Source organism: Petaurus breviceps, unplaced genomic scaffold (genome assembly GCF_028583685.1).
Source record: "Petaurus breviceps papuanus isolate PSGF00001 unplaced genomic scaffold, PetGlider_PUasm1.0 37, whole genome shotgun sequence".
NCBI lineage: Eukaryota > Metazoa > Chordata > Mammalia > Diprotodontia > Petauridae > Petaurus > Petaurus breviceps.
In genome coordinates this window covers 9,319,535-9,391,623 of record NW_027186296.1, presented here as the reverse complement: position 1 = coordinate 9,391,623, position 72,089 = coordinate 9,319,535, and the positions used below count along the sequence as shown (strand labels likewise).

General features: G+C 38.2%; 2 protein-coding genes and 3 pseudogenes across 2 annotated transcripts; 3 read left to right on the top strand and 2 right to left on the bottom strand.

The window, feature by feature from the left end:
• The first annotated feature begins 12,084 nt into the window (after nt 1-12,084).
• LOC138168465 (eukaryotic translation initiation factor 3 subunit F-like) lies at nt 12,085-13,152 on the top strand (annotated as a pseudogene).
• Nucleotides 13,153-41,197: 28,045 nt separating this feature from the next.
• On the top strand, nt 41,198-42,142 carry OR4E1 (olfactory receptor family 4 subfamily E member 1). Its single transcript, XM_069097483.1, has one exon. It carries the CDS (start codon nt 41,198-41,200, stop codon nt 42,140-42,142), a length of 945 nt encoding a protein of 314 aa, XP_068953584.1.
• Nucleotides 42,143-50,351: 8,209 nt separating this feature from the next.
• Nucleotides 50,352-51,024, bottom strand: LOC138168462 (ferritin heavy chain-like; annotated as a pseudogene).
• A 1,203-nt stretch (nt 51,025-52,227) lies between these two features.
• On the top strand, nt 52,228-52,981 carry LOC138168461 (large ribosomal subunit protein uL5-like; annotated as a pseudogene).
• A 6,947-nt stretch (nt 52,982-59,928) lies between these two features.
• On the bottom strand, nt 59,929-60,939 carry OR4E2 (olfactory receptor family 4 subfamily E member 2). Its single transcript, XM_069097482.1, has one exon. The coding sequence runs from the start codon at nt 60,868-60,870 to the stop codon at nt 59,929-59,931; it is 942 nt and encodes a 313-aa protein (XP_068953583.1). The 5' UTR covers nt 60,871-60,939.
• Between the last annotated feature and the right edge of the window lie 11,150 nt (nt 60,940-72,089).

The window sequence follows — 72,089 nt, the reverse complement described above, 5'->3', positions numbered from 1 at the left end:
TGGGAAAAGTTTTATTATCATGTACCCAGAGGCAACAAGAGACATGATTTTATGGGATAATTAGTCATCATGTATTGCAGTTACCAATAAGTATTTTCAAAAAGACCAAAATGAAAATTGCAACTTATGCACCAAAATCAGTTGCTGAAAATGAAGTAGGATAAGAATTCAGCAAAGAATTTTAAAAGAGCATTCAAATCAAATCAACACAGATTCTGATATTTCAAGCATTCAATGCAATGGCAGGAAATGTTAAGATTGGGAAGAAATATATAAGAAAGTGTGGTTTAGGAAAAAGGAATATGTCTATATATGTCTATATCATATTTTTTTCATATGTCTATATCATAAACCCTTTCTTTTAAAAAGAAAATTTGGGGGTGGCTAGGTGGCGCAGTGAATAGAGCACCAGCCCTGGAGTCAGGAGGACCTGAATTCAAATCCAGCCTTGGATGCTTAATACAAAAACTAGCTGTGTGACCTTGGGCAAGTCACTTAACCCCAATTGCCCTACCTTCCCCCTCCAAAAAGCAAAAAAATAAAAATTGAAAAAGAAAATTTGTAGCCATGGGTCATGGCAAGCACCATATATCACCAGAAAGAACAGAATAGATTGTATTTTAACATACAGAAAAAGATGTGCTATTGATGTATGTTGTTGTTCATCCTTTGTTCTTGAAGAGGCCTAAAGACATCACAAGGATGATGTCTTAACCTGTGCATAAATTGGATTTGAGGCAGAGCTGTGCAAAGTCGTGAGCCTCACTCTCTCCTTCACAGTCTTAAAAGTCCAGTGGCAAGACAAAGGTCAAAATGACTATTGATGGCCCGGGATGTAATGGGAGACCTTGGCCTTTCTAAATTAAGATTTCAGCTTGTCTCAATAACTAAGGGCTAGGAAAGAGTTGAGACAAAAGAGGGTTTAATTTACCAGATCAAAGATAGCAATCTGGGAGGGGAAGCCCCTCAGAGTTTCTGGCCAGAACAAAAAACAATTGCTATTTAAACTCATTCTGAGCTATCAAAATCTAAACAATGAGAGATATCCTCTCTGTTATCTCCAAGTCACCCCTAGCCTAAGGTCCACTCTCATCCAATTCTTCCTACAGATAAAATCTCCCACACCCAAACCAGTGTTTTAATAAACCTTGCCTCTGACTGAAAGAAGGTTTGGGTTAAATTCATTTGAGGCAGGACCTGCTTCATTCGCCCTTGAATTTCAGGATTCCTAGCACCCCTAGACTTCAACAACAGATCATAAAACACAATACTGCAAAGGCAAAAGATATAAGGTTGTAATAAAGAATAACTTGCCCTACAAAGTTGAGTATGATCTTGCAAGGAAAGAGCTGGGGTGGGGCGGGGGGCTGTGTATATTTAATGAAATAGAAGAATTTCAGGGTTTTCTGATGAAAAGACCAGAGCTTACTATAACTTTGAAATGCAAATATAAATGTCAAGAGAAACATATAAATGTACATTTATTCAAGCAACATCAGAGAGTTGAGTTCTGTAATGTCGTGGTGTTGATATTCTTATAAAGGGAGAAGAAATATGTCTCTTCAAAATGTTAATGTCTTTAAAGAGTATTGAAGGAGTTAAGAAAAACAGAGAATATAAAGGTGGATTGATTCTGGTCTGAGGGTTTTTAGAGGGAAAAGAGAAAGTAGAACAAAAGGAATACAGTACTAAAAAAGAAGGAAGAAGGGAATAGAACTTTTGATTTTTCATAATTGGGGAATATAAAAAAAAGACAAACACAGAGAGGAGGTGTGGAAAGGAGGTACCACATAAATGTCTTTCTTATCTAAAATGTACAAGGAGGATTGAACACACGGAAGCACACTCACACACACAAATTTGGTGTAGAAATTACAGGGGGGTGGGTGTCAAGGAGTTCAGGGCATCCAGGAACCTCAATAACCAGAGTCCCTGGAAAGCAATCTGGAATGAATTCACAGATTCAAGTATTCTCTAAATCAAGGTGGAAAAGATTTATTGTTACGCTATACAGTGGGCAAGAGTTCTTAGGGAACTTGCAACCTTAGAGGGGTTATATTATAGTTTATATAGGATAACTATAGTAAAATCTGTGCCAAATATGCTAACTAGGTGAGTCTGGGTGGGATTAGGGAGGAGTTAAGGAGTGGTCAGTTCTTAAAGGAACATGCACTTTTAATATCTACAATGCAGGCGTATTGCCCAGAATTCACTGGGGAGTAGCCCAAGGTGGGACTGCATGGAGGTGTGGTTGTAGGCTTGAAATGTCACTAAGTCAGCTAGCAGTCAGGGCTGACTAAGCTGCCACCCATCAATGTCACATTTGACAAGATGGATGTTGGGAGTTATACATATGTCCCAAGCTAACCAGGGATTCAGGATGTATATAATGAGCTAGGGGGTTACTTATAAATAATCTAGTGAAGGATTCTTAGGTGCAGTTTGTTATTGTACCAAGGGGAGATAAACATTTGTCTGTGGCTTGATCTTGAATGGTTGCTAGGTAGAGTGCTGGCAGGGCAAAAGGGGCAGAGATAATGCTGTGAGGCTGGGGAGATTTGAGGCTAGGGAGAAATGTAATTTTACAAACTGAGGTTCAAGTTCAGGCACCGAAGCACCCCATCAGAAATACATCAACATCAGTAGAGAAACAAGTTGGGAATAGACAGGGATGTGCTGGAGCCAGCTCTTACCAGCTTGAGAGAGCCAACTGTTACATATTCAGGGTGACCATTTACATCTTAGACACCAGCAAAAACTACAAATCAGGGCTTACTTTATTGATTTTTTGTTTGTCTAGACATAAGAAAATGATGGAGAAAAAAATGTTAATAATGAAGATTAAATTTAAAAGTGTGTCTTGTATACTTTCTTTTGAAAAGCCATTTGTTAGACATTTACCACCAGAACATTGGAAATAGATGACTACAGAGAATCCTGAATAGTATAAACTGAGGCAGAGTGAATTAACCAGGTGTAATAAGAATGTAAATTTTAAAGATCTTCCCTGCCCCTAGGCTAATGTGCACCTGAAGCCTGGGGTGGGGGAGGCTTGTTTTTCAGTAGATACTTCTTGATTGGCCAGTGAGTCAATAAGGTTGTTACATTCTCTGAGCCAGGAGAAGGCTATATAAGCCCTGATGTGTAGCTTTGTTTTGGGACTCACTTTGAGAAGTGTTCTGTGATTTGATCTGAATTCTGGGAAGCCGTTGTTGAGAGTCCCCCGGTTTTGAAAAACCCAGAATGTGGAAACCCAGATGTTGACTGGGTATGGATGTAATGGTTGGACAGTTTGGAAATCTGTCTACTTGATGTTTCTGTCTTGATAATTATGCCTGTATACTTTGAGGTTCAGGGTGCTGACCTTTTCTCCTGAACAAGGTAAACGATATATGTCTGACTGATTAAAGTAATAAGCCTGTTAACCCATTTTGAGTTGCTTTCCTTTAACAAAGCAGATCCAAGAACCTGTGGTAGCTGCAAACCCTGAGGACGCTTGGGGTGCTTGCTGCTACACCAGGAAAACAATTTATCCAAGGACAACATTGTAAAGAAAAACAATTTTCAAGAACTCTGGTCACTTCAATGACCATGACTCCAGAGGACCTTTGATGAAACATGCTACCCACCTTCTGACAGAGAGGTGATGGTACAGAAAGAAATAGACATTTTTAGATATAACCACTCTGTCTATTCATTTTGCTTGATTATGCTTATTTGTTACAAGGAGGTTTTCTTTTTCTTTCTCTGTTTTGTTTTGGTTTTGTTTGTTTTGGTGTTTTTTTAGAGGGAAGGCAAAGGGAAGGGACAGCTAGCAATAGTCCAAAAAAAGAGTAACATTTAAGCATTTTTTAATGCACAGAAGAAAACAGAAGAAAGTTCCAAAGGAAGCAATGACTAGCTAAACAATTGTGAAAGTAACATTAGAAATTTATGTACTTTAAGAAAAAAGTTGGCATGAAATAGAGTCTCCCTGTTTCATATATAATTCTCTTTTTGTACTCTACTGTATATATGAAATTGGATATTTAGGCTCAAAATAAAAATAGTTTTTTAAAAAACAATGAACTTCATCTTCACCATTCACAATTAATTGAAATATTTAGAGAATACAAGGTCTTAGTCTTCTTGTTGTTTGTTAATTACCAAGAAAAATTTTTTAAAAATAAAAAAATCATTTGATTCAATAAAAAAAATACTATCATATGGGCTGTTTTAAAATTAGCAAATCAAGAAACATTTTTTTAAGCACTCACCATATACTAAGCCCTGGGGACACAAATACAAAGCAGGGGGGAGCCCATCTATGCCCCCAAGAAGCTTGCATACTTATGGAGGAGATAACACACAAAAGAGAAGTGAAAAATGAATTGGAGAGAAGGTGCCCATGTAGGCACATGGAAGTGAAGTCCTAAGAATCAGAAGCATTGCCAAAAGACAAATGGTTATGTACTCAAAGTTGAGAAGAGCTTACCAATACGAGAAAGTGGCTTGACAGATGGAGACATTCCAGGACAAGAAGGCCTAGTGTTCTCAGGGAAGTTTGGGAGGAGAGAGCAATTGAGCTACAGCACTGAGTCCTGAGAGTCAGAAACAGTGCTAAAAGGGATGTCTATCAAAATAATTCAGTGTCCTTTGGGAGATATTATCATTAATTATCAAAATAAATAACCCTGTTAAAGGCTCCGATAATAAACATAGGTCAAGGCACAAAACAGGAAGACATGTTCTTCTAATGGTATTCACTACTGTGGATCCAGTGCAGAGTCCAGATTTAGGAGGGATTCCCTATGCATGGTGAGGTCATTCAGAAGATCCTCTTTGTAGATGGTGCTGTTTTGATCACATCTAACCCTAGAACATGGCAGAGTCTCGTGGAAGAGATTTATAATCACTAAAATGAGTTTGGCCTATCCTTTTACTCAGGAAAGACCAAGGAATAAAAAATGTTCAGGTTTCAACAAGCATTTTCATCATCACCCTCTAGAGTCTGTCCAACAGTATGTCTATCTAAGGAAGACATTATAGATAGACAAGGGTCTAGGGTTGAACAGGAGGAGCATAATGAGCTGTATTACTTTTGGAAAATTTCATTTTCTTTATAAACTGATTCCATGCTTCCCATGAGCAAAGACCCATCTTTTCAGTACTGAAATTCTACCAGTGTTGCTATTTGACACAGGAACACAAGAGTGGAATAATATGGTTTCCAAACTGAAGAATAATCCCATGGCAAAAAAAACTGGAAACTAAATGAGTGTCCATCAATTGAATAATGGCTGAACAAATTATGGTACATGAATATAATAGAGTATAATTATGTTGTGATAAATGTGGAAAGAGATTGTTTCAGAAAAACTTGAGAAGACTTGAATGAACAGATGCAGAGTGAAGTAGATCCAGAACAATTTATACCAAAACATCAGTTTTGTAAAAAGAAACAATTCTGGAAGACTTAAGACTTCTGATAAATTCAGTGATCAAACATGATTTCAGAAGATTGATGATAAAGAACCCTCATTACCTAACAGATTGACACCTAATGAGAAACACATATTTGGAAGTAGACAATGTGGGAATTTGTTTTGCTTGACTATATTATATGATCCAAGAATACCATATTTATTTTTCTTTCTTTCCTTCCTGTTTTTCTGGGATTTGGGAGGAGTTATGAGAGTGAGAGAAAAAATAAGTGTTTAGTTATTTTTAAAAATACTTTACATACAAAATAATAATCTCATGATCTGATAAAAGACCAAACTGAATGTGCATTTTAGTACACTACAATGAAGTACAATATATCTAACCTTGATAGACTCCAAAAATCCTAGAGCTGGAATGTCCCCTACAAGTTAGCTTGTCCAAACTACTCCTTTGACAGATGAGGAAACTGGAGGCCAAAGAGATTAAGTGACTTATTGAAGGTCACATAGATAGTTTATAGCTAGAATTATAACCCAGTCTTCTAACTCCCAGTTCAATGCCTGTTCTACTGTATCACAAACAGAAGAGTTTCCAAAAAGCACTGGAAAGTACCAGTTAAAACTTAGAAGCTAATATGCTATTTTTATTTGACTAAAGAGCTATCTCTATATCAATGATATATCAGTCAGTGAGTGTCATGTTATCAGTCCTGGAATGTAAATTCCTAAGCTATAAAGTCAGGAATTTAAAAAGCATTCTCATGTTCTGAGAATTTTAGCAATTTATTATCTCCCAGAGTATAAACACATGGACTACGGGCTGGAGGAACACTTCAGAAGGCAGATACTAAATTAAAAGGTAATTGGGAAATATTTAACATAATAAATAAAAATACAATAGAATATAGATAATATTAATATGTGGTTTTCTAAGTCAATGCCCCATTTCTTTTTGAATTTAACACCCCTGTTGCAGAGGATAAGGGCCATACCTATTTCATTTCTTCTGTACACAACCAGTCACAGATGCCACAGGCAGGTGAGTCCTTAATAAATATTTTGATGATGATGCTGATAATGTTAAATAGACCTTATTTAGCTATAGAAATTAATTTTCAGGACATTTGCTGCCACTAATGGCATCTTTGGGCTCCATTAATGGGGAAGAAGGCTCCATTAGCCTACAACAAATCACATTTTGCTATGACTTGAGCACTATCTTAATTGCCTCTTCATTAAAGCTCCCCTACCTGATTTGCATCTTTACTTGAAGTTATGTCTTTTGAACCAGAGTAATTGACACATTAGGGAGAGAGTGAACATTCCAAATCTGTCCTCACTTAGAGCCCACAGCAGCAGAGAGATCAGCTTCCTCTTCATTCTCCAGCTGAGATTGCCTTCTCAGCAATTTCACTCTGATTTATTCTGCTTCTTTTTTTTTTAAGTAAAGCTAGCACTTGATAACAAGATTCCTTCAACCTAGGAGGAAATTTCAGATCAGATCAGACAGTTCAAATGTTCTCACAGAAGCTGAGGGTCTTTTTCATTGATTCAAAGATGAGAAGAAAGAATGCTTTTATAGGTCTCTAAAAGTTACCCATAAGGATCATGGCAATGAAAATACCTACTAAGGTAAAGGACCACTTCAGTGAAGAGCATGGAGGAGTGCCAGATTTAGGACTAGGAAACTAGGTTTTCCTCTTCCACTAACATGCCATGTGACCTTCACCAATCTTTCATTCAATTTCCTCATCTATAAATCAGGGGACTGGATCTGATTTATCTCTAGCATTCTTCCTAACATTTTATTATTCTATGAAAATTTATGCCAAAGTTGGTTTGTGTTATTACTGTCAGAAAGGTAGCTAATGTGCATCATGTCTCTACCCCAGAGGTTGTGGTAACTGGAAGGATAAGGGAAGAAAAAGATGAAAGAGAAGACAGAAGTCACCTCTGCTACTAGAAATCCCTCCTTCCTTCTCAACTCTCTCAACACCCAGAATAATATCTTAGGAACATTAACAATTCTTCCTTGGTCCAAATTCTTTGAAATGGCTCAAAATTTGTGAGCCTTTAGAAGTGGCCAAAATTTTGGACCATATAACTTTGTAGAGCTGAAATGAACTTGCAAAACCCTCCCACTTTAAAGTGAAATAAAGAGAAAGTAAAGCTTACCCAGTAGAAATCCCTATAACATGCTGGTTATTTTTATTTTACAGGTTACTACAAGAGAAGTCCTGAGAAATATATCTTCTACTGGTACAAAAAAGAGAGAGTTCATTATTTTTAGTATACTCTATTATGTCATTTGGAGAATGGTCAAGCTTTAGAAAGGGAAAAAAATCTCTTCAGGTCTACAAGAAGATAAGAGTATTATTCAGCTCTTACTATGAAGATAAAGCAATACATATGCTGATTTCTACATTATGATGAGATACTATGTGATATTATAAATTAATCCATATTAGTCCTAAAATCATCCTGTCATTATACACAGATCCAGGAAGACTTTTGTTAATGCTTTAACCCAAATGTAAACATTTTAAGTACCAATACCAGACTATGAAGAAATTTAGGAACAGATAGAGTAACATCCAGTTATAATAATTAACTCATTTTAAGTCTAGGGGTAATATAATGATCCCTCAGGTATACGTGGTTCCCTCATTTGCTGTTTAGGAAATATATTTTAGATTCAAACTTAGGAATACAATCACAAAAGCTTTGAGCCCAGAATTTCTCAAAGATTACTGCCAGTGGCTTAACAATCTGCCAATTTTTGCAGTCCCCTGGGATGATTTCCAGGGCCGGTGATTTGCTATTTTACTATCTTACTATCTCCTCAATTTATCTTGGATTTCAATTCCACACTAGTCATGTTTAAATAAGACTTGAACAGGTCTGCCTTTTAATCCTTTATCATCTTGTAGAATGTAAGTTTCTTAAAGACAGAAAGTGTCTAAGATGGCAGAATAAAGGCAGGGAATTGCCTTACCTCTCCCAAATTCTCCCTCAGACAACTTTAAAATAATGCCTTAAAGTGAATTCTGGAGTGGCAGAAGCAAGAAAAGGATGAAGTGAAGCAATTTTCCAGTCCAAGAAAACTTAGAAGATCAGCAAGAAAGGTTTGCCTCACTGGGGTGAAAGTAGAGTGAAGTCCAGAACAAGCCACCCCCAGCAAGCCGGCAGCAGATTTTGGGGGTGACTGAAACCATAGCATTAGCTTCTGGAACTCTTAGACCACAGACAATAAAGAAATCAAACAACTGGCCAAAAAGGTACCCATTACAGGCACTACTTGTAGGACTATATTCAGTGAAGGGTCACAGTCCAAGTCTCTACAGTGAAAAGAAACACTAGAGCTTGTGGCTACAGTGGAACAAGAACCCTGGTCATGGTTTCAGAGTTTTTGCTCACAGTCCAGAGCACAACCAGGAGAGCAGTGACCACACCTCTCATGTCACTTTGGAAGAATTGAAAATTTATACACCCCTACAATTGGCTCTGAAAACAAGAGCATAAAAACAGAAAACCTGAAGTTTGGGACAGTGCTCATTCACTCTGGAAGTAGAACCCAACTTTAATATAAAGTCAAAATTAAAGAAATAGGCTGGAAAAATGAGCAAACAAAAAAAGAACCTGACCATAGAGAATTACTACTGATAAAGAAGATGAAAACACAGACTCAGAAGACAACAAAGTCAAAACAGTTACATCCAAAGCCTCAAAGGAAAATGTGAATTTGTCTCAAGCCCAAAAAAGAATTCTTGGAAGAGCTCAAAAAGGATTAAAAATAAAGAGGGGTAGAGGAAAAATTGAGAAAAGAAATGAGAGCAATGCAAGAAAATCATGAAAAAAGAGTCAATAACTTTGTAAAAAGAAGCATGAAAAAATACAGAAGAAAATGACACCTTAAAAAACAGAATAGGTCAAATAGCAAAAGTGACATAAAAAATTCACTGAAAAAAAGAACTCCTTTAAAATTAGAATTGGTCAAATGGAAAAGGAAGCACAAAAGCTCATTGAAGAAAGTAGCTCCTTAAAAACTAAAATTGGGCAAGTAGAAGCTAATGACACCATGAGATATCAAGAAACAATAAAACAAAGTCAAAAAATAAAAAATAGAAGAAAATATGAAATACCTCATTGGAAAAATAACTGATCTGAAAAATTGATCGAATTTAAGAATTATTGGACTACCTGAAAATCATAATCAAAAAAGAAAGAGCCTAGACATCATCTTTCAAGAAATTATTGGGGCGGCCAGGTGGCACAGTGAGTAAGAGTGCCGGCCCCAGAGTCAGGAGACCTGGGATCGGTTCTGGCCTCAGATTCTTAACACCCACACAGAATAACTGGCTGTGTAACCTTGAGCAAGTTACTTAACCCCAATTACTTTAAAAAAAATAAATTATCAAGGAAAATTGCCCTGATATTCTAGAACCAGAGTGTAAAATAGAAATAAGAAGAATCCACCAATCACTTACTCAAAGAGATCCCAAAATGAAAATTCCTAGGAATATTATAGACAAATTCCAGAGTTTCCAGGTCAAGGAGAGAATATTGCAAGCAACCAGGAAGAAACAATTCATATATCATGGAGTCAAAGTCAGGATAGCACAAGATTTTGTAGCTTCTACATTAAAAGATCAGAAGACTTGAGGGGCGGCTAGGTGGTGCAGTGAATAGAGTACCAGCTCTGGAGCCAGGAGGACTGGAGTTCAAATTCGGCCTCAGACACTTAACACAAAACTAGTTGTGTGACCTTGTGCAAGTCACTTAACCCCAATTGCCCTACCTTTCTCCCTCAAAAAAAATTTAAAAAAAAGAATCATAAGATGTGGAACATGATATTCCAGAGAACAAAGGAGTTAAGATTACAACCAAGAATTACCTACAAGCAAAAATGAATATCATCCTCCCAGGGGGAAATGGAGATTTAATTAAATAAAAAAAACAAATATTCTTGTTTGTTTGTTTGCTTTTTTGGAGGGGGAAGGTAGGGCAATTGAGGTTAAGTGACTTATCCAAGGTCACATGGCTAGTTTTTTGTGTTAAGTGTCTGAGGCCACATTTGAACTCAATTCCTCCTGACTCCAGGGTCGGTGCTGTATTCATTGCACCACCTAGTCATCCTACTTTCAAATATTCTTGAAAACAGACCAGAGCTGAATAGAAAATTTGACTTTCAAATACAAGACTCAAGAGGAGCAAAAAAAGGTAAACAGGAAATAGAAGACATAAAGGATTAAATAAGGTTAAACTGTTTATATTCCTACATGGGAAGATGATACTTGTAACTCCTAAGAACTTTATCATTATCATGGCAGTTAGGTACAGGTGTGAGTTAACTATAATGGTATAATATCATTTAAAAATTAAATTAAATTAAGGGATATGGAAGGGGTATGCACTGGGAGAAAAGGGAAGGGAAGGATAGAATGTGGTAAATTATCCCACATAAAAGAGGTGGAAAAGAGATTATACAATGGAGAAGAAGATGGGGAGTGGCAGACACTGCTTAAACCTTATTCTCATCATAATTGGCTCAAAGAGAGAATAACATACACACTCAGCTGTGTATAGAAAATGATCTTGGGGGCAGCTAGGTGGCACAGTGAGTACAGCACAGGCCCCTGAGTCAGAAGGACCTGAGTTTGGATCCAGCCTCAGACACTTCACACACACACACACACACACACACACACACACACACACAAACTAGCTGTGTGACCTTGGGCAAGTTACTTAACCCCAATTGCCCTCCAAAAAGCAAAAAGAAAACTACCTTACCCCACAGTGAAGTAGGAGGGGAAGGGGATATGAGAGAGGATAGAAGGAAAAATGGATTAGGAGAAGGTGGTGGTCAGAAGAAAAACACTTTTGAGAAAGGACTGGGTGAAAGCAGAGAGACAGTAAAGGATAAGCAGGGGGAAATTTGGATGAGGGAAATAAATAGTAATCATAACTTAGAAAAAATTTACAGCAAGTTTCTCTGATAATGACTTCATTTCTCAAATATAGAGAGAATTGAGTCAAATTTATAAGAATATAAGTGACTCCCCAATTGCCAAATAGTCAAAGGATATAAATAGGCAGTGCTCAGAAAGAAAGCTGAAGAAGAAATCAAAGCTATCTAAAGTCATATGAAAAAAAAATGCTCTAAATCACTACTGATTAGAGAAATGCAAGTTAAAACAATGCTAATGTACTACCTCAACCCAATCAGATTGGTTAATATGACAGATAATGAAAATGACAGATGTTACAATGCATGTGAGAAAATTAAGACATGAAAGCACTGTTGTTCAAGTTGTAAACTGATCCGACCATTCTGGAAAGCAATTTGGAGCTAGACCCCAAAGGGCTACTACTAGGTCTATATCCAAAAGAGGTTTTTTTGAAAAGATGAAAAGGAGCTATATGTACAACAAACATTTACAGCAGCTCTTTTTGTGGTGGCAAAGAATTGGAAATCAAGGAGATGTCCATCAATTGGGGAATGGTTGAGTGAGTTGTGGTATATTATTGTAAGGGAATGCTATGATGCTATAAGAAATGACATGCAAGATGTTTTTGGAAAAACCTGTATTTACATAAACATCAGTTTTTGCAAAGTGGAAAACCAGAAGAATATTGTACCTTTTCCCGCTTCGGCAATATGGCGGCTGCTACGGCAGCCTCGGGTTCCTCTCGGGCTTCGACTCCGGCCCCGACTCAGGCCCTGACCCCAACCCTAGCATCTATACCGGATTCCGCCCCAGCTCCCTCCCCGGCCCCGGCACAGGCCCAGGGCCAGGCCCCAGCTTCGCACCTCCGCCGGCTGCCCCGACCCTGGCTCGGGCTAGGGCCTGGGATCCCCGGGCCGTTCCCTGGCGGTCGTGTGGTCCAACTACACCCGGTCATCCTAGCCTCCATCGTGGACAGCTATGAGTGTTGCAACGAGGGCGCAGGCTGCATCATCGGCGCTCTGATGGGAACAATTGACAAACACTCAGTAGAAGTCACCAAGTGCTTTTCAATGCCACATAATGAGTCTGAGGATGAGGTTGCTGTGGACATGGAATCTACTAAGAGTATGTACAAAATACACAAGAAAGTCTCTCCAAGTGAGCTTATTCTGGGCTGGTATGCTCCAGGCCATGCCATCACAGAACATTCAGTGCTGATTCATGAGTACTACAGCCGGGAGGCCCATAGCCCCATTCACCTCACTGTGGACACCAGCCTCCAGAATGGGCGGATGAGTATCAAAGCCTATGTCAGTGCTTCCATGGAACACTTCCATGTTCCTGGAAAAACAATGGGGGTGATGTTCACTCCACTGACAGTGAAATATGCCTACTACGATACTGAGCCAATTGGAATTGACCTGATCATGAAGACATGTTTCAGCCCCAACCGTGTGATTGGCCTTTCAAGTGATCTGCAGCAAGTTGGTGGTGCATCAGCCCGGATCCAGTATGCTCTAAGCACAGTGTTGCAGTATGCTGCGGACTTGCGGTCCGATAAGGTGTCACCTGACAACACCTTGGGCCGCTTCCTGATGGGCCTGGTTAACCAAGTTCCCAAGATTGCTCCTGAGGAATTAGACCATGCTGAACAGCAACATCAATGACCTGTTGATGGTGACTTCCCTTGCCAACCTAACCCAGTCACAGATTGCTCTCAACAAGAAACTTGCGAACCTGTGAGGAAACCCAATAAGCAGCAGCTACAGCCAGCAGCTCCACCTGATGTGGGTCCTCCCTTGGCCTGACCTATAGGATAGAGCAGAAGAAAAGCAGATTCTTCTTCAGTCATCACCTTTAAGTTGCCTGTTGAGATGAGCTGTTTATTACTCCAAATAAACCACAGACGTCCCTTTTCCCTCTGGGTAAGGGATTGATTGTGACCTTTCCCTTGGGGGAGGAGGATACTAGCTTGGAGACTGTCTTAAAATCAAGAAATTAGTCCTTTTGGAGGTGTTAGTCAAGGAAGGATTTTTTGGACAGTGGGAAGCTCTTCAAAATCCTAATCTCCACCAGCTGGGGAAGTCAAGTCTCTTCTAACCCTCCCCACCACAGCCCTCACTGTCTTTAATGTTCAGCCAGGCCAGCTTAGTTGATAACTGAGTTGACATACCAGGTTAACCGCTTCTATTCCTTGTCAGCCTGTTGTTAAAACATTGCTTCATTTATATCATAGAAGAGATACATAACATCAGATATTGGGTGAGAGAATCGTAGCCATCTTTTCTGCTTCTGATTCTCCTCCTGCCACTGGTAGGACTCTGTCACTCCTGTGTGCTGTGCCCTTGCCTTATGACCACATTCTGCCCTTTCTTTAGGGCTAGTGAGGAGGGTTAGACTTTGATTAGATTACGGTTCTGGGGACATGGGGCTATAAGTCTAGAGATAGGAGGTACCTCAGAAGTCATCTACCCAGCCTTATTTTACAGAGGAAAATGAGGCTCAGGGAGATTGAATGAATCACCCAAGGGCCGAACAAGTTGTAAGTGTTCTTTCCATTGTGTTAGTTGAAGATTTGTCCCCATTTGCCTCTTGGAGATCTTCCTGTATAATATAGACTTGGACATTCCTATTTCAAAAATAAAAAGAAGAAGAAGAAGAATATTGTACACAGTAAAAGCAATATTGTAAAATGACTTAGCTATTGTCAGCGATAAAATGATCCAAGACTATTCCAAAGGACTCATGGAAAAAAATGTTGTCTACATCCGGAGAAAAAAACTGATAGAGTCTGAAAGCAGATCAAAGCATATTACTTTTCACTTTATTTTTCTTGGGGGGAGGTAGTCTGTTTTCTTTCACAATACAGCTAATATGGAAATATGTTTTGCATGACTGCATGTATATAAATATATATATAAATATATATATGTACGTATGTATAATCTATATCAAATTGTTTGCCTTCACAGGGAGGGGGGAGGGAATAGAGGGAGAGAGAGAATTTGGAACACAAATTTTTAAAAAATGTATGTTAAAAATTGTTTTTACATGTAATTGAAAGAATAAAATATTTTTCAAAAAGAATTTTTAAAGAAAGAACAATCTAAATTAAATGAACATTTACAAAAATATAAATTGCCTAGATTAACAAAAAAAGGAAATGGAATACTTAAATAACTCAATCTTAGGAAAAATCTTTTTTTATTTATAAGGAACCTCCTAAGAAAAATATCCTCATAGCCAGATGGATTCACAAGTGAATTCTACCAAACATTTAAAGAACAATTAAGCTCAATACTATATAAACTACTTGGGAAAATAGGCAAAATAAGGAGTCTTACCAAAACACAAATATGATGCTCGTACCTAAACCAGGAAGAGCCAAAAGAAAGAAAGAAAACTATTGACCAATCTTTCTAATGAATATTGACAAAAAGTTTTAAACAAAATACTAGCAAGGAGATTACAGGAATGCATCACAAGGATCATATATTATGATCAGGAGGGATTTATAATAGGAATGTAGGACTGGTTAAATATTAAGAAAACTATCAGCATATTTGACCATATCAATAACAAAGCCAACAGAAATCATAAGATTGCCTCAATAGATGCAGAAAAAGCCTTTGGAGAGGGGGAGTGAAGACAAGATGGTGGCATAGAAGCAGGAAAACACCATATGTCCCCTCCATAACCACCTCAAATACCTATAAAAAAAAATGACTCTAAATAAACTTTAGGGCTACAGAACCCACAAAGTGACAGAGAGAAATAAACCTCCCACTGAAGACAGCCCAGCAGACCAACAGGAAAGGTCCATCTCATCCTGCTGGGAGCAGAGCCCAGCCCCAAGTGAGCCCCCTGGTTTTAGCCTCAGGGCAGCCATGACCAGCCCTGGCTGGAGGGACTTCTGGAGAGTGGATCACCAGCAGCTGTGGCAGTTTCCAGAATTATCAACCCATAAATGCCAAAGACAAAGTGAGAGTTCACTGTGGATTTTGTGGGAACAGGGGGTCTGGCAGTGCGGTCCAGCCTCTGCCCCCCCAAGGGAGAAGTAGCTGAGATGCAGCAGCCACCGCCTCGTGGCTGCTTCAAAGCTCCTGGCCTGCAGATTGTAGATGGACCAAGAGACCAGTCTGAGGGGTAATCGCCCTTGCTTTAACTTGCTTGGATCTGGATTGCTGTCTAGGATGGAGGTCCTAGAGTACATGACCAATGTGCCAGAGCCAGTGGAGGCTTCTGAGAGGGCACCCAACTAATAGCTCCAGCAGCTGCAAAAACCCCAGTGATTTGGGACAAAGTTATCCTCTCTGAAAGCAGAGTTCTACTGTGGCAAAAAGCTCAAAAGTCAAATAATTGAATGGCAACATGAGCATGCAAAGGAAGCAAAGCAAGCACAGCAATCCAACTTTGTATTCCTTTTTTGGGAACAAAAAGGATCAAAGCATGGAACAAGAGGAAGACAATGAAGTCAGAACTCCTGCACCAAAAGCTTCCAAGAAAAATATGAATTGGTTACAGGCCATAGAGGAGCTTTAAGAAGGATTTTGAAAACCAAATAAGAGAAGTGGAGGAAAACTTGGGAAGAGAAATGAGAATGATGCAAGAAAATCATGAAAAGAGAGTCAACAACCTGACTGAAGAAAATAATACCTTAAAAAATAGACTAACTCAAATGGCAAAAGAGGCTCAAAAAGCCAATTAAGAGAAGAATGCGTTAAAAAGATGAATCTGTCAGATGGAAAAAGAATCTCTAAAGCTCGATGAAGAGAATAATTCCTTCAGAATTAGAGTGGAGCAAATGGAAGCTAGTGATTTTATGAGAAATCAAGACACTATTAAACAGATACAAACAAATGGAAAAATAGAAGGCAATGTGAAATATCTCACTGGGAAAACCACTGACCTGGAAAAGAGATCCAGGGGAGATAATTTAAAAATTATTGGACTACCTGAAAGCCATGATCAAAAAAAGAACCTAGAAATCATTCTTCAAGAAATTCTCAAGGAAAATTGCCCTGATGCTTTAGAACCAGAGAGCAAAATAGAGGTTGAAAGAATCCACCGATCAACTCCTAAAAAATATCCCAAAAAGAAAACTTCTAGGAATATTATAGCCAGGTTCTGAAATTCCCAGATCAAGGAGAGAATATTACAAGCAGCCAGGAAGAAACAATTTGAATATTGTGGAAAAACAATCAGGATAACACAGGATCTGGCAGCTTCTACACTGAGGTATATAAGGGTTTGGAATATGATATTCCAGAGGGCAGAAGAGCTGGGATTAAAACCAAGAATCACTTACCCAGCAAAACTGAGTATCATGTTTCAGGGGAAAATATGGTCACTCAGTGGAATAGAGGACTTTCAAGCATTCTTGATGAAAAACCCAGAGTTGAATAAAAAAATTTGACATTCAGATACCAGAAACAAGAGAAGCATGAGAAGGTAAACAGGGAAAAGAAATCATAAGGAACTTATCAAAGTTGAACTACTAACATTCCTACATGGAAAAACAATAATTGTAACTGATGAAACTTTTGTCAGTATGAAAATAGTCAAAGGGAATAGAAATATATATATGAGGGTATATGGGCGTATGAATACATATGTGAATGTGTGTATATATGTTTACAAGTATATATAGATAGAGGGCACTGGAACAATTGAATAGGAAGGGATGATACTTAAAAACTGAAATTGAGAGGTGAGAGAGGAATATAATGAGAGGAGATGGGGAGAGACAGAATGGGATAAATTATCTCATATAGAAGAGGCAAGGGGAAACTGTTACAATGGAAGGAAAGAACAGGAAGGCAAAAGGGAATGAGTCAACTTTACTCTCATTGAATTTGGATTAGGGAAGGAATGACTTACACACTAAATAGGGTATCTCACCCTACAGTAGAGTAGGGGGGAAAGGGATAAGAGGGGGGACGATGGAAGGGAAGGCAGTTTGGGGGAGAGGGAAGTTGGAAGCACTTTTGAAACTTTTGAACACTTTTGAAAAGGGACAGGGTCAAAATAGAGAATAGAACAAATGGGGGGCAAGATAGGGTGGAGGGAAATATAGTCAGTCTTCCACAATATATACGTTATGGAAATGTTTTGTGTAGCTCTACATGTACAACCTATATTGAATTGCTTATCTTCCCAGTAAGGGTGGGTGATGAGGCAGGAAGGGAAAGAATCTAGAATTCAAAATTTTAAAATCAAATGTTTAAATATATATTATTATTATTGTTATTATTTCTACATGCAACTGGGAAATAAGATATACAGGCACTTGGGTATAGAGATACATCTTGCCCTACTGGAAAGTTGGAAGGGGAATGAGGGAGGATATAGGAGAAAGCAGATTGGGGGAGGGGGTATACAGTGGGATCACTGTTTTGGGGTGGTGGGTAGAGGAAAGATGGGGAGAAAATTTGTAACTCAAAATCTTGTGGAAATGAATGATGTAAACTAAAAATAAACATAAATTTAATTAAAAAAAAAGAAAAAGCCTTTGACAAAATACAACACCCATTCCTACTGAAAACACTAGAGAATACAGGAAAAAAATAAAGCTTAACTTAAAATGATAAGTAATATTTTTCTAAAATCATCAGCAAGTATTATCTGTAATGCAGATAAGGTAGAAGCTTTTACAATAAGATTAAGGGTGAAGCAAGGATGCTCATTATCACCACTATTATTCAAAATTGAAAATTCTATAGAAAATTCTAGCTATAGCAACAAAAGAAGAAAAACAAATAGAAGGAATTAAAATAGGCAGTGAAGAAACAAAGCTATCACTTTTCCAATGATACGATGTTATACTTAGATAACCCTAAAGAAAGAACTAAAAACCTACTTGAAATTATTAACAACTTTAGCAAAGTTACAGGGTACAAAATAAAACCACATAAATCATCAGCATTTCTATATATTACCAACAAAGTTCAGCAGCAAGAGACAGAAAGAGAAATTACATTTAAAATAAATGTAGACAGTATAAAATACTTGAGAGTATACCTGCCAAGATGAACTAGAAACTATATGAACACAACTATAAAATACTTTTCACACAAATGAAGTCAGATCTAAACATTGGAAAACTATTAATTGATCATGGGTAAGCTGAGCCAATATAATAAAAATGTTAATTCTACCTGAATTAATCCATTTATTCAGTGCCACACCAATCAAACTGCCAAAAAAAAGTTATTTTATATAACTAGAAAAAATAGTAACAAATTCATCTGAAAGAACAAAAGGTCAAGAATGTCAAAGGAATCAATGAAAAAAAATGTGAAGCAAGGTGGTCTAGCCATACCAGGTCTCAAATTGTATTATAAAATGGTAATTATCAAAACAATCTATACTGAACAAGAAATAGAGTGGTGAATCAGTGGAATAGATTAGGTATACAATAAATTATAACAAATGTCTATAGCAATCTTGTGTATGATAAACCCAAAGATCCAAGCTTTTGGGACAAAACCTCATGATTAAACAAAATTAGGTACAGATCAACATCTCACACTGTATACTGAGATAAGGTCAAAATGGGAACATGATTTACACATAAAGGGTAATACCATAAGCAAATTAGTAGAGCATGAAATAGTTTACTCGTTAGATCTATGAATAAATACAATGATCCAAGACAGTTGCAAAGGACTCATAATGAAGGTTACTATCTGCCTCCAAAGAAAGAACTGATATTATCTGGATATAGACTGAAGCACACAATTTTTCACCTTTTTTCTTTCTTTCATTCTTTTTTTTGTTCTAGTCTTCTTGTACAAAATGACCAACATGGAAACGTTTTACATGACTGTGCATGTATAACCTATATCAGATTGCTTACCATCTCAGGGAGGGGGGTAAATAAAGGAGGGAAGGATAGAATTTGAAACTCAAAACTTTAAAACAAATAATATTTAAAAATTGTTTTAACATGTAATGGGGGGGGGAATAAAATATTATGTAAACAACAACACAAAACCAGTCCCCACCCCCAAGGATCTTACATTCTACTGGGGAATATATATATATATGTGTGTGTGTGTGTGTGTGTGTGTGTGTGTGTGTGTGTGTGTGTGTGTGTCTTCAACTAGATTGTCAATTCCTTGAGGAAGCCTTGGACAGAACAGATGCTAAATAAATTTGTTAGGTCAGTTAATTGACTTAGAGAACAGAATGATGAATGTGTAGTCAGGAAGATCTGAATTCAAATCCTGATTCAGACACTAGCTGTGTGATCCTGGGCAAGTCACTTGACCTCCCTAAGCTTCAGTTCCCCCATCTGTAAAATGAGGATTAAAAATAGCACTTACTTCATAGAGTTGTTGGGAAGATAAAACAAAATGCATGATGTCCCTAAAATCTGGACACATAGGAAATCTCATTAACTATGCATACTTTCAAGAAATGAAATGAATGAAATCTTCAACAACATTTTATTTAATTAGCATAAATTTAGCCATGATAATTTCATATGTAATAAAAGCTTTCATTAGCTACTGGGGACTATTTTCCATATTAATGAGATTAATTTAATTTAATTAATTAGTGAGCTTTCCTATGTGTCTCCTATGTCTTCCTATGAAATCTCATTTATGCTAATTAAATAAAATGTTGTTGAAAATTTCATTCATTTCATTTCTTGAAAATATACATAGTTAATGAGATTTCTATGTATCCAGACTTTAGGGACACCATGTAATATATTTAAGTTCTTTGTAAACATTAAATGCTATGTAAATGCTAAAATTTAAAACACACACACAAGGAGTGTCTTAAATGCTTTTGTCCTTGCTGTGTTAGCACCAACAAACACCTGGCATATAGCAAAAATGCAATAAATTCCTATCAAGTTTTATTGATCTGTCCCCTCAAGCAGCTGTCATATCTTCTTAGATCTTCCTCTTTTAGCTGATAAAGCTTTAAAAAAACTCTCTTGTTTTCCTCCTCATACTTAACAGCCTCAACCACATCTTTGGCATTAATGTTTATGACATTGTTCTTATGAAATCATTCATGCTCCCGACATTATTGCTACAAGACCACGCAATTCTTTTTTATTCATCCTCAATTACCTGTCTTTAGAGATACCCTCCAATCCCTCTTGAGCCAACATTCCCTGTAAAATTACATGCCATAATTTTGTAATCTGTTTGACACTTAGCAATATCTTCAAGATGAGGTAAGTGCCAGCCACTTATTTTTCCAGAGGACTTTAAATTTGCCAAAATACAAAAGAAAAAAAAATCACGTATTCTGATAAAATTTAGAGCTCCATGCTATACTCTGCTCTCAAATCGCTTGCCTCTTTGTCTCATCACCCCTCACACTTAGCCCAAACACTAATTCTGGATTACTCCCATCATCCACTTCCTCTGGACCTGCTCTTGCTATTGCATACAGCACACTACTTTGTGGACTCAACACTTAACAAATTTCTGTTATTTAATCTCAGCTGGTCCCTTCCAGGATCAAGGCATTCCTTTTACTCCTTTCTAGCTGATTTCCTGGGCAATGGTGGACAGAGCATCAGGCCTGGAGTTAGGAAGACTTATCTTCCCAAGTTCAAATCTGACTTCAAACACTTACTCACCATGTGATTCTAAGCAAGTCACTTAATCTTGTTTGCCTCAGTTTCCTCATCTATAAAATGAACTGGAGAAGAAAATGGCAAACCACTCTAGTACCTCTGTCAAGAAAACCCCAAATGGGGCCATGAAGAGTTGGACATGATTGGAAAAGTGACTGGGAAAAAAATTATGTCTTATCCTACTCCCCACAGAAACTGTGTAAACCTTCCCTCCTCCACATAATTCCTTACATCTCCTTGCCCCTTTCCCCTCTAGCTGAGCACCTCACTTATTAATTTACTGAGAAAATTGAAGCCATTTGCCATAACCTCTTGCTTCTCCTTGACATCATCTCCCACTCTCCCTTCCTTTCCACTAATCTGTTATAATGGGTTGACTCTTTTCTTTGCTGCTGAAGTCATTCCCTCTACATATACCCTTGATTCCATGGTCTCCTGTTTTCCCCAGCAAACTGTTTCCACTATAATCCTCACTTCTCTAATCTTCAACATTTACCTAACTACTGGTTCCTTCACAAACTGTCCCAATAAACATGCCCAAACCCCTTCTATCCTTAAAAACATTCATTAGACCCTACAAACCCCTCAAATCCTCATTTTATATCTCTTCTACCTTTTTCAGTCAAACATCAAGAGAAAGATACCTTTCCTCTTGCCTCCACTCCCTCTGCTCTTACTTCTTAATTCTTTGTAGTCTGGCTTCCAACTTCATCAATCAATTGAAACTACTCTTTGCAAAGGTACCCGTGATCTCTTAATTGCTCAATCTTATGGTCTTTCCTCAGTCCTCACCCTTCTTGAGCTCTCTACTACATTTGACACTACTGGACACTCTCACCTCCTAGATACACTCTTCTTTTTTGTCTTCTTTTTGGAGGGGAGAAGGTAGGGAAATTGGGGTAAAGTGACTTGCCCAAGGTCACACAGCTAGTTTTGTATTAAGTTTCTGAAGCTGGATTTGAACTTGGGTCCTCCTGACTCCAGGGCCGGTGTTCTATTCACTGTGCCACCTAGCTAACCTAGATACACTCTTCTCTAGGTTTTCATGGCATGAAATACTTTTGGTTCTCCTTCTTCCAGTTTGATTACTCTTTCTCAGTTTCCTTTGCTAGGTCATCATTCATATCATGATGGATATACCATAACACTGTCTGATGCTGCCTTTCTTTTCTCTGTCCATTTTCACTTATATCTCTTTAAGAGTAGAGAATAAAAGAGATTAATAGAGAATAGTAGAGATTATTTCTTTGTATTTGTACTCATAATGCCCAGGACAGTATCTTTCCCATAGGAGTTGCTTAATAAATACTTGTTTTTTTTATTGACAAGTGGGTTAGCTCATCCGTTTTCATGGATTTAATAATCATGTATATAAAGTTTATTTCCTATATCTCCAGAGGCAACCAAGCTCTCCCAAGCTCCAGGTCCTTATCACCGCCTATTGGACATTTCAATTAAATGTTCCAAAAACAATTCAAATGGGCAGGTAGGTGGCACAGTGGATAGAGCACTAGGCTTGGATGTAGGAAAACCTGAATTCAAGTCTGACTCCAGACACTTACTGTGTGACCCTGGGCAAGTCACTTAACTCTGTTTGCCTCAGTTTCCTCATGTGTAAAATGAGCTGGAGAAGGAAATAGCAAAACACTCTAATGTCTTTGCCAAGAAAACCCAAATAAGGTCACAAAGAGTCAGATATGACTGAAACAACTGAACAACAACAAAATAGCTCAAATCCAACATGTTCAAAACAGAATTTATTATCTTTTACCCAAAACCCCACTCTCTACAAAACTTTCCTCTTCTTGTGGAGAAAAATGCCATTTTTCCAAGATTATATAACCTAAGAGTTATAATTTCAGCATTATCCTTGACTGCTTACTCTCCTTCATCACATACATCTAATTACAAACTCCTCAAATCTGTTCCTTTCTCTGTACTCACACAATCATGACTTCATTACCTCTCACCTAGATCAGTGGTATAAAACTCAAATAGAAATTGGCCCCTGCAGGTTTCATATTGCTTTAGAAAGCTACAAATTAGCATTATCTATGTTTTATTGGATTCTTATTTATTTTGTCAAACATTTACCAATTACATTTTCATCTTGTTCTAGACATGGGAGTTACCCATGGGAAGTTCCCAGCTGCTAGGAGTTCAATACCTCTAACCTATATTCTCACAATGATCTCCTTTTTTGTAAATTTGTATTTATTTTATTTGTAATTTATGGAATAAAACAAGCATTTCCATAAGAGAGTACCTAATTGGCCTCCCTGCTATGTGTCTCTTTCCATTCCTGTCCATCCTCTACAACAAAGTGATTTTCTTTATATGCTGATTTTAGTATGTCATTCCCATACTCAATAAACTCCACTATCTCCCTGTTACTTCTAGGATGAAATATAATCTCCTCTGCTGGACTCTTAAAGCACCCTTCAACTTGGTTCCAATTCATATTTACAAGCCTGTTATACATTCCTCCCCTTTCTGCATTCCACTGTCCAGTCAAACTGGCCTTCTATCTGTTTCTTACACAGCACTCCATCTCCTATCTCTGTGTCTTTGCCTTGATCTCCCAAACCTTCCAAGCACTCCCTTCTCACCTCTACCTCATCAAATATCTCACTTTTAGGGGTGGCCAGGTGGTGCAGTGAGTAAGAGCACTGGCCCCAGAGTAGGGATGACCTGGGATCAAATCTGGACTCAGATACTTAGCACCACACCCAGAAATAACTGGCCATGTAACCTTGAGCAAGATACTTAACCCCAATTGCTTTAAAAAAAAAATCTCTCACTTTCTTCAAGATCCAACTCAAGTATCATCTTTCACATGAAGCTTTTCCTGATCCTGGCAACTAACAATGCCCTCCCTCCCCTAATCATGTAGCGTTTATTTTGGATAGTAGCTAGGTAGCACAGTGGATAGAGTTCTGGGTCTGGAACCAGGAAGATCTGAGTTTAATTTCAACCTCACATACTCCCTGGTTGTGTGACCTAGGTGTCACTTTACCCTCTGTTTGCCTCAGTTTCTTTAACTATAAAATGTGGGTAATAGCATCTACTTCTCAGGATTGTTAGGAATATCAAATGGGATAATATTTGGGTTTTTTTAAGCATTTAGCACAGTACTTGGCACATAGTAAGCATTATATAAAAGCTTATTCTTTTCCCCCTTTAGCTATATATGTGTGTGTGTTATCCAATAAAAAGCAATCTCCTCAAGAGCATAGGTTATTTTTTTCTTTGTATCTGTAGCACCTAACATAATAACCAGCACATAGTAGGTGCTTGATAAATGTTTGGTGATCAATTGATTGATTGAAAGTAGCCTGAGAAGTCAATGTCCAGACCCTCATTTTACAGATGAGGAAATGAGGTCCAGAAAGGTTTGTCATGGGAAAAATATCTCCTCTCTGGGTTCATGTGATAGGTAACAATTGCCAAATATATATTTACCGCAGAACACAGAAATTATAAAGGTAAAATCCTATATTTTATTGTTATGCTCAAGCATAGGTTCAGGTTTCAGAGATACATGAACCTTCATTAGGATTCTCACCAGATTTTTTATAGTCAAAATTATGTCAGAGTTACAGAGAAATTATTCTTTTACATATTGCAATCTTGTATATTCCTCTTAAGCCATAAAAGTTAAAGAGCGAGAGAGATCCATAATTCCAATGCTTCCTTCAATGTCATAAAAGTTGAACAAACCTAGTTAAACAGTTATAATCTCACACATCCCCTAAGGAAAAAAACTTCATTAAACATACTCTATAGGAAAACTAAGTCATATTATAGATTAAACTACTTTTAGATGATTCACAAATAGACTGATTAAGGGGAAGGATTTACGTTGCCAAGGAATAAGGGACATTTGAAATTCTTCTTCTAGCTTCTTATCTAAGTATTAAGGCTCTAAATAAATTTTCACATCCCATAGGCAGATTTTGGTTAGGAAAGGTTAATATTAAGATAAACACTCAATTAACCAAAATTTGCAGGAGGAATGGCCCTGAGTTCCAAATAATAAAAAGAAATCCAAAATTCCCATAACAAAGTTAAGTGACTTGCCCATAGCTACTATGTATCAGAGCATAGATTTGTGCGTGAGTGCTCTGATACCACATCCAGTGCTCTTCCCACTACACTGAAACTAAACAAGATTAAAAGCAATTTCTTCACAAATGGATTTTCATTTACTTGTGTCCTATCTTGTGTCCTATTCCTATATTGAATAATTTGTAGCAAATTAATAATACCAGCTTACCTATAATTATCACCTGTTTTCCAGATGATTTTTAATTTAATATTTTAATTTTTCCCTTGTTACATGTCAAAACACTTTTAACATTCTTTTTTCAAATTTTGAGTTCCAAATTCTCTTCTTTTCTCCCTTCCTTCTCCTTGAGAAGGCAAGCAACTTGTCATAAATTATACACATGCAGTCATGCAAGACACATTTCCATGTAAGTCATGTTGTGAAAAAAAAAGACAGACAAAAACACTTGGGTCACTTCTAAAGGAAAAAGAAGACTATCAATTACATAATCAGTTCTTCAAATTAATTGATCAGCATACACTAAGAACATTGCCTTCTTCATACTCAAAGATACTTCTTTTTTCCTTTAGTAAGGAGAATATGGAGATTGGAAAGGAATATCAGAAGCTGAAATAACCAACTCGACCATTGTAATGGACACCCAAGATATAACAGGACAGCTCGGCCAATTATGATTTGATAGGAGTATTTATTAATCGTCTGGGACTGCCTCTCAGACCAAAAGACAGCAGCGAGCTTTCTGTTAGACATAAATTTATAGAAAATGTGGTTGCTAGCAACAGAATATGTTTCTAAGGGGTACAATGTCTTTAGCATTGTTTCTATTGAAGCGAAGCATTCTCAGTATTATTCTTATTGAGGCAAAGCCTTCTCAGTATTATTCCTATTGAAGCAAAGCATTCTCAGTATTATTCTTATTGAAACAAAGCCTTAGTATTATTTCTACTGAAGCGAAACAGACCTGAATCCATAGGAATCTGTGGCATGTTTCTAGCAAGACAGGTGAAACATTTCTTTACTATTGGAGACTATTAAGTGGTTTCCAAGGAACCTAGTAGGGGTCCCCTCTAGCAGGTTTAAGGGAGCTCTAGTGTATAATTTCTGGTGGGCACTTCACCATCTCCCAAATTGATACAGAATTAACCCTCTATTCTGCTTAAGTCATACAAAAATCAGTCAAACAAGTACTTATAAAGCAGCATACTAATTAATATATCTATTATGACTTTGTGTTTGGAAAGCACCTTCAGTCAAACAACAAATATTTGTTAAATGTCTATTATGTGCCAGGCACTATTACTAAGTGCTAGGAATTTAAAAAAAAGTCAAAAACAGTCCTAGCTCTCAAGAAGCTTACATTCTAATGGGGGCAACAATATGTAATACACACACAGAAACGTGTGTGTATACACGAATGGATAGATAGATAGATATGAAATATTACAGAATAGAAGAAAGGTAATCTTAGAAATAAAGGTGGGGTGGCCAGGTGGCTCAGCGAGTAAGAGCACTGGTCCCAGTGTCAGAATGACCTGAGGGATCAAATCTGGGCTCAGATACTTAGCACCACACCTGGCCGTGTAACCTTGAGCAAATTACTTAACCCCAATTGCTTTAAAAAAAAAAAAAAAAGAAAGAAAGAAAGGCTCAAGGGGCGGCTAGGTGGCACAGTGAATGGAGCACGGGTACTGGAGTCAGGAGGACTTGAGTTCAAATGCAGCCTCAGACACAACACTTACTAGCCATGTGACCTTGGGCAAATCACTTAATTCCAATTGCCCTGCCTTTACCCTTCCAAAAAAAAAAAAAAAAAAAGAAGTACAGGCTTAAATGGATGGGTGGAAAACTAGAGATACTCTAGTTCAATCCTTTAATTTCAAAGCTGAGGAAACTGAGACCCTCAAGAAGTTGAGAGATACACCCTAGGATATACAACTAGTTAGTGAGAGCCAGGACTAGCTGAGGTCTCATGGCTCTAGTTCACTATGACAAGGGGGACTTTTCTCCACATGAGCCTATTTTCCCTTGTTGTTGTGTTTGTCTTTATAAGAATGTATTAGAGTGCATGATCTTTGGGATCATATAGTAACATGACCATTCTGAATGGCAGCTGTGTTGGACCCATACAGTGACCAGAAATTTTATCAGGATTTAATTCTAATTTAGAATACTGTGATGCCATATGTAATAAAAGGGGGAGGGGTAAATTCTTCCTCTTTTTTTTTTGCTTTTTTTGGAGGGCAGTTTGGGGTTGTGACTGGCCCAAGGTCACACAGCTTGTAAGTGTTAAGTGTCTGAGGTCAGATTTGAACTCAGGTCCTCCTGACTCTAGGGCCAGTGCTCTACTCACTGTACCACCTAGCTGCCCCAATTCTTCCTCTCTTACTTGAAAGTGATTAGAAAAGGTTTAGAAGTCTCCTGAAGTATGCATATTTATTACAAAGGCTTTTTTTCCCCATTGAGAATGGGGTATAGAGAAAGGGAAAATACACACTTATTAATTTGAAAAGAAATTTAATTTTTGAAATAGAAAGTAAGACATATACATATTATATATATATATATATTAAACAAAATATTTTCAACTTCTTTTAGCAAAATAAACATATGTGTTAGATTTCTGAGGGGAAATAGAGAAAGTAAGTGTGGTATTAGAAACAAGGAATAGACCATAAAGGGTTGAATAAAGAAGACTACCCTCTAGGGTATCTATTGCAAACTTGTGAATAAACTATATTTCTTGATCAATTTTAGGGTAAAATTAATCATGGATATTGTATGTAGCAATATACCGAAATATATTGGATTAAGCCACGTAATAGTAATAATAGCTAGAATTTATATAGTGCTTCAAGACTTATAAAGCATTTTACATATTTGATCCTTATAGCAACCCTGTGAGGTGGGTACAATTATTATTCCCACTTTGCATATGGGAAAACTGAAGCAGATAGCCATTTAATGACTTGTCAAGGGTCACATGGCTAAATTAAGTATCTGAGGCAAGATTTGAACTCACCCTTCCCTACAGGTTAAACCAGGTTCAGGGTAACCAATAGGCCTCAAACCCATTGATGAGTTGGGAGGATGTTGACCCCAAACATGTGAAGGCTTCCCATGGTAATATGGGCGGATGAGAATAATTTGTTCCAGTGGCCAAGAAAGTGACTGAAGCAGGTACTGGAGAGTACCTAGAACTTGGTGAGACATCAAAGATGTCAAAGTCATCTGCTGCATCCTGAACCATAGCGAGTCATCTTGATTTTTGTCTTACCACTAGACTTTGATGATTCTGGAAGAGAGAGTAAGGCTGACAGCTTTGTGCAGCTCTGCCTTATGTAGACCCAATTCATGCTCAAGTGAAGATATCACCCCCTGATGTCATTGGTCTTCTTCGAATGAAGGACAAACAACATGTCTCAACAGTGAAGAAGGGAGGGCTGGGAAGAGAACTAGATGCTGGAGCTAAAGGCTTTTCAATAACAATGGCACATAAAAAAGTGTGGAAAGCATTTAAGAGTTCCAGGTAAAGCTTTTTGTCTAAGCTAACTAGTACAAGTGTGAAATGGTGGGTTCAGAATCCTCCTTCCTCTTCCCCCAGGTCACATTAAGTGTGGTGATCTTGACCTCACAAATGAAGTGAAAAGTCTCTATTTGGACTTTGGTGCCATGAATAAAAAAGAAAAAGAAATAAGGTGAGGAGAGAAGATTTGAAACTGAGCAATGGCCATAAAATTTCTCTTTCACCAAACCCCCAAGTAAAGAGATTTCTAATGTTTGGTTTATGGTACTGTAGGTTAGAACTACAGAATCATTAGAAAGTTAAAGTTTCCACTCAATGAAGAAAAACTATCTGCAACATCACCCTCTGTTTAAGCTCCACTCCTGATGAGACATCATAAAACAGAACTTTCCATTGTTGGACAGTTCATAATGTTAGAAATGTCTTGATATCAAGCCATACAAATATCTCCATAAAATTTCTATCCTATGTCTGCCTTCAGAAGCTATAGAGAATAATACTTATCCCTCTTCCACATGACAACCTTTCAAATATTCTTTACAGCTTTGTGTCTACTATAAATTTAGTGAGCATCATGTCTCTCTTACATCATCCCATTTATAGACTAAATATCCCCAGTATCCTCAATCCTTCCTCATATAATATGATTTCTAGATGTTTCATCTCTCTTGCTTTTCTTGAAATGTCTTCCAGTTTGTCAATGTCCCCTTTAATATGTAGCAGCTAGAACTGAGCGCAATATTCCAAAGCTGGACTGACCAATATGCCACTGCCTCTTGCTATTTCTTATAAAGAGACAGTCCATCTCCCCACTCTGGGTATTTCCATTAGCTTTCTCTCATGTTTGGAATTCTCTCCCTCCTGGCATCCCTGGCTTCCTTTAAGGCCCAAAATCTCCTCTTCTTCAAAAAACCTTTCCTTGTGCTCTTTAATCTTAGTGCTTTCCCTCTGCCTTTCTGTTTTTCTCCTTCTTTCTTCCTTCCTTTCTTTCTTTTTCTTTCCTGCTTTCTTACGTTCTTTGTTACTTACTCACTCACTCACAGAGATAGCTAGTGGTACAGTAGATAGAACTCTAGGCTTGGAGTCAGGAAGACCTGAATTCAAATCCTACCTCAGACACTTACTTACTATGTGATTCTGGACAAGTCATTTAACCCTCTGTTTCCCTCAGGTCCCTCAACTATAAATGGGGATAATAATAGCATTTACCTCTCAAGGTTTCTGTGAGGATCAAATAAGATAGTATTTGTAAAAAGCTCTTAGCACAGTACCTGGCACATAGTAGGTACCATATAAATGCTTATTCCCTATTCCTTATTCCTTATTCCTTACCCTGTCTTGCTACAAATGTGGACTGTATTAAATATAAGAATCTCACCAAAAATCTCAGCCCCATAATATTAATGCAATGAGTGCAACAAGTATTTCTCCAATTTATTCTGAATAAATCTTGTTTATATATAGTTGTTATCATGTTGTCTCTCCCATTAGACTATGGGGAACTGAGAGCAGGGACGGTCTTTTTCCTTTTCTTGTATTCCCAGCACTTAGCACAGGGCCCAAAACAAAGTAAGTGTTTAATAAATGCTTGTTGACTAGACTCTTCCTTCCTTGATGAGGGTATTCCTTTTCTGTTAAAAGTTTCCTAATTGTAAAGCTTATCTAAAATTCTGTGGTCATTGTTTTTCTTGCTCTTGTTGATTGTTGTTGTTTGGTTTTTTGAATGGAATTGACTCTGAGCTCTACCAGGTTCTGCCAAACTGGAACATCTTCAAGTCTAGGTTCAATAATGAACTATATATGTCGTGGAAGGACCAGGCTGTCCAAGTCAAAGAGGCATGTCACCATGTTAATGCATGTTATACACAACTGGGAAATAAGCTATACAGGCACTGGGGTATAGAAATGCATCTTGCCCTACTAGAAAGTTGGGGGGAGGAGGTGGGGGAGAATATAAGAGAGAACAGATTGGGGGAAGAGGTATTCAGTAGGCTTGTTATTTTGGGGTAGGGGATAGAGGAGATACAGGGAGAAAAATTTGTAACTCAAAATCTTGTGGAAATGAATGTTGAAAACTAAAAATAAATAAATAAATTGGAAAAAAAAGAAACTTGTCACCACGTTCAGGCCCTGAGTCCTGAATTTTTCAGCCACAGAAACTCTCAAAAACTATCTAATGTAATAAGTCCTAAAGAAGTTGTGATCTTCCTTGACAGAGATAGTGTCTCCACCATAGAAATCACAGATTTCAAGGCAATAAAATATTATTATTGCAATTAGAAACTGTGATTATATAATGATCACAATGTCACCATTAATGTTGCTTATAATTATGATAGTAATGCAACCTAAAGTTACATCCATTTTTTATAGTAGTTATATCACACTGTGGGATAAGGAATTGAGCTTATGATCTCTGAGATCTTTTAGATATGACTTGCTATCAATCCAGGTCTTCCCCAATCCTGTACTTACATAATTGTCGAGGGAGGGGTAGAGGGGGAGGAGGGCTTAATCCTAGTGAAAGAGTTTACAATTTTTAAATATTATGTTGATTTCAACTCTTCTTCCCAGTTTATTGAAATAATTTTAAAATCTGATTTTAGATGTTATCATCTACTCCCAGCTCTGTGTCATCTGAAAAATGGACAATTGTGGCATCAACATCTTTGTCCAAGCCAATAGGGAAAAAAATGCTGAAGAAGACAGAACCATAGACAGAGCTTTACTACAACCTAGGAGATACATCCATCCACCCTGATGTTGAGCTATTCATCAAAATTTTCAACTGTGAATCCATACAATTATACTGTTTTCTAATCCATATTTTTCTATTTTGTCTACATAGATGTTATTAGAAAGTTAAACCCCAACCATATTTCACTTCACTTCCTTCTTTCCATCTACTTCCTCTAAAATCTCCTTATCAACTGCCTTTCTTCTTTTCTTTCTCCCACCCTTCCAGTTTTGGAACCAGGAACCATAATTAAATCATCTTGCCAGTCTTCCTGGATGGGGTTTTTACTCCCCTATGGTCCCATTCACCATACCTATGACTTTCCAGACAAAAGTGCCCTTCTGTAGCCACTACATCTGTTTCCTCCATTAGAACATACACTCCTTGGTTCCTTAAACGGTAAAAACTATCTTTACATTTTATATTTATGTTCCCAGCACTCAGCATGATGCTTTGGTACATTATAAGCACTTAAGAAATGCTATTTCATTCATTCAAAAATAAAAAAGGAAACAAAGTAAGTTTGACATAATGGGTTTTCATTAAATCCATGCTAGCTCTTACTGGTCAGCCCTTTCTTTTGTATGTTCTCATAAACTACCCATTTAATAACATCTTCTGGGGGTGTCTAGATAGCGAAGTCCTGGAGTCAGGAGGACCTGAGTTCAAATCCATCCTCAAACACTTAACACTTAACATGTGGCCTTGAGCAAGTCACTTAACCCCAATTGCCCTGCCTTCCCCCCTCCAAAAAGCAAAAATAAATAAATAAATATTAAAAATAACTTCTTCTAAAATTATGGTTTTTTCAGAGTCTACTGTTGTTCAGTCATTCAATCGTGTCTGATTCTTTATGGACCATAGCACACCAATACTATCGATGAGGTTTTCTTGGCAAAGATACTGGAGTAATTTGCCATTTTCTTCTCCAGTAGATTAAAGCAAAGAAAAGTCAAGTGATTTGCCCAGAGTCCTACAGTTTGTGTCTGAGGTCGAATTTGAACTCAAATCTCAAATCTCCCTTAATCCAAGCCCATTGTTCTACTCACTGAGTCACCTAACTTCCTCAAATTTATCTTTCCCTTATTTTATAAACAACAATAGAGAAATTACATTATGTGAGTTTTTTGATGCTCACATTCTTGGACCTAGTAGTGCCAGGACTGGGATTTTATCCTAAAGAGATTATTAACAAAATAAAAGAAAAAAAAACTTAGCACCACACCCCCCCAAAAAAAGAAAAAAATTCCTACAGTATAATACATGAGTAAAAGACCCGAATACAAGTTAGGTGCCAAGTGACTAGGCAATAGGTTAGGATATATAAATGTAGTGGAATGTTACTGTCTCATTCTATAAAAATAACTTCTATAAGGGCCAATGTAACCGTATTAATCTCCCATACCAACCAAGTACTAGTAGATGAACTCCAGAAGTTCTAAGTTTCTAAGTTACAGTAATAACACTCTAAGACCATCATGTATTATTGTGTATTATACTTACGTGTGTTGGTGTCTTATTCTTTCATTAGACCATAAAAACTTACTGGCTGTGTGATCCTGGGCAAGTCACTTAACTTCTGTTTGCCTCAGTTTCCTCAATGGTAAAACAGAGATAATAGCACCTACCTCTCAGAGTTATGTGAGATGTTTATAAAAGCACTTAGCACAGTACTGAGCATATAGTAGCTACTATATAAATTCTTCTTCCTTTCTGCCCCTTACTGATAAGCTCCCCAAGAAGAGAAATTACATATTATATAAACTTTATCATCATGAGTGTTTAACACAGTATTATGTATATTTTTGTTGTTGTTCAGTCATTTCAATCATGTCCAACTCTTCGTGACCCCATTTGGAGTTTTCTTGGCAAGATTCTGGAGTGGTTTGCCATTTCCTTCTCCAGCTTATTTGATAGATGGGGAAACTGAGGCAAACAGAGTTAAGTGGCTTGCCCAGGGTCACATGGCTAATAAGTATCTGAGGCTGGATTTGATCTCAGGAATATGACTCTTCCTGACTCCACGCTCAGCAGGGTATCTACTGTGCCACCCCGCTGCCCAGTTCTGCACATAGTACGTTCTTAATAAATGCTTGCTAAACTAAATTGAATTTGGTCCTAAGCCAGGCCTCATTTTCATGGCCCTGAACGTTAGAATACACTATCCCAATATAAAGAAGTCTGTTCTTTAGCTTTTAAATTTGGAGTTAACCTTTCTTATCATCTGACTCTTCTTCTAGTGGTTTAGCCATTGAGGGAACAATAAGTCAGAAAAGGACAGTGGAGACTTAAGGATATTTTCTGAAAAATCCAGGCACCCAATATGCCTTTTTGTCTAAAATAACTAAATGGTTTAGATAAAAGTAGTTTCTTTTTTTTTTTCATTATCTAGATAATTGCTCTAATTTTCAACTTCATTTGCCCCTGTAGATATAGTCTTAGTTTATTGACAAGCATTTATTAAGTGCTTACAATATGCCACACTGGAGATATAAAGAAAGGTAAAAACACAATCTTTGCCCTTGAGGAACTCACTTTCAGATTGGGGAGATAACATAACTCTTTTAAACTCTTAAACATTTTCATAATAATTTCCCTAACAACCAATGGTGCAACCTAAGTCCCTGTTGCATCCACTTTATTTAACCAATAACCAGTGCTAGCTGATGTCGTCTCCAAGGATTTCCCAAGGCTAAAAAGTCCATAAAAGGAGAAGAGCTGTGAGGGAATCGTAGCTGGCAGAGGAGTTCAGAAGCATTCCTAGAGAGTGCAGACCCTCTTGACCCTCTCTCCCTCTCTTTCTTCCCTCTACAAAATTCCCCTTTCCTATTCAAATCAGGGGGGGATTCATTCTGAAACTGGCAGGATGCAATCAATGTGTAGTGTATTGTAAATGAAACTGGGGTTCTGTCTTCTATCTGCTCCTTAGAAAATTGCGATAATGCTCTGAATTCAAAACACAAATGTGATATTTAGATAAATATCTAATAAATTACTATTTTAGTTCATTCTTTTCATCATTTCTGTATGAAAAGGTATAAAATACACCTTAGAAGTGTTGTTGGAATCTATTTGGAAATATAGGAATTTTGCAAAAATTCTAAATAACACATGTAAAATTTTAATAGCATTTTTCAGGGGCGGCTACGCAGCTCAGTGAATAGAGTACCAGTCCTGGAGTCAGGAGGACCTGAGTTCAAATCTGGCCTCAGACACTTAACACTAGCCGTGTGACCTTGGGCAAGTCACTTAACCCCAATTGCCCTGCCCTCCCCCCTCCAAAAAAACAAAAAAAAAATAGCATCTTTTATTAAAGAATATTGGTAAATGTTCTCTACTGTAATGTATCAGTGATTAAAAAAAAATCCACCTGTAAAAAAAGAGGCACAAGTAAATTATGTTTTTCAATTCTCCTAAGGAGAAATTAAATGAAACATAGATTGGAATCACAGAACCACAAAGTGTTAGAGCAGTGAGGAACCTTAGAGATTTTCTACCCCTGCTCTCTCATTTTACAGATAGAGAAACTAAGGTACAGTAAGGAAGAGTCAAGTGACTTGGTCAAGGTAACTTATAACCATTCATTACAAGATTATCTTCCTTACACTAAGGCTACAGGACTGACCAGTCAACTAGCTACCCAAGAGTGGGATCATTTGGAGTACCAGAAGCAATAGAAGGTAAGTTTCACCACACAGTTGACTTTATTCTCTTTTTTGCTCTTAGCCAGTCTTTTCTCCTTATTTCTAACATCCCTTCAATAGGTTCTTGATATATACCAACACTAAATTTCTATTGTAGTTGGATAAATAGCCATTTACCCAAGCACTGAGGTAGGAGTGGGGGTAGGGGTGGGAGGGGAAAGGGAAAAGGAAAGTGATGGAAAGGACTGCTAAAAATGTAGTCATGCTGAACTAGGAGTTAGGGGACCCAAGAATTCTAGCTGTACCACTAGCTCACTGGGGAGCCTTGGGTAAATTAGAACCCTTTTCTATGCCTCAGTTTCCCCACCTATAAAATGAGGAAATTGAACCAGATGATCTCAAAGCTAACATCCACATCCATGATTTTATTATATAGGAGCAGTAAGCTGAATTCCTGCCTGACTTGTCAGTTGATCCATCCTGCCTGAGCCCTGGCAAGGCGAGACTGGATAAAAATAAGCCCCAGAATCTACTCCTGAGGTTATCAGGTCAGCTTTTTAGTATTTCAGCTTTGCATCCACATCATTAGAGTTTAAAAGATTTTAAAGAAAGCAGGTACAAATGACTTTTTGTTTGCAAAAAAAAAATTTAAATGAACTCTCTAAGGACAGATTATGAGTTATAAAATCCAGTACTACTTTAGTATCATAGATTTAGAACTTAGAAATATCTAGTAGTCCAACACTTTTCATTTTCCAGATGAGGAAAATGAGGTATAGAGAGTCTAAGCAACTTACCCAAGATTCCACAGGCAGTAAGTGCCAGGGCAAAGATCTAAGCCCAGCTCCTATGACTCTGAATTCTCAAACTGAGAATATATACCAAGGTCAGACCTACATGAAGTCAGAGTAAGAGAGTGCAATCTGAGTGGAATTAAGAGGTGGCTTCTACCCCCAAATTTATCAATCTTAGAAGGGTTCTTAGCAGTCATATAATCCAACCCATGTTAAAAGCACAGCTTCCCACCAGCCTCTGCTTAAATGCCCTTGGTGTTGGGGGACTCACTACTTTTTTTTTTTTGGCAATTCACTCTCCTTTTTTCCCTGCCTCTGGCAAACCAAGGGACAAAGTTCAGCAGCATCTCCTCTCTGCCCACCAAATCCACAAATACAAGAGCATGTAGACTCCAGCAGCAAATAGACTCCATCCCCTCTAAAGACCATGATCCCTGTGAATATTCTCCTCCATCTCCAGAATGCAGCTGGAGTTTTCTGTCAGGTTCCTATGTGTCAGTCAGACCAAAAAAAAAAAAACGGGATCACTCCTCAGAGTAGTAAATGACTTCATTACTTTTCAAAGCAGCTCATTACATTTTTTTAAACAATTCTAATTATTAGAATAGTCTTTATTGAAGCCAAATGTCTCCCTGTAACTTCTACCCATTAGTTCTTATTCTGTCACCAAAGAATAATTCCTCTTCTATAGGAGAATTCTTCAAATGCTTGAAGACTATTATCACACACACACACACACACACACACCCTTGCACCACCAGGCCCTTAGTTTTGTTTTCTCCAATGAAGCAGAATCAGTGCCTTCAGTCATCATATGACATGAATCTATATTTCCATCCCATCTTGCCTGAAATTCCCACCAATAGAGTCACTCCACTAATTTCAACATTAACAGGATAGTCCCTACAAGGCTACTATTTAAAAGTCCATGTGTTACTTAAGAGCGGTGTGAGACCTGAGAGAAATAGGAGAGATCTCTGTCACTTTACCTACTCATTTAATTGCAACAGATTCATTTATTAGTTTATTTAGAGATCCTAATCCTGAGGGCATGGAATATAGAAGATGTATAAATGGGTGGTGGAACACCATCGAACACCAACAGGAGTAGTTTACCCTAGATGGGATACCACAAAAGGTATACTCTCACCATAAAAGAGATGAGTCAAAAAAGAAAATTCCAGTGGAATTGACTGGGCACTGACGTGTGATATAGCAACCACAGAAAGAGAAGGAAACTGCCAAAAACAAACTTTCACTCCTTTACAAGCTCATCTATCCCTGGTACAAATCTTCTATTTTTCACTGAAGAATGTAATGACCACTGAACTGGTTCTTGTCCCAAATATTTCACTAGTGGTGTGACCTTGGCCAAGTGATTTAAATTGTGTAGCTCTTAGTTCCCTTCATATATATATATATATATAAAATGAGGGCATTGAATTAGGCAGTCCTCAAGGTTCCTTCCAGCTATTAAATTCTGCATTTCAGTTAGTTAAGAGAATGGTAAATTTATTGAAAGAAACAAATAACTAGGAATCAGTTATTTCCAGACCCAGAAGACCAACAAGTCAGACACTGAAGCCATACTATGCAGAAGAATAAGAAACTGATCTATCAAAACAAATAATGTCGCTGAGATTCATTCTCCCCCTCTGACTTGGAAGGATGCAATTTGGTCCTCATCTGCACCAAAGCAGAGAAAAGACATTTGAGTAGGAATTATGAGAACTCAGTTCAAATCATCCTGGCACTAACTAACTAGTGGTGTGACCTTGGAGAGATCATGTCACCTCCTAGGCCTCAGTTTCCTTTTCTGTAAAATGAGTGGTTGAACTAGATCATCTCTAAAGTCTGTTCCAGTTCTAAATCCTACTCATGTATGAAAAAACCTTTTCTCCATTACCACCCTTTAAATTCTCCCAGGCTTTTAATGAATTAATAAGCATATAGTAAACACCTACTCTGTACTAGGCACTGGGGAGACTAAGTAAAAGATTAAAGAGTTCCTATAGTTAAGAAGCTTACATTCTAGTTCGTGAGATAACAATTAGATAAATTAGTAGACACATGATATATACAAAATGTGCAGTATGGATAAGTCTTTACAAAACAGATACAAAATAAAGACAAGGTAAATTGAGGGAGAGGTCACTAGCAGACTAGGGAAAAGCTTCAAGTAGAAAGTGTCACTTGTGAAGTTTTCAAGGAAACAAGGGATTCAAAGAATTGAAGGGGAAATGGGGATTGCACTTCAGGCGTGAGGTACAGCCAGTGAAAAGGCCTGGAGATGGGAGATGGTATGTCATTCATGAGGAATTTGGGTCATTCCCGAGGTGTCATTTGGTTGGACCATACATTGCTTAAAAAGAAGTAATGTATTAGCAAGGCATTTTAAGAGAATTATTCGATTTTTATCACAACTTCTTTCTTAGTTTTTTTTGGTAAGGGCTTTATCTGTACTCAAGAGAACACACAGGAGGAAAAAAAGGTCTTTAGGCATCATAAAGGAGCCAGGACATAAAGCCTAAAGATGGTAGTATGGTATGTGAATCCCATTTCCTTAAATATTCCTAGATTACTTTGTCTGGATCTCTCCTTTACCCTCATTACACCATTCTTTATACTTATCTATGTACATGTCACTCTCTTTCCAAAGAATATAGTTCCTTGAGTATAGGGACTAGCTCAATTGTTTTTCTTTTAATCACAGCACAATATCTTTAACAAAGTGATAATTACTTGTTAATTAATTGATTGAAGTTAGCTAATACATATTAATGTTCTAAACATTTGTTTTATGGAGTTTAGTGTAATTTGCAGTGTGTGGATTCAATTTAATGCACAATTATTAAGTGTCTACTATATGCCAGGTACTGGGCTAGGTGCTAGGGACACAAAAAGAGATTTTTGCTATTTGGTTGTTGTGGGGATGGGGGTTTCCTGGGCAAACAAAAAGAGACACATGAGGATTATTCAAGTTATTACCATATCAGGAAATTATTCTTTGGCTTATTATATACCCAGGAACAATCATACCAATTGGCCAAGTGAGTGGCTGCCTGAGGGGCTCCAGAAATTACATCCTGCCCCCCAACATTCCTACTTGAACTGCCACATAGCCCAAAGTGCCAGGTAAGGAAGAGAATCACTCCTTTGGAATATGGAATCTGGTTACCAGATGATATCTACTGAAATGATAATATCACTCAATTATTCTTTATAAAAATATAAAACATCAGTCCCCACTACCCACTTCTTCCTGTTAGGCCTTTATTGGTAATTAAGTCTTTAAGTATTTGGATATTCTTACTTTCCATTGTGATACAGTTCTTTGAGATTCAATCCTCTAGGTAGGAGGGACAAGCAAAAAGGGAAGAGGAAGAACAGATATGGAGATCTGGAAGCTATGTGGAAAAGGGGAAAATAGGAAGATCTCATTATACAGACCCCCTACATCACAAATTTGCTTCTGGCCTGTCCTATGGATGTCTGCTTCTGAGACAGTGAACATGATTCTCCCATCTCTTTTGTATTTACATGTTTTTTCTGGCTTATTGCATTCTAGTCATGGTTCATGCACTAATTAACAGACAAATCTCTTCCAGTCTCTGAGTGTCAGTTTTCCCATCTGTAAAAGGAGAGGTTTAGATTAAATTATCTCTAAGGTTCCTACTGGTTTTAGTGCTCTGTCATTCTAAATATACTTTTCTGTACCTTCCCAAAATGTGCAGTATGGATAAGTCTTTACAAAGCAGATACAAAATAAAGACAAGGGAAATTAGAGGGAGAAGTCACTAGCAGACCAGGGAAAAGCTTCAAGTAGAAAGTATCACTTGTGAAGTTTTCAAGGAAACAAGGCATTCAAAGACATGAATGGGAAATGGGGATTGCACTTCAGGCATGAGGGACAGCCAGTGAAAAGGCCTGGAGATGGGAGATGGTATGTCTTTCATAAGGAATCTTTTGATTTCTTTTAATTTCTATCTTTACTAATTTCTCAAGATTAATGCTGTGCTCAGTGAAGCTAGCATTAGGGTGGTGTTATCCCAATTCAATTCAAACAAACATGTCTACTCTCCCCTAAAGTCCTGCTCTCTCATGATAGAATGGATGTGACCCTGGCTTCTTGAAGGCTGTACAGTAGACTTCTATCTCTGGGAGGTCTTACCAAATAGAAGAAGGCTTCAAGTGTGAGCCTGACAATGGATCATACATCCATTTTTCAAGGACCAGTCTAGCTAAAGTCAGAAAGATTCAGCACCGTGTTAGCCATGAGATAATAAATGTTCCACAAAGCAACTCCCAACTAATTTGTAGAGGGTGTGTGAACTCATAAGATTATGCAATTATAGACTTAGAACTTAAAGTGACCTTGAAAGCCAAATCCTTCATTTCACAAATGAGGAAACTGAGGCCCCAAAAGATTAACTGACTTTTCTAAGGTTTATGTCAGTAAAGAAAATATCCACACCAACAAATTCACGAAGAAATGAAATACATACAAAGCAAAGTAATCCACTAAGCATACCAAAGAAAAATAGTACAGTCCCTGTCCTCAAGGAACTTAAAACTCTACTGAGGACCATATGATACGTAAATAAGTATAACACAAAGTAGGATGTGATGGGGGCAAAAGGAGTAATACAGACAAAGTATTCTAGGAATACTAGAGGAGGGAGAAATAGATTTCAGTTGAGAGGGCAAGGAATAATGGGAGAAGGCTGGAGTGGGAGGGCAGGGGAAGAGACCACATCAGAGAAAGTCCCAGAAGGTACACAAGATGGCACCTGATCTGAACTTTAAAGAAAGGGAAAGATTCTAAGAGGTAGAGAGGAATGCATTCCAGGCATGAGGAATATCCTGCCTAAGTGTACAAGGGCAGGAGACAGCATGTTGATATAGGGAAATAGCTAATAGTTCAACTTGGTTGGAACAATGGTTATATGAGGGAGAGTTGTATGAAATAAGGCTAGAAATGTAAGAGCCAGATTGTGGAGAGACTTAAATGTCCTGCTAAATAAAAGTCCCTTGTGTCTTATCTACCAAGCAATACAGAGCCACTGGAGATTTTTGAATAGAGAAATGAGATGACCAAACCTGTGCCTGAAGAAGGATTGTTTTATCAATACTATTAATGATGAATTGAAGGAAGGAAGACAAGGAGTAGGAAGGGAGATGGAAGGGAAGGGAGATGCAGATGACATATAAAGTTTTTTGTTTCTTCCCTCTAAGTGTTTACAGCCTAATTAAACAGAAGAAAAAAAAACCTACACAATTGAAATAAAGCAACAATACAAAACAGTATCAATTCATTAATCAACAAGCATTTACTAAGCCCCTATTTATATTCTAGGTATATAGTTAGTGTGTGATTAATTGTCCAAATAAATAATACAGACAATAAGTGATAGCATGTTCTTAACTCTGACAGATTGGCCCAAAAAATAGAATGGAAGAAGTTATCCTGCCCAACCAGACTTCAGTGACTTATTTCCGGTTGAGAGGTCTATCCACAAACCTGACAGTACAGATGGCTGTATTTGTAATATTTCTCATTTTCTATATTCTGACCTTGATGGGTAACATCCTTATTGTCATCACTATCATCTACGATCGGCGACTCCACACCCCCATGTATTTCTTCCTTAGCAACTTGTCCTTCATTGATGTCTGCCACTCTACAGTCACAGTACCCAAGATGCTAGCAGACACCTGGTCTAAGGAGAAGCTCATCTCCTTTGATGCCTGTGTGGTTCAGATGTTCTTCTTGCACCTCTTTGCCTGCACAGAAATCTTTCTCCTCACGGTCATGGCCTACGATCGTTACGTGGCCATCTGCAACCCACTGCACTACATGACAGTGATGAACTGGAAGGTGTGCGTGCTGCTGGCGGCAGCCCTCTGGACTGGAGGGACCATACACTCAGTGGCCTTGACCTCCCTCACCATCAAGCTGCCCTACTGTGGTCCTGATGAGATTGACAACTTCTTCTGTGATGTACCCCAAGTGATCAAACTGGCCTGCACTGATACCCGAATAATTGAGATCCTCATTGTCTCTAACAGTGGGCTGATCTCTGTGGTCTGTTTCGTGGTACTGGTGGTCTCCTATGCAGTCATCCTGGTGTCTCTGAGGAAGCGGATTTCAGCAGGTAGGCGCAAGGCCCTGTCAACCTGTGCAGCCCACCTCACAGTGGTCACACTTTTCTTGGGACACTGCATCTTCATCTATTCCCGCCCTTCTACCAGCCTTCCAGAGGACAAAGTGGTGTCTGTGTTTTTCACAGCTGTCACCCCCCTTCTAAATCCTATCATCTATACCTTGAGGAATGAGGACATGAAAAATGCCTTGAATAAGCTAACAGGGAGGAAGGAAGGGAAAGAAGAAAAGTGAAAATTCTCAATTATGCTGTTTGCTTTTCAACAAATTATTCAATGTTTACTGAGCAGTTATATGTGCTAGTCACTGAAGGGAATAAAAAGAGTAATGAGATGTATTCTCTGCCTTCGAATAACTGATACAGATACAAAAAATGTTAGAATATGATGGGTGCTTAGGAAAATTACAAGGTATTCTGAGAGTTTGGAGGAAGAAGAATTCACTTTCTGTTTGGGGAATCAAGGAAGCGAGAGTGGAAAAAATGGGCAGTATTTCATGAGGCAGTTATAATGTTGAAATAATAGCATGAGCAAAGGCCTGGAGGCAGGAAAATTGGGGTGGAGGAGGGACAGTGTGGTAAAAGAGAAAAATGATAGTAATGAGATTAATTAGGAAGCTATTGAAATTGGCAAAGCAGGAAGTGATAAAAATCTGAATTACTATGGTAACTATTGGAATGCATAGGAGAAGTTAGAAGCAGAACATACTGAGAGAGTAGATTCATTGGTACTTCATGCCTAGGAGAATGATGGGATAGAATATAATCATTCAAGCGCTCTTCATTTGAACAAAAGGAGTAGAAAAAAGCTACTCAGAGTTTAGGCTAATTCATACTTGCCAACCACAGTGATAGAGGCTCTCTCTCTAAGTCACATTAAGAGAAGTAGAAGCGTTTAATAGAGAGAGCAATATGATGGAATCTGAAGACCTAAAATCTCATTCCAGGTTCCTCTCTCAAACTGTGTAACCTTAGGAAGTCGCTTAATTTCCCATGGCCTTGAATACTTCATCTGAAAATAGGAAGAATAATACAAAATAGTACAAATAAATACAAATACAAACCCTAAAAATCAAAGCTGTGGTATATAAGAATAAAATGACATCGCAAATGAGCCATAGTAAATTCAGTGTTTGAGAAGTAAAAGCACTATGTAAATAAAAGCTACTTCTTTGGCCTTGGAGTTGGGAAGACCTGGGTTCAGGTCCTGCCTCAGACACATACTGGCTGTGGGATCCTAGGCAAGGTGCTGAGACTATAAATTTCAGAGCAAGTTGTGATCTGCCTTGGTAGAGGGAGTTTTATTCATCAGGAGTTCCCTGTACCAATGAAATTACAGATCCAGTCTAAAAGAGCAGTTAACATTATGCACAGTGAAAATCTTCTCCCTTTCTTTTTTCTTCTTTTAGCCTCCCTTCCATGGTGAAAGATACCTACTTGATAGAACCAGTAGGATTCTTTAATCTGCCACAGGTCTCAAATAATGCCTTCATGTTGAATTTGCCTAAGAATATGTGTTGGAAATTGAATTTGGGCAGCTAGGTAATGCAGTGGATAGAGTTCTAGGCCTAGAATCAGAAATATCTGAGTTCAAATCCAACCTCAGATGCTTACTAGCTGTATGACCCTAGGTAAGTCAATCACCCTCTGTTTGCCTCAGTTTCCTCATCTGTAAAATAGAGACAATAATAGCACCTAACTCTCAGGGTTGTTGTGAGGATCAAGTAAGATAATACTTATAAAGCACTTAGCTCAGTGCCTGACATATAGTAAGTGCTTTATAAATGTTAGCTACTATTATTATTATTAATAACAACCATGCCAAAGGGATCCAACACTTCCAACTTTGACCAGAGATTTTCTGATAATTATAATGATATCCAGTAAATAAAACTCAGTCTAAGTCTTGTGATCACTCACCACTTCAAGGAATGGTATTTATTAAGGACTTACTAAGTGCTGAGATAAGTACTTCAGATACAGACCAAAACAAAAGTCAATGCTTGCACATCAAGGAGCCTATAGTTTAACGGAGAAGACAAGATTGCTTTTCATATGCAGATAGTTCCCCTTTACATCAAGTCATATTAGACAAATTTGACTTTATATGAAGAATTCTTAAACAAATCTGCATTCCCAAAAAATTGTGTATGTTAACTTGACCATACAGTACTATGCTCTCTCTGTCCCCTCCTGCCCCTCTGCTTGGTGCTCCACAGTCTCCCAATCCCACATCCCCACCAAAAAAAAAAAAAAAAAGCTAAAAAAAAACCTCTAAGTAAAAAACAGAGATGGTTACTTCTGGTGTGGTGGGCTCCCACTCTGTCTTCCCTCCATCTGTGCTAGGATTCATATGTCTGTCCATGTCTGAACCCCCATGTGTCTGCCCCCTTATACTCCCACTTTCACCCACCTCCCTGTAATGGAAATGCAAATTTAAAGATCTTCCCTGCCCCTAGGCCCTTTGATAGGCTTAAGAGACTCTGAGAACCTTCCTTGATTTGAAAATATACTCTTCCTCCTAATAGGCTGAATGTGGTCACATGGAGCCTGTGGCAGGAGGCTTGGTTTTCAGGAATGCCCACACCTTGATTCTGCGTGATTAGGCTGTGGGTCAAGAGGATGGTTACATTCTCTGACCCAGGAGAAGGCTATATAATCCCTGATGTGAGGCTTTGCTTTGGGGCTCACTTTGAGAAGTGTTGTGTGATTTGATCAGATGGGACTATGGGAAGCCGTTGTTGAGAGCCCCCCAGCTTTGAAAAACCCAGATGTTGATTTGGTATGGATGCAATGGTTGGACAGTTTGGAAACCTGTCTACTTGATCTGTTTCTCTGTCTTGATAATTCTGTCTGTATACTCTGAAGTTCGGGGTGCTGACCTTTTTCCCCTGAGCTAGGTAAACGATATATATTTGACTGATTAAAGTAAGCTTGTTAACCAATTTTGAGTTGCTTTCCTTTAGCAAAGCAGATCTAAGAACCTGTGTTGGCAGCCACCCTGGGGACGCTGGGGTGCTTGCTCCTACACTCCCTAGAATGTTTTTTCAGTTCTGCCCTGGACCCACGTGTGTCTGGTCCTGGCCCCTGATGTTCCTCCTCCTGGTTTCATTTCTCTATCCCCAGTCCTCACCATCTCTTTGAACCATGTGCCAGCCCCTCCTTCGATGGGGGACCTCCTTTCTGCCTCCCTCCTTCCATTCTTCAAGTCCTCAGACAAATTCACATTACATAAAAATCACTTCAAGTAGGGGTCTGCAAAGTGATCCAAGTGTAAAGTGAGAACTGTCTATATAGCAAAACCTCCTATGCAAAAGAACTGGGAAGACCACGCTGATATAATGAAAAGCCTAAACTATAGAATGTTTAGCCAAGATAACAGAGAAAAAGTATTGGATTTGTAGTCTTAAGATTTGGATCCAGGGGTGGCTAGGTGGCACAGTGAGTAGAGCACTGGCCCTGGAGTCAGGAGGACTTAAGTTCAAATTTGACCTCAGACACTTAAACACTTACTAGTCATGTGACCTTGGGCAAGTTACTTAACCCCAATTGCCCTACCTTCCCCCTTCCAAAAAGCAAAAAAAAAAAAAAATTGGATCCAAATCTTATCTCCAAATCTTATATCCAAATCTTATGTGACTTCTAAAACGTCACGATTCTCTCTTTCCTCATTTATAAAATAGCAAAAATAAAACAAGTCTTGCCTGTTTCACAGGATTTGTTTGAAGATCATATCAAATAATTGCTGTGAAATTGATTTGTATATCAATAAATACTATACAGGGTGTTCCAAAAGTCTTGGTGCAGTTTCAAATGGCTTTAAACTGTGTAAGCTGTAATAGTTTAAAACGGCATTAAAACTTGCAGGATACTTTGCACATCAGTCAGTTATGCCTTTATGTCTTTGCTAATAATAAACAGCTCTAATCTAAGGATAAATTGGCTGATGAACAATTTAGAATTCCTTCTTTAGAATTACTCTCTTCACATCAACCCTGTGGGGCAGTGAATCTATTTTTTCTCCATTTTACAGATAAAGAAACTGAGAGATATTGTGACTAGTCTAGGTTCATCAGTCTAGTAATAAAAAAGAAATTTGAACTCAGATCTGAATCCAAGTCCAGTAGTCTTTCCACAATAGCACACTGCCAGTCAGAAGGGGTATCTAATTGAATATTTCCACAAAGGAAAAACTGATCCTAAGAAAATGAGTAGGGCTTTGCCCATGTAGCAGACAAATGGCATCTGAAAGCAATGACTTCAGAAGGTGGTGGGAGGGTCCCCAGTGGCACTACCTAGAGTTGGAAGAGGGACAGGAACTCTGTTAGATATAAATATCTAAAGAAAGTAGGGCCAGCTCTCAAAGCACCACTAGCTAGTGGAATCAAAGCTGGATTGGGAATGGATGAGAGGGCAGCTAGCTGACTCAGGTCACTGGTGCCAGTTTCCATGGCTAGATTAGAAATATTTCAGGTTTAGATTTCAATGCTTATCAACTCTGCACTATATGTTTACTTTGTGTTGCCTTCTTTGCCCTTAAAAATAAGTTAAGTATTAGTATAAAGACCCTTTTGAACACAATCTCAATCTTGAATGACCAAGGAGGAGTGGAGGCAGGGGTAGTCTCACTACTCTTAGAACAAGACAAGATCGGTAAACTAGCAATTTATGCAGAGAATAAGTGTAATGAAGAGATGTAGCCAGTTAACATGGTGGATAGAGTGTTGGACCTAGAGTCAGGAAGGCCTGAATTCAAATCTACCATCCCACCCTTACTACATTGAGCAAGTCACTTAATCTCTGTGCCCCAGTTTTCTCTACTACAAAATGGGGATGATAATAATAGCACCTACCTCCCAGAATCACTGTGAGGATCAAATGAAATTATATTTGTAAAGAGGCTGTCATCTTGTACGTGTTTAATAAACTTTTTTTCTTCCTTCCTTTTATCTAACTTGACAAAAACAAAAGGTTCTATTTAGCAGATAGAAGAGAGGAAAGGGAGTGAATTACATTTTTTTTTTGGAAGGGGGAGGGCAGGGTAATTGGGGTTAAGTGACTTACCCAAGGACACATGGCTAGTTTTTGTGTTGTCTGAGGTCAAATTTGAACTCAGGTCCTCCTGACTCCAGGGCCGGTGCTCTATTCACTGTGCCACCTAGCTGCCTGTGAATTATATTTTTAAAGTTAATCAGTCAATAACACTTATTAAGCATCTAGCCCAGGCACTGGTCTAAGGACTGGGGATACAAAAAAAGACAAAAGTCAGTCCACATAAAAGTGTGTCCAAGAGGAGTTCACAACCTAAAGTGAAAAGGCAATACACAAGAAGAAATTGAAAAGGTGGCAGAGGGGAGGGAAGAGAGGATACCCAGGGAGGGGGATACAATGAAGTCCTGCAAGCCAAGTGCTTAAATAAAGGATCTGGGGGGAGCTCTCCAATGTACATCATCTACCATCTCCAATCAGAGGGAGAGAGGGACCCAAAGTGGAGAGGGCACTGAAGAGATAGGAGTTTCCAAGTTGATTTGATCTTGGGGGATTAAAAAAGTGGGAAAGGCTAAAGGAAAAATTAATTTTATAAGAGAAATATGTTTTTTCTTGAAATGTATGTGAGAAAATATTTGATCATGGAAGTGAATAAATACTATCTTTTTTTTTTGCCTTTTTTGGGGGGAGGGAGGGCAATTGGGGTTAAGTGACTTGCCCAAGGTCACATGGCTAGTTTTTGTGTTAAGTGTCTGTAGCCAGATTTTAACTCAGGTCCTCCTGACTCCAGGGCCAGTGCTCTATTCACTGGGCCACCTAGCTGTCCCCAATATTATCTTTTAAATATGTGCATGTATTATGAATGTGACGAGATGCTAACAGCATGAAATTAATTTACAAATGTTTACAGAAGAATTATGTTAATGAACACATATCATATTTAAATGAACTCCTAAAGGCAGGAGGTAGCATATATCACCACCAGCTTGACTACTATCTTCCTTCTGAATCCAGTAAAGACAGTTCGAGATCCAGAATTCAAGATTTAAGTAGGAATGTAGTGGGAAGACCTAAAATCCTCCATGCAGGTAATACCATGTTCTCAAAGACCCTATCTTTAGCACTGGAGGAAAAATTTTGTCAACTCTAACAAATTTGTAAAGGATTTTAATACAGGCTGGGTGATGAACTGTATAACTATCACCTAAGGACCAGTTTAAGTAAGTTAAGATGGGATCATTGGCCATGTATGGGGTAATAAATTACTGAGCCACAAAACTTTTTAAAGATTATCTACCTATATGGTAGATAATATAGAACAGTAGAGGTTCTAATTTGTGTCAATGGGAAAAATGTTCACAATGCTTAAATTACCAATCCTTCAAGTATTAAAGGGACTAGAACTTCTAAAGTCAACTAGGCTCTAAATATTCTGTTATCACCAATCCAACAGAAATCTAGGGAAACATTTCAATAGAATTAGTAAAAAACATTTAATTATAACAGAAATGGAAATAAAACAATAGAAACATTATGAGCATTTGTCTAATAAGTTATCCTTCCAATCCCCCCTTTTCTAGCATAGTCTGGAAAGGAAGTTTTCCTTGCCTTCAGGTTCTCATCTATAAAATGGGGAAAGCAGGACAAAGTCTCTACAGCCTAGAATACTACTGTGTAAAGATTATCTACATAATAATAATAACAATAAACTGTCTCCTTTCTGCAATGACTGCCAGGACATTTCATACAAATTAAGTCTCAGACCCACTATGATCAAGCCTGAGGATGCAGGAGAAATGTTGCTTTTATTTAGACAAGTTGTGTTTGCTACAAAGAGCACTTAGGACTAAGTTTGCCCTCCTTCAGCCCATGTTCGAATAGGTTTAAGGGGGAGTGATGCAGTCCAGACAGAAGAGCTCAAGGGCCTCAAACAGCCAGTAGACCTCCACGAGAAAAAACATGCCTGAGAACAGGCGCTAAAAAGATCCCCTCCCCACTCCCACCCCCAGAGGAGAGCTGTGTTTAACACTGGGATTCAGACAGAGCCTGATATTGGGCCTAAGGCCACTAGCTGGAGAGATTCCCAGAAAAAGACTAAAGTTGGTGGGGGAGGGGAAGTAGTCTGTCTAGGAATTCAATAAATAATTCAACAAGACTAATTTTGATTATAGGAAATTTGAAAGTTAAAGGAAACAGGTAACTGAAGAAAAGTCTTTGCAATAAGTTTCTCTGATAAAGGTCTGATTTCCAAGATAGATAAAGAGCTGATTTGAATTTATAATAGTAAGAGCCATTTACCAATTGATAAATGGCCAAAGGAATGAACAGGCAGTTTTTGTTGTTGTTTTGCCTTTGGGGGGGGGGGGCAATTGGGGTTAAGTGACTTGCCCAAGGTCACACAGCTAGTTTTTGTGTTAAGTATCTGAGGCCAGATTTGAACTCAAATCCTCCTGACTCCAGTGCCAGTGCTCTATTCACTGCGCCACCTAGCCGCCCTGTGAATAGGCAGTTTTCAAAGGAAGAAATCCAAGCTATCAACTATCATATGAAAAATTGTTCTAAATCACCAATAATTAGAGAAATAAAATTTAAAAATCTTTGAGGTTGCATCAAACACTCATCAGACTGGCAAAGATAATGAAACAGGAAAATGAAAACTATTAGAGGGATTATGGGAAAACAAGCGTATTGTTGGTAGAATTGTAAACTAGGTCCAACCATTCTAGAAAGCAATTTAGAACTATGCCAGAAAATTACCAAACTATACATACCTTTTGAGTCAGCTATATCATTACTACACCTATAAGGTCTAAGCATGGATTGAACCAATGGGTAACCCCCTTAAAAAATTCAAGGAAAGAGGAAAAGGGATCTATAAGTACAAAAATAAGTATAATAACTCTTTTCACTGTAGTCAAAATTGGATACTAAAGTAGTATCCAGGTGGCAGCAAGTTGTTGTGTGGTGTACTGGGTAGAGTGCTGCCCACTCTATGGAGTGTGGAGTCAGGAAGACCTGAGTTCAAATTTGGCCTGAGACACTTACTAGTTGTGTGACCTTGGGCAAATCACTTAACCCTGTTTGTCTCAGTTTCTTTCTCTGTAAAATGAACTGGAGAAGGAAATTGCTAACCAGTCCAGTATCTTTGTCAAAAAAACTCCAAAATAGGATCACAAAGAGTCAGCCATGACTAAAACAACAATAACAACAGTGACAAAAAGGAGTATTCTCCTATTGGGGAATGGATGAACACGTGGCATATGAATAAAATGGGATATTATCATTCCATAAGAAATGATGAAATGGACTATTTAAAAGGAAACTAGAAAAAATTCTCTTAACTGATACAGAGCAAAGGGAGCAGGTCTAAGAGAACAATTTACACAATGATAACCTTATAGAGAAAAACAACTTTGAAAGACTTTAGAACTCTGACCAACACAATGATAAACCACAATGAGTACCAAGTCACTTTATTGGGATGTAAATGGTGGTAGTTTTTTGGTACAGATTATGAAAAGGTCAGATAACCAAAATATGCATGCACTGAAAGACAGTAGGAGTGGCGCCCACAGTTCCCAGGTGTGGGGGAAGCCAGGTGTGGCTTAGCTCTTGTTGTCACTGTCTCCAAGGGTGTGCTTGTCAAAAAGATATTCCGCCATGCCAGAATCGGGGGCCCCTATCTTGCGCAGGTTGGTTACGCGATCACCCAGCTGTTTGATGGACTTGACCTGTTCGTCCAGAGCACACTCCATTGCGTTCAGCCCGCTCTCCAAGTTGTCGCGGTCGGGGTTCTTGATGTCCTTCCTGCAGGAAGATGCGGCCGCCGCGCTGGTTCTGCAGCTTCATCAGCTTCTCGGCGTGCTCGCGCTCCTCGTGCGACTGGTGCAGGAAGTACTTGGCGAAGTTCTCGAGCGCCACGTCGTCGCGGTCGAAGTAGTATGACATGGACAGGTAGACATAGGAGGCGTAGAGCTCCAGGTTGATCTGCCTGTTGATGGCGGCCTCCGAGTCCTGGTGGTAGTTCTGCCGCACCTGAGAGGGGGACGAGGTGGTCATGGCGGCGGAGAAGGAGGCGGTGGCTGCGGAGGAGGCTGAGGCGGCGGCGGCGACGGCCGGGGGAGGCTGAGCGGGCGGCTGCTGCTCAACGGATCAAGTGAATGAAGAAGGGAACGTTTGGAATTGAAAGGGGCAATGTTAAGAATCTGACATCCAACTCCAGAAAGAGGCCTTCAAAATTAATCACAGTCCACCTTTCCATCCTCGCACATCCCCCATATCTCCCCACGCGCCTCCCCACCCCCACCCCACCGGCCTAAGGTGTCTCGGGGCGCCCGTTCCAGCCAATCCCGCGCAGTGGAACGGGCTACTCAACAAAGGCTCTTGTGCAGGCCGTGGGACAGTTAGTTGGTGCCAAGGTTGGAGGAGAGGCGGTGGAAGCCGAGGAGAGCGCTAGCCGAGACCTTTGCCTGACAACAGACATGGAGAGCCGGCGGCTGACCCGGGGGCCCTTCCGGTCCACCCACCTGTGCAGTCTGGACGATGACCTCAAGCTCTCCACATGTCCCACAGCTGCTCCTCTTGAGACGGGGCCCGGCAAGCCTGCGGACTCGAGGAAAGACAGTGCTGAGAACACTGGCAGAAAAAAAAGAAGGTTCTTCCACTTCCCAACGTTTTCAGCTAAGCTGTCCCAATTCCTGAGGAGCCTCTCCCTCTCACCTGACCGTCCCCACCTAGGTGTTTATTACCCTTTATGAAGAAGACGGGCTTCCTAATGTGGACATAATGCGATTACATGGGAAATTGGGGTGAAAGTCATTATGTTTTGGCAATGGTTTAATATTTATTATTATTTTTTCTATTACTATTCTATTATTATTTTTATGTTATTATATGTATATTTCATACGAAATTGATTATTCTGTTCATTGCTATATTTAATTACCTTTGTACATACTTAAGTTAAGCGTTAAAATTTAATTAAAATTTCAAACTTCATTTGAAAAAAAAAATGATAAACCACAATTCCAAAAGAATGCAGATGCGACACACAATTCACCTCCTGACAGGAAGGTGATGAACTTGTACAGAAAGAGATATACATTTTCAGTTGTGACTAATGTGAAAATTTGTTTTACTCTCTATGTATATAAGTATTGAGGAAGTTGGATTTTTTTTTGCTTTTTTTTATTTGCTTAGTTAGAGAGGAGGGAGTTTTTTTTTTTTTTCAGGAAAAACAGAGGAGGGATATAGGACAATAGCTAGAGAAGACAACAGGGTCAAATGAAGGATTTGGGTTTGTTTTTTTTTTTAAGATAGAGGTCTAGATCCTCTCTTCCGCTTAGCCACCATGGCACAAGATCAGGGTGAAAAGGAAAACCCCATGCGGGAATTTCGCACCCATAAGCTCTGCCTCAACATCTGTGTTGGGGAGAGTGGAGACCAACTGATCCGGGCAGCCAAAATGTTGGAGCAGCTCACAGGTCAAATCCCAGTGTTCTCCAAAGCTCGCTATATTGTCCGATGTTTTGGAATCAGGAGAAATGAGAAGATCGCCGTTCACTGCACTGTCCGTGGGGCCAAAGCTGAAGAGATTCCGGAGAAGGGGCTGAAGGTGCGAGAATATGAGTTAAGGAAAAATAACTTCTCAGACACCAGCAACTTTGGCTTTGGGATCCAAGAGCTTATGATCTGGGGATTAAATATGACCGGGGTGGGGAGGCCAGGTAGCACAGCGAGTAAGAGCACCGGCTCCAGTGTTGAGAAGACCTGGAGATCGAATCCCGGGCTCAGACACTTAGCACCCACCCAGAAACACCTGGCCGTGTAACCTTGAGCAAGTTACTTAACCCCGATTGCGGCATCTATGGCTTGGACTTCTGTTTGGTGCTGGGCAGGCCTGGGTTCAGCATTGCAGACGTAGGACAGGCTGCATCAGGGCCAAACACAGAATTGGCAAAGAGGAAGCCATGCACTGGTTCTGGTTCCAGCAGAAGTACGATGGCATCATCCTTCCTGGCAAATAAAGTCCTATTTTCTATTAAAAGATCAATAAAATGACCCCTGAAGTATAATAATAACAATAAGATAGAGGTCTAAACATGGCATGGAACCAATGGGTAAAGACAAATTGAAAATTAGAGAGATGGTAATGACATTAAAGCCAAGTTCCTGGAGGAGAAAGGAGGGGACAAGTAGAGGGGTCAACCTTGACAAGAAGGTTCACCTCTTCCTCTGAGATTGGAATTAAAAAAAAAGAATGGAGAATAATTTTAAGAAGGTCTGAGGTGTAGGAGAGGAGAAAAGAGGTAGCTCATGATGGGTGGCCTCGGTTTTCTTTGGCGAAGTATGAAACAAGATCTTCCACAAACAGGGAGAGAGAAGGAGAAAAGAAGTTTGGAAGAATCCCTGTGGAAAGGGGAATCAATCAGGGAAGTGTAAAAGGATAGGCACCTAGCAATAAGTGTCCAGTTAAGCTCAGATAAGATAAATTCATAGTGAATCCAGTTAACACATTTTATGACTTCCCCTGGCAGTTTTGAGAAGCAGAGAAGACTGATGGTGAAGATAATCTAAGGGTTTTATAGAAAAGGATGAGCTATGACAGGACAAGTGGGAAAAGATTCAATGATAGAAAGCATTGTATAGATGAACTGGCTAATTACAGCATCAAGATTTCACAGGGAGAAAAGGGAAGCCAGAGCAAAAGTAATTACCTGGGAAAGTAGCCAGAAGAGTGATAAAGAATAGACTTATGACAGAGGGGGTGAAGAGAAAGATGCAAGAACAAGGGATTTGGATCAGAAAGAGGAATTTCAGAACTCTGGATCATGGAGTAGCCTCTGGGTAATCATTCATAACCTATTCCCCTCTTACCTTACTCCTTAACACATACTCTTTGATCCAATGACACTGGCCTCTTGACTATTCCACAAACAAAACATATCATCTCTTGGCTCTAGGAGCATTTTTTTCTGTGGATCCCCCATGCCTGGAATGCTCTCCCTCCTCCACTCCAACTACTGACCTCCCTGACTTCCTTTAACTTCCAACTAAAATCCCACATTTTACTGGAAGCCTTCCCCTTTGTACATATCTGTTTGCATATTGTTTCCTCCATTAGATTGTAAGCTCCTTTGAAACCAGAATCTATTGCCTATGTATCTATGTATCCCCAGAACTTAGTAAAGTGTCTGGCACATAGCAGGTGCTTAACAAATGTTGATTTTTGAATATTGATATAATTTTGTTCTCCAAAGGTTCTCCTACCTCCTGACCTCTCCTCAATAAGAGCTAGAAAAGACACAGGGATCAACTAGTCCAAAAGGGCAGTTAGGTGTCACAGTGGAGAGAGCATTGTGCTTAGAGTAAGGATGACTCCTCTTCTTAAGTTTAAATCTGGTTTCAGATACTTATTAGCTGTGTTACCCTGGGCAAGTCACTTAACTCTGTTTGCTTCAGTTCCTCGTCTGTAAAATGAGCTGGAGAAGGAAATGGCAAACCATGCCAGTATCTTTGCCAAGAAAACCCCAAATGTGGTCAAGAAGAGCTGGATATGACTAAAACAACTCAACAACTGCAATCCAATACTTGTTTTACCTATAAGGACACTGAGTCCAGAGAGGCACAATAACTTGCTCAAGGTCATCCTGATAATAACAGAGCAGAGACTACAATCTAGTTCTGTTAATTCCTAGAACCTAAAAGCTGGAAGTCACCTTAATGGTATCTAATCTAACCCATAACTGATCCCTTCAACAATATTCCCAACAAGTAATCAACCAGCCTCTGCATAAAGTTTTACTACTTCACAAGACAGTCCAGAATCAGTGCTCTATTTCCACTACACTAACCTCTGTAAACCAAATTGCTATTAATTGAAAACCCTCTAAGACCCTTAGAAGGGTAGAACCCCCAAAGATTCTGTAACTATTTCTTGAGATCCATAAAAAAAACAGGCTGTTGGGGTGGCTAGGTGGTGCAGTGAATAGAGCACCAGCCCTGGAGTCAGAAGGACCTGAGTTCAAATGTGGCCTCAGACACTTAACACACAAAAAAAGAAAGAAAACTAGCCATGTGACCTTTGGAAAGTCACTTAACCCCAATTGCCCTCCAAAAAGCAAAAAAACAAAACAGGCGGTAATGAGGTCATGAAATGGTCATGATTCCACTTCATTTCTATCCCTGGGTCTACTGCAGGCTGGCTATGTGACCTTGGACAAATATATTTAACTGCTCTATGCCTCTGTTTCCTTGCCTATAAAATGAAGGTGTTGATTAATATTAATAATAGCTAGCATTTATATGGCACTTTAAGGTTTACAAAGCACTTTACCTATATGATGTCATTTTATCTTCACAACAATCCTGCGGGGTAAGTGCTAATATTATCCTCATTTTATAAATAAGAGAACTGAGGTAGAGAGAGGTTAGTCAGCTTGCCCAAGGTCACACAGCTGGTAGTGTCTGAGATGACAGGTCCTGGTCCTCTATCACTAGATGGTCTCAAAGGTTGCTTCCAGTTGAATAATCTGATGACTCCTATAGTCAGGAATGGGTTCACTGAGAAAATGGGACTGCAGAAAGTTGACTTTAAAGGACAGGTGGGATTTGGGTAGCCATAGCAGAGTCTGTGCATGTGAGGTATGGTATTGTATAAATCATATCTAAGCCCTTTTGTACCTCTAAAATGATAAATAGAGCATTTGAAGAAATATAAGCCTATAATTCTAGGAAATCAACCTAAATTTAATGTGCCCATCAAATGAATATGGTCATGGCCCTTTTCATCCCAATAATACATAGGGACCTTGGGAGACATGCATTAAGAGTATTCTTCTAAAGATATATGCAATATACATTACAAAGGCTTTGTTTTACTTTTTCTTCCCTAAGAGGGGAGAGACAGACAGACAGAGACAGAGAGACATTCAGAAAGAAACAAAGAGAGATGAAAGGGAGGAAGGGAAAGAAAGGGGAAGGGAGTAAGGGAGAGAGGAGAATAGAGAGAGAGGAGAGGGAGAAAGGGAGGAAGGGGAAAAGGGACAGAGGAAGGGAAAGTACAATGATAGGGTAGGGGAAAAAAGAAAAATAGGTCATTTTGTTAAAAAAAAATACTTAGAACAAAAGTACAAACAGAAAAATCACAGTTAGAATAACTTTGAAAGTTTCATGCTGAATTTATTTTATATTTGAAACAAAAGCACCTTATAAAAAATAGAAATCCACAGTTTCATTTACTCTTCTGTTATACAATTTATATGTAAATGCCCTTTTTATTTTTGTGTTTTTTAAGTTAAGAATAAAAGAAGTTTAAAAAAAGCAAACAAAAATATATTCAAATTTTATTGCACATTACCAGGAATGAGACTATCCCATATTCCATGCTGTAGAGACAATGTCCAACAGATGAGAGTTAGCCAATTCTTCCATCAAATAGTGAGTTAGTGTTATATATAAGTATTCAATACAAGCTTTTAAATGAGATATAGAGGATTTTAATTAAAATGTCTGTTTTCTTTCCTATTCTGGCACATCTTGAGAACTGACTGCAAGGGGATAACATTTCCAGGACTGATTTTACCTTCCCTCATATTTCCCTACTTACTAGTCTTTGTAGAAGAATCAAAATACTCCTTGCTCCCTATTGCCACTACCAGATTCTCCTACTACCACCATCACTCAGCAATTTTTCTCCTCTGAAGTTCACCCTATGCAAACTTGCCATACAAGACAGATCTTAGTGGCATTTGTATACTGGCCTTAGGACATTCTCCCTCCGTTCTCAATGAGTTTGGTGCTTTTGCAGTCTCCCTTTCTACCGTAGCTCCTGCTCTCATGCTCTAGAACTTCAACATTTATTGAAGTTTCCTCAATCTCACCTCCCAGTTCCTCAATCTGCTCAACTCCCATGTAGTACTCCTCTACTCCAACTCAACTATACCTAGGGATGGTTATACCCTTCATCTTGTCATCATTCACAAGTGCAAGTGCAAGAACTCTGACTTTCCCTTATCCATTTATTATGTTTTATCATCCTATCTCCCTTATGCCTTACAACCCAATGCTATCATTGTGAGTTCTTGAACATGGAAGTAAAATAATTATGAGTGATGATAAGATTAAGAGTGTGACCATGCCTGTTTATTGATTCTCCCTATCTAATGATTCCTTCCCTGCTGCCTAAAAACAAACACATTCAAGATTCCCTCATCCAAAAAGCAAAAACAAAAGCAAAAAAAAACCTCTTACTAGATCTTACTATTTCCACTAGCTATTGTCTTTTGTCCTTTCTCCTCTTTTCAGATAAACTCTGAAACAAGTTGTCTGGATTTGGTAACTCCACTTTCCCTCCTCTCACTCTCTTCTAAAAACCCTCTGCAATATATATTCCAGTTTCATCATTCAACTGAAGCTTCCTTCTCTAAAGTTGCCAATGACCTCATAAGTGCTAAATCTAATTGCTTCTTCTTGATCCTCATCCTTCTTGACCTCTGTTGACTTAATCCTCTAAAAGTTTCAAAGACACTGCTCTTATTTTGGTTCTTCTCCAGCCTCTCTGACTGCTTCATCTAAATTTCCTTTGCTGGATCTTCATCCATGTCATGCCCACTAACTGGTTCTGTCCTGGATCCTCTTTTCTTGCTCTATCATCACTCACTTGATAATCTGATTAGTTCTCATGGGTTCAATATTCATTTCTATGCAGATGATTTATAGATTAATATATCCTGTCCTAACCTCTCTCCTAAATTACAGCAACATATCACAAATTGCCTATTTAACATGTCAAATTGGATGTCCCACAGGCATCTCAAATTCAACAAGTCCCATACAAAACTCATTATCTTTGCCCTCTCCCAATAAACACACCTTTTCCAAACTTGCACATTACCAAGCTGTCAAGGGAATCACTCATCCTTTCAATCATCCAGATTCACAACCTTGGTGTCATATTCTCAACTCCTCATTTTCACACACCCCACATATCTAATCAGTTGACAAACTCTGTCATTTATTTCCTCACGATATACTTTATATCGCCCTCTTCTACAATCATACAACCACCGCCAAACTTTAGGTCTTCATCATTACCTCTTGCCTGGACTATTTAACCATTCCATTTTAATTGGTCTTCCTGCATCAAGTTCCTTCCCACTCTACTCCATCCTCCACCCAGGGACCAGAGTGATATTCCTAAAGTCCAGATCTGTACATGTTAGCCCTTATTCCTACTCAATACGCTGAACTATTACATTCGTATCAAATATAAAATCTTCTGTTTGACATTTGAAGCTCTTCACAACCTGACACCTCCCTATCTGCACAATTTTCTTATACATTAGTCCCCTCCATGAACTCTATTGCCCAACCTATTGGCTCTTCCTCACACACAACATTCTTCTTACATCCATGCCTTTGCACTGACTGTGCATCATGCCGGGAATACTCTCTTGTCCTATGTCTCTTCAAATCCTTTGGCTTCCTTCAAAACTTCAAGTGCTATTTCCTACAGGAAGCCTTTCCCAGTACCCCCAGATGCTAGTCCCTTCCCCTCTAAGGTTACCTTGTATCTATTTTGTATGTATCATATACATATGATTACATATATTACATATATGTATGTACATACACACACATACTTATGTGCAGCTAAGTGATACAGTGTATAGAGTGCTGGGCCTGGAGTTAGGAAGACTCATCTTTGTGAATGTAAATATGACCTCAGACACTTGCTAGCTATGTGACCCCGGGTAAGTCACTTAACCCTGTTTGCCTCAATTTCTTCACCTATAAAATGAGCTGGGAAAGAAAAGAGCAAACCACTCCAGTATATTTGCCAGGAAAACCAAATAGGGTCACAAAGAGTCGGACACAAGTGAAAACAACTGAACAATATATACCTATATATGTACATGTTATATCCCACACTGGAATGTAAGCTCCTTGAGAAGAGGAACCACATTTGCTTTTGCTCTGTGACTCCAGCACTTAATAAGGTGCTAAGTCCATTCATTCACTCAACAAACACGTAACTTGTTAATGATTAAACACTGAAGTGTGGAAAGTGTGTTAGATTTGGAGTCTAGGGACCTGACCTTGTTCTTACTACCTGCATGTCCTCAAGTAAATCACTTTTAAAAAATAAAATGAAATAAATTTTTTTAATTTAAAAAAATTTTTTAAAAAGTAAATCACTTAACTATCCTGGGCCTCAGTTTCTCATCTATAAAATGAGGGGATTGGACTAGATGTTCTCTAAAGTGCCCTCCAGATTTATATCCATGATTCTATGATCATTCAAAATAATGACTGCTTAACATCTATAACTGTTTTGGAAAGTTGGTAGTAAATTTAAGTCCTATCTCCAAATTTTACCAGTTGCTACAATTACACTTTCCAATCAATGATCAGACTCAAAGGTTTTAAAGCTAGAAAAAAAAAATGTTTTTTGTTATTAAGTCATTTTTCAGCCATGTCCTACTACTTTCTATGACCCCATTTAGGATTTTCTTGGCAGAGATACTGGCTGTTTCCTTCTCCAGTTCATTTTACAGATGAGGAACTGAGGCAAAGAGTGTTAACTGACTTGCCCAGAGTCACACAGATAGTATCTGAGGTCAGATCTTCATAATTCCAGGCCCAGCACTTTATCCATTGTACCATCTAGTTGCTCCAGAAGGAAGCTTAGAGGTCACTTAATCCACTCTCCATACTTTACAGTTGAGGAAACTGAAGGTCCAGAAAAATTAAATGATCAATCCAGGTTCACACAAGTAGTTAGTAACAAGGATGCAATTTGAACCCAGGTCCTTTCATTTCTAATCTAATGCTTTTTCTATCATACTACACTTTGAGTTTTTCTAAAGTCTCCCTCTTGCCACCCACACTTCTTAGTAATTAACAAAAAATTTCCTCCTCCTTTATGGACAGGGCTTCTGTCCACCCCTAACTCCAAGCTTCCTTTTCCTTGAATTTTGTAATATCATTAAGGATATAGTTTTTCTCACTTCTCACTACCTCTCCAGCCCCTTCAAGTAAATGATTTTGTGAAAAAGACTTGGCATTGTCTGAGTTGTTTCATGGAGCTCTTCACCTCCTCATTTCTCAAAGTATAGATGAGGGGATTCAACAAAGGGGTGACGACTGTGTAGAACACAGCCACCACCTTGTCAATGGAGAAGCTGGTATCTGGTCGTGTGTAAATGAAGATACAGGGTCCAAAGAAGAGAGCCACCACAGTGAAGTGAGCTGTGCAGGTGGAGAGTGCCTTCCGGCGCCCTTCAGCTGACTGCTTCCGGAGAGACACCAGGATAACTGTGTAGGAAGTCACCAGAGCCAGAAAGCAAACGAGGGAGATGGTTCCACTGTTAGACACAATAAGTGCTCCTGTGAGATATGTATCTGTACATGCCAGCTTTATGACAGACGGCACATCACAAAAGTAGCTATCAATGACATTGGGGCCACAGTAGGGCAGGCGGGTAGTCAGAAAGGTTTGCACAAGGGAGTGAATAGTGCCTCCCAACCAAAGGGCGAAGACAAGCTGCACACACACCTGCATGTTCATCACTGTGGAGTAGTGTAAAGGGGCGCAGATGGCCACATAACGGTCATAAGCCATGATAGTCAGCAGAAATATCTCCGCACAGGCAAAGAGGTGTAGAAAGAAGAGTTGTGCAATGCATGCATCAAAAGAGATGGTCTTTCTCTCCAATAGGAAGCCCTCCAGCATCTTGGGGACTGTGACAGATGAGTGGCAGATGTCAATGAAGGACAAGTTGCTAAGGAAGAAGTACATGGGAGTGTGGAGACGTGGGGTGAACATGATGGTAACTACTATAAGGAGGTTCCCAAACAAGGTCAACACATAAGTGGTTGAGAATGTCACCAAAAATAACATCTCTAACATCCAATTATCAGTGAGTCCCAAGAAGACAAATTCAGTCACTCTGGTTTGGTTGAAGCCTTCCATTCAGTGAGTCTTTCGAGAGTCCCTGGAAGGAAAGGAGAGCTAATTAAAGACAATAGCTCACATTTATATGGCTAGCTTTTTAAAAAAAAAATGGGTCTAGGTTTTCATTAATATTGATAAATGTCAATGAGAAGATTCCTTCCATCAATACATATCACCTAGAAAATTATAGTCAGAGAGTTGCTTGAGGCAATAAGAGGTCAAAGGACTTGCCCAGGCTCTCACAACCAGTATATGTCAGAAGTACAACTAGAAACTGAAGAAAATAATTCCTTAAAAATTAGAGTTGAACAAGTGGAAACTAATGACTCTGCGAGACATCAAGATACATCAAGATCAAGAAAATCAAAAAGGTTTTTAAAAATAGAGGAATGTGAAATTTCTCATTGGGGAAAAAAAACTCTCAGGAATATCATAGCCAAATTCCAGAGCTCACAGATTAAGGAGAAGGTATTGCAAGAAGCCAAAAAGAGACAATTCAAATATTATAGAGCTATGGTCAGGATTACACAGGATTTGGCAGCTGCCATATTAAGGAATTTGAGAGCTTCAAATTCTATATACCAGAAGGCAAAGGAGTTAGGATTACAAGCAAAAATCACCTACCCAGCAACCTTGACTATACTATTTCAGGGTGGAAATAGATATTTAATGAAATAGAGGACTTTCAAGCATTTCTAATTAAAAGAGCAGAGCTGAATAAAAATAATTTGACCTCCAAATACAAGACTCAAGGGAAACATAAAAAGGTAAAAAAGAAGAAAGAGGGGATGGCTAGGTGACCCAGTGAATAGATCACTGGCCCTGGAGTCGGGAGGACCTGAGTTCAAATCTGGCCTCAGACACTTAACACAAAACTAGCCATGTGACCTTGGACAAGTCACTTAACCCCAATTGCCCTACCTTCCCCTCTCCAAAAAAGCTGAAAAGAGGAAAGAGAAAACATAAGAAATTTAATAAGGTTAAATTGTTTGTATTTCTATATGGCAAGATAATATTTGTAACTCTTAACAACTTTGTTATTACAAGAGCAATTAGGAGGAGTATATGTAGACAGAGGGTATGGATATAAGGTGACTTTGATGGGATGATACACCAAAAATAAAAATAAAGGAGTGAGAAAGAAAATTACACTGGAAGAAGGAGGTGGAAGATTGAATGGTATAAATTATCCCATATAAAAGAGGCATGAAATAGCTATTATAATGGAGGGGAAGATGGTGTGGGGGGGGGTCAGGAAAAGCTAAAACCTTACTCTCATCAAAATTGGTTCAAAGAGGGAATAAAATAAACACCTGGGTAGATACAGAAATCTATCTCATCCTATAAGAAAGTAAAAAGGGATGGGAATAATAGAAGGGGGAGGAGGAGTGATAAAAGGAAGGGCATATTGGAGAAGATAGTGATCAGAAGTAAAACATTTGGGAGGAGAAAAAGGGTGGGGAGTAAGAGAGAAGCAGGAATAAACAAGAAAAAAATAACATAGTGGGAAATACACAGTTATTATAACTCTAAATGTGAAAAGAATGAACTCACCTATAAAATGGAAGGGGATAGCAGAATGGATTAAAAAACAGAATCCTACAATACGTTGTTTACAAGAAACACATTTGAAATAGAGACATACACACAAGGTAAGGGGAGGAAGAAAAATCTATTATGCTTCAGCTGAAGCAAAGAGAACAGGGGTAGCAATCATGATTTCAAACAAAGCAAAAGCAAAAATAGACCTAATTAAAAGAGATAAAGAAAGAAACTATATCTTGCTGAAAGTTACCATAAACAATGAAGTCATATCAATACTAAACATATATGCACCAAATGATATAGCATCTAAATTTTTGAAGGAGAAGTTGAATGAGTTACAGACAGAAATAGATAATAAAACTATGCTAGTGGGAGACCTCAACTTTCCCCTCTCAAAACTAGATAAATTTAACCAAAAAAAAAAAACAAGAAAAATTCAAGAGGTGAATAAAATTCTGAAATAGATATAATAGATCTCTGAAGAAAAGTGAATGTGAATAGAAAGGAATCTACCTTTTTCTTAGCAGTACATGGCACCTATACAAAGCTGACCATGTATTAGGACATAAAAAACTCACAACCAATTGCAGAAAAGCAAAAATTGTAAATTCGTTTTTTCTGATCATAATGCAATAAAAATTGCATTCAATAATAAACAATGGAAAAGAGATTAAAAACTAATTGGAAAATAAATGATCTAATTCTAAAAAAAAAACAAGTGGGTGAAAGAACAAATCATAGAAACAGTCAATGATTTCAATAAAGAAAATGACAACAAGAAGACAATATACCAAAATTTATGGGATGCAGCCAAAGTGGTACTTAGGGGAAAATTTATATCTGTAATTGCTTACATCAATAAAATAGGAAAAAATAGATCAATGAATCATGCACATAACTTTAAAAAAAACACTAGAAAAAGAACAAATTAGAAACCCCCAATTAAACACCAAATTAGAAATCCTGAAAATCAAAGGATTAATAAAATTAGAAATAAGAAAACCATTGAACTAACAAATGAAACTAGACATTGGTTTTATGTGGGCGGGGGGGGCCACAAAATAGAAAAACCATTGGTTAATTTGATTTTTTTTTTTAAACGAAAGAAGAAGGGGCAGCCAGGTAGCACAGTGAGTAAGAGCACCGGCTCCAGTGTTGAGAAGACCTGGAGATCGAATCCCGGGCTCAGACACTTAGCACCCACCCAGAAACACCTGGCCGTGTAACCTTGAGCAAGTTACTTAACCCCAATTGCTTATGGACAACAAAAAAAAAGGAAAGAAGAAAACCAAATTACTAGTATCAAAAATGAAAGGAGTGAATTCACCACCAATAATTGTTAGGAGCTATCTTGCCCAATTATATGCCAATAAATTAGACAATCTAAATAAAATGGATAAATATCTACAAAAATATAATTACCCAGATTAACATAAGAAATAAAATACTTAAATAACCCAATCTTTAAAAAAAGAAATTTAACAAGCTATCAATTAACTTCCTAAGAAAAAATCCCCAGGACTAGATTGATTCACAAATAAATTTTACCAAACATTTAAAGAACAATTAATCACAATACTATATAAATTCTTTGGGAAAATAGGTGAAGAAGGAGTCCTATCAAATTCCTTTTATGACACAAAGATGGTACTGATACCCAAACCAGGAAGAGTCAAAACAGAGGAAGAAAAGTGTAGACCAATTTCCCTAATGAATATTGATACAAAATTTTTAAATAAAATACTAGCAAAGACATTATAACAATATATCACAAGGATCATATACTATGACCATGTGGGATTTATAACAGGAACGCAGGTCTGGTTCACTATTAGGAAAACTATCAGCATAATTGACCATATCAATAATAAAACCAACAGAAACAATGATTATCTCAATAGATGCAGAAAAAGTCTTTAAAAAAAACACTAGAGAGCACAGGAATAAAAGAGCTTACCTTAAAATGATTAATACTATTTATCTAAAATCATCAGAAAGTACTATCTGTAATGGGGATAAGATGGAAGCCTTCCCAATACAATCAGGGGTGATGAAAGGATGCCCATTATCACCTGTATTATTTAATATCGTACTAGAAATGTTAGCTATAGCAATAAGTAGGGGGAAAGGAAATTAAAGGAATTATAATAGGCAATGATAAAATAAAACTATCACTTTTGCAGATGATATGATGTTATGCTTAGAATACCCTATAGAATCAACTAAAAACTACTTAAAATTATTAACAGTTTTAGCAAAGTTGCAGGATACAAAGTAAACCCATATAAACCACCAACATTTCTGTATATTACCAACAAAGTCCAGCAGCAAGAAATAGAAAGAGAAATTCCATTTAAAATAACTGTAGACAATATAAAATACTTGGTAGTCTACTTGCCAAGACAAAACCAGGAACTATATGAACACAACCATAAAACACTTCTCACACAAATAGTCACATCTAAATAATTGAGAAAATATTAATTGCTCATAGGTAGGCTGAGCCAATATAATGAAAAAATTCTACCTAAATTAATCTGTTTATTCAATACCATACCAATCAAACAATCAAAAATTATTTCATAGAGCTAGAAAAAATAATAAAATTCATTGGAAGAACAAAAGCTCAAGGATATCAAGGTAATCAATGAAAAAAATGAGAAAGAAGGTGGTCTGGCCATACCAGATCTCAAACTATATTATAAAGTGGTGATTATAAAAAAAAAAAAAGCTGGTACTGGCTCAGAAATAGAGTGGTAGATCAGTAGAATAGATTAGGTACAAATTAAATGATAGTAAATGACCATAATAATCTAGTGTGTGATAAACCCAAAGATCCAAGCTTTTGGAATAAAAATTCATCATTTAACAAAATCTGCTGGGGAAATTGGAAAACAATATGGCAGACACTAGATATAGATCAACATTTTATACCATATATCAAGATAAGGTCAAAATGGGTGCATGCTTTACACATAAAGGGTGATACCATAAGCAAATTAAGAGAGCATGGAATAGTTTATCTGTCAGATTTATGGATAAGAGAAGAATTTAGGACCAAAGAAGAGATAGAAATCATTGCGAAATGTAAAATAGATCATTTTGATTATATAAAATTAAAAAGGCTTTGCACAAACAAAACCAATGCAACCAAAATTATAAGGAAAAGAGAAAACCAGGGGAAATTTTTGCAAAAAGTATTTCTGATAAAGACCTTATTTCTCAACTATATACAGAACTGAGTCAAATTTATAAAAATGCAAGTCATTCACCAATGACAAATGGTCAAAGGATATGAACAGGCAGTTTTCAGACAAAGAAATCAAAGTTATGTATAGTCATATGAAAAAATTCTCTAAAACACTATTGATCAGAGAAATACAAATTAAAACAAGTCTGAGGTACCACCTCATATCTATCAGAGTGGCTAATTTGACAAAAAAGAAAAATGTTGGATGTTGGAGGGGATGTGGAAAAACTAAGGCACTGTTGGTAGAATTGTGAATTGATTTAACCATTCTGGAGAACAATTTGGAACTATGCCCAAAGGGCTATAAAACTGTGCATACCCTTTGAACCAGCAATACCACTGCTAGGTCTATATACAAAAGACATAAAAAAGAGGGGGGGAGGAACTATTTGCACAAAAAATATTTATAGCAGCTCTTTTTTTTTTTGGGTGGCTAAAACTGGAAATCAAAAGGATGCCCATCAATTGAGGAATGACTAAACAAGCTGATATATATATGCTTGTAATGGAATATTGTTGAACTATAAGAAATGACAAGCAGGATAATTTCATGAAAACCTGGACTCACATGAACTGATTTATAGTGAAATGAACAGAACCAGGAGAACATTGTACATAGTAACAGCCCCAATTTCTCTATCTATAAAACAACAGTTAATTGGATGGGGGGAAAAGGAATAGTTGCTGTTGTTCAATTGTTTTTTCAGTTGTGTCTGACTTGTGAATTCTTTTGGGGTTTTCTTGGCAAACATACTGGAGGAATTGTCATTTTTTTTCTCCAATTCATTTTACAGATGAGGAAACTGAGGCAAACAGAGTTCAGTGACTTGTCCAGGGTCACACAGCTAATAAAACCTGAGGCCAGATTTGAACTCAGGAAGATGAATCTTCCTCATTCCAGGGCCAGTGCTCTATCCTCTGTGCCACCTAGTTGCCCCAAGAAAGAATAGGAACCAGTTCAAAAAAAGAACTGGCACCAGTCAAAAAGAAAGAAAGTGACTCTTAGGGAGAATGAAACCAAAGCCATGTAAAGAGGTAATGAAAGGATAAAGATTAAGTTTGTCTGATAATATTTCCTAAGTGGCCACTGTGTGCAGACCTCTCTACTAAGCATCCTGAGCAGGTATAAAATGATAGGGAGTATTAGCCCTGGAAAATCATATATTCTTAGCGAGGTTGAAACAGCACTTTGAGATTTACAAAGCACTTGTCTCAAAACAGTGTTGTGGGTTAAATAATACAAGTTACTTTGAGGGAAAACAGACATGATTTCATTAACTTCCTCCACTGATAAAGATCAGCAAATTTTCTATAATTTATAACCTTTATAATTTATACCCAGAGTAGCCTGGGGTGCTAAAAGGTTAAGGAATTTGTCCAAGGTCACAAAGTCAGTATGTGTCAGAGTTAGGGCCTTGAACCATAGTACTACTGACTCCAACACCAACTCTCTGTCTATATGTGGCTGCCTCTCAGTATTATAATCATCCCCATTTTACAAATTAAGAAACAGGCTCAGGGAGTTTAAATGATGGGACCTGACCATGATTACACAGCTATTGAGTCTCAAAATTTCAAAACAGCCCCTGGTACTGTTTCTATCACATCACACTGGGGAACACAAATCTGTAAACAAAATTGAGGAAAATGTATATAGCAAAAACTTATCAATAAGTGTGCAACCATGTTTGAGAGAGGGAGGGGGAGGTCTTTTGTTTAAATATCTTGGCTCTGCCCCCCACTTTTAAATTGTGTTCTTAACTTCTGAGCAGGTTTTAAATCACTTTGCTACCATCCTCCTGCCTTCCCTTCCAAAGTCGGCTTCCTCCCATGTAATTTTCCCCCATTTTCTTCTTTCCTTTTTTCCCTTTCCCATCATACTTAAAGTAGTGGATGACTTAGAAGAAGTTAGGGAGAAGGTTAAGGGTCAAAGTTTTGTGGGAAATATTATAGATTTTGTCCTCCTTAGTCTCTGATTCCCATGGAGACATATCAGTAAGTACATGTTGGTAGTAACAAAAGGAAACTATGGACCATCCATATGTTACAATTCACTTACAGCAACCAACCCATTTTGGAGTAGGCATGGTACAGGGGAAAGAACAATGGTTCTGGAGTAAGAGGACTTGGATTCATATCCTTCTCCTGGTGCTTTTTACCCATATGATCTTAACAAAATCCCTTAACCTCTCTGGGTCTCAGTTTCCTTACCTGTAAAATAAGGGAGTTGGACTAGAGGGTCCCTGAACTCCCTTCTGGCTCCAGATCAGTGATCCACTCACAAGTGTAGGTTCCTATTGGCCAACCCAAGTTAAGAGAAAAACAGTTTTCATTTGCAAAGTAATGGAATTAGTAAGAAAGCCCTCATCGTAAAGTAATTCAGCAAATTTAATAGTGTGCTAAATGAGCTAACAGAGTATTTTTTCCTAATAAAATGAATGAAACAGTGCTCAGTGAATTATAAAGACAGTATGATACTCTTATTAATTTGTTTTAGAACTCTTAAGTATTTGACTTACAGTTAGGATACCCAAGTTAAAGTCATGATTCCGAGACAACTAGCTGTGTCACCAAGGGAAATTCACTTAACCTTGGTGAGCTTCATTTTCCTCCTCTGTAATATAATAATATTCAAACTTCATATAGTTATTGTCAGGAAGGCTCTTGTAACCCTAAATCACACTTTGTTGTCATTCAGTTGTCATTCAGTCGTATCCAACTCTTTGCTACCCCTTGGACTATAGCAAGTCAATACTGTCCATGAGGTGTTCTAGGCAAAGAAACTGGAGTTGTTTGCCATTTCTTTCTCCTAAAGCACACTATACAGATTCATTATTATTGTTTTCTCTGTATTTTCCAATTTACCAAAGGATTTTTTTATTTATATCTTTGACACAAGTTTTCCCCCCCATATGAGAAGGTCCTATCTGCCAATTTGAGGATGGGCCAATCTATATATGAATGGGCCAACATTTATTATAATAAACAAGAAAGAAGTTGTTAGAGTAATCAGAGTGACCAGAGACCAGGATAGTTTGTGTAATATATATTCCTTTTCTTGCTGTGTCCTTATACAACTCTAGGGAAAGTCAAAGAAGATGGGAGACTTTTTTCTTAAAGAGCTATATAAATATGAACTGTTGTTGCTATTTTTTGTTATTAAAGAGAATTCATTCATCATTCCATTTTTTTTTGTCAACTATTAGTGTTCTCTCAACTCTTATTCCTACTATCAGTGACTCTATAGAGGATGTACCAAGAATTTTTCCAGGGGTATTGTGAAGCACAAATGAGATAATGGACGTAAATTACTTTGCAAATCTTGAAGTAACATGCAAATGTCAGTTACTCTTATTATTGACAGTTATTATTCTAGGTTAGTTATTACTATTATTAATTATTCGCCTCCAGTCACCAGGTCTCTAGTCTAGTGATGACTTCATTCCCTGAACTTTCTCTTCCAGTCTTGCTAAATTCAAGTAATGTTTATAGCTCATTAATGACTAGGCTCCCCCCAAAAATGTATGCATACACTTTTAAATTTAATATGCCTTATTAGGACTTTCTTAAGTGTAGGCAATCAACAAAACAATGAATCAAGAAATGATCTGTAGCAACTGCCATTGCAAGCCAAATTAGAGCCTGTTAGAATACAGCCTTGATTTCATCCCAATTGCTCCCTAATATTCCACCAAATCTTGTGCCCCCATACCTTGGGGTCACAGTGAGAGTATTGGTGTTGTTGTCATTGCTGTGATTCTTTCTTACCACAACAATGTTTTTTGAAAGACTTGAGATAGAATCATTCTTGGCAGAAAGGTAAGTCCAAATAGACTTTTGGAGAAGAAAGCTGGAAAAAGGCACAAGAGTAGGCAATCAGCACAGAATATTTTTATTATTATCCTATTCAGTTAACATAGACATCATTTAACAGACTGTAAATAATCTAGTTTACAGTTTCATGTAAATTGCTTTTTATTCTCAAAGTAATCAACAAAAATGGATATGTAAATACACAAAGTTTAGAAGAAAATTACATTTTGAAAAGGTTAAAGGTTAATTTAAAAAGTTAAAAAACCTTAAAATAAAGGTTATAGGCAGACTTTCTTAACAATTAATCCTAAGGGGCGGCCAGGTGGCTCAGCGAGTAAGAGCACCGGCTCCAGTGTTAGGACAACCTGGAGATCAAATCCCGGGCTCAGACACTCAGCACCACACCCAGAAATAACTGGCTGTGTAACCTTGAGCAAGTTACTTAACCCCGGTTGCTTAAAAAAAAAAAACAATTAATCCTATATGAATTCTCTTTTATTGGAGGATTTTAAGCATGAGTCGGATGACCACTTCAGCATCCTGGATGCAGAGTCAGAAGACCTGGATTCAATCCTGAGTCCAATACCCACTAGCAACATAAAGACTTCTCAAGGGCTCAGTTTCCTCAATATTATTTACACTATCTAATACTTGGGGATTGTGCAGAAAGTGCCTTGTAAACCTTAAAGTGCTGTTTTGTCATTAAAAGGAATACATTCATCAGATAGGAGATTGGAATAGATGACTTCTGAAGTCTCTTCCACTTCTTAAAATACATGATTCTGAGCACAGAATGACACTGTGCTTAAAATATATTGGATGAAGCCATGCAAAATTATTTGGGGGAAGAAGTTTATGGAATAAAATGAAATTTGGACAGTAGTTTTGGAAAAGAAAGGAAATTGAATTCATGACTCAGGGTACCCATCAGAATATGGGGGAATGGGAGAGAAATGGGTCTTACAAGTGTAGTCTTAGAGCCAAGGAGTAGGTAGGATGTCAGAGATTTGTAACTTTGTGCTCAGGAGGGAAATATCATAATTAGATTAGTGTAAATATCTTTATGCCCATCTCAAAATTGCCCAGTTCAGAAACCCCTCCTAGTCCCAGAAGGCAGTCAGTCAATTGTGTTTACTGAATACTCACTTAATGTTCTATGCCAACGAAATTACAAGTCCAGTCCCTATCTCTATTCCTAGACTACATTTCTCTACAGATTTGTGACTTAGAAAGTTCCTTACTTTGATTTTCACAACAGTTCTGGGAAGGAAGACTGCTACTTTTCCTCCTCTTGGCCACCATCCTGTCTTTCTCAAGGAGCTCAGCATAGGCCAGAATTAGAGGAATCTTCCTTGGACAAGAGTCCTAAGGCTCCATCAGAGCTGAGCCCCAAGGCTGTGATGAAATTAGGAAAGCTAAAAGATTGTGAGTTAAACCACCAGCTTCAGCAACCTTCCATAAATCCTCCAATTTGAGGGATTTTCTCTCTGTCTCATATGATTGTCCAGATGAATCAAGGTGTTTACACAGTGAGGAGCTAAGGTAAGAATTCACATAAATTCATTGTGATTCCTCAAAGTTTTCTTTCTGCAAGAAAATGGGCTTAAATAAAATAAGTGGAGTCATCACAGTAGCTGTGAGTTATGTAGCAGTATGGATTGTCAACTGTGGCCTAAAAAGTATAGTAATAATAAGAAGTATTTATAAAATATTTTATGACTTCCAAAGTACATGTCTTACTGCAACCCTATGAGATAAGTAATGCAAGAATTATTTTTCTCATTTCACATATGAAGGATCTAAGTCTCAGAGCACTTAAGTGATTTCTCCAGGGTCTCCCAACTATTAAGTATCTCAGCCAGGATTCCTACTGAGGTCTTTTGGCTCCAAAGCAAGAGCTCTTTATGTACCACATTCAATGAGGGGGCACAAAAGAGGGCCATATCACAGGGAAAAATAAATGAGGGACTCTCTCCTCATCCCGAAACAATGACTACCTCACATCCACAAATTCAGTAACACACGTAAAGTGTTTTGCAAACTTTGAAGTACTATATAGATGTTAGCTATTATTAAATCACATGTCCTTCCCTGGGCACAGAGTGGGCAGCTCATCACCTATTCCTCTATATGTCTTGGATGGTATAGCCCAGTTTGGAGGAGTGACCCAGGGTAGACAGAACAGGGAACCATACAGATCCTAGTCCAAGTCTCGGTTATATAGACTATCCCAGAGCTGGCCTTTGTGTATACTGAAATTTAAAATATAACAAAGATGGGCTTCTTCAAGGGATAGTAAACCCAATCACTGGAAGGATTCAGAGAAAAAAATTCATATAAATTGTCCAAGTTCACCCAGCTAAGCAAGTAGCAAAAGCAGCACTTGAACCCAGGCCTGGCCACTAAACTATGCTGACATATACATATGTACACATATGGACCTGTTTATAAAACACAGAAAGAATTCAAGGAATTTACATGTAGTCAATGAATCTAGGGATATATGCAGTCAAATGCTATAATGACTTTCTACTCACATTCTCCAAATTTCTCCTAGCAATGCAAAGGGAAACAAAAGAGAGAAAACTTGAACTGAAAAGTTCACAAAGTCTGTTAGATCTCTGCCTAG

What these genes read in the sequence shown, in the direction of transcription:
- OR4E2 (XM_069097482.1), bottom strand. Translation starts at nt 60,870, where the DNA reads ATGGAAGGCTTCAACCAAACCAGAGTGACTGAATTTGTCTTCTTGGGA.
- OR4E1 (XM_069097483.1), top strand. Translation starts at nt 41,198, where the DNA reads ATGGAAGAAGTTATCCTGCCCAACCAGACTTCAGTGACTTATTTCCGG.